Genomic DNA, 57804 nt, shown 5'->3' with positions numbered 1-57804 from the left:
AAAACTTCAGCAAAGTTCCGAGAGAATTCCTGGAAATTTTATGAATATCCGGAAAACGTGAGAGTATTTTAAGGTTGTGTAGATTTCAAGAACTTAAAAAAATGCGAAAACAGAGAACATCAACGAAGAACTTTTAGCTAGCAGCGATATCTTTAAGAGATTCCAGAGATCTGTATTAAGTTCTTTAGATATTTTTAGATTGTTTTATGATATTCAGCGAAGTTCCGAGTACTTCGACGACAATCGAGCTTCAGAATAATTCCATTACCTTAAGCAAATTTGCAGAGACGTACAAGGAGTTCCGTGGAATCATAGGGTCTTCCAAGAATTCTATAATTAATTCTAAAATGTCAGAAGCGTCAGGGAGTTATGAATATATATTAGAAAATTTGCTGGATTATTGAACAAATTTAGAAACCTTCAGGTAAGCATAGATAAATTCAGGAAAAAGTGATAGAATAGTTAAGGAACATTTTTGACACGTCATGGCTAATTAATTGATTTCAGTAAAGTTGCTGGTTCTTAAAAAATACTGATAAATTTAGGGCAGTCTAGAGAACTTGGAATTCAGTTATCGTTTATGAATCAGGAAATCTAGGCTATTGATGAAGTTTTAAATTAGTGTCGACAATTAAAGGGAATTTTTAAGAACTTCAAAAAAAATCTGGAGAACTTCAGTGAAAATCATAAAACTATATTAACTATTTCGTTCTAATTCCATGAAAATTGCGGGAGCATAAAAGTTCCATAAATTTAAAAAACTTCGGAAACTTCACAGACGGACAGTGGTCTTCCGAAAACCAAAAAAAAAATTATTTATTTTTTTAAGTTAACCATCCACTGTGAATCTTTAAAGTTCAAAGTGTGAATGAAAATAAGGAGAAATAATTATTTTCTTTAAAATATCCTTAGTATTTTTTTTTTTAATTCTTTAAGACTTCCAGGTATTCTAAGGAAAAAAAAAACTGAGGATTCCCAGCATTCCAGATTTTTGAAGTTAGTAGACACCGTGACTAATACCGTGGCTTTGGTTATAAACTTTCTATTGAATCTTTCGCTTTAAAGGTTCATAGCGTACATAAATGTTTATGAGATAATAATTGAATGAGTCTAAAACATCAAACATTTATTTGATGCGCCTTCTCTTACGTCACTTTTTAGTCACTATTTTTACAAATTTAAGACATTATTTGGTCACTTATTTATTCAGCATGGTCACTAAAATCACTATTTCTGACAGCAGTGATCGCTACCAGCCCTGCTATTGAATTAGTTTAAAAATCTATAAGCGTGAGTTTAAGACAAATTCAGGATAGTTCCATGAGGTGCTGAAATAAAACCCATAAGATGTTCCGAAAGATTAAGTACAGAGACTTTCAGAAAATTTATGAAAACTTCAGAAATATTTCAGGAACTTCACAGAAATCCAGGGAATCCCAGGGAAGTTTAAAGCTGTTTACGGGGATTTCTTTTATTTTAAAGCAGAACCGAGATCTTCATTAGAGTTGAGAGAGTTAAGTAAGTTCCGAGAACATCAAGACAGATCAGAGAATTAAAGGGCTGTTAAAAAAAATTCAAGAAAATAGCAAAGACCGAAATTTCCGGAAAATTTGGTTTGCTCTGAGAAAATTTCTGGAACGCGATAAAAATTGTTTGTTTGAACATCCGGAAAATGTGAGAGTATTTCAAGGGTGTAATATCATAGGGGCCTCATAGCCTAGTCAGTAAAGGCACGGTATTACCAAGCCGGAGGCGGCGGGTTCGATTCCCGGTCCGTTCGAGGGAATCTCTCGGGTTGGAAATTTTCTCGACTTCCATGGGCATAGAGTATCATTGTGCTTGCCACACAATATACAAAATCATGCATTGGGTACTGGCATCGAAAGCTCTCAATTAATAACTGTGGAAGTGCATTTAGAACGCTAAGTTGAGGGCACGCAATATGCTAATATGCGCTAAGCAAAAAACTTGAAATGCGAACAAGAAGAAGAATATCATTAAAATTTCAAGATCTAAAAAAATCGAAAATTTAGCTAAGTTGATTAGAGAACATCAACGAATCAACGAATTAATTAAAAAAAAAATGCGAAAACTTAGAGCATTCGCCGATATTTTCAAGAAATTCCAGAGAACTTCTAAGAAATTTAGATATTTTTAGATTATTCATTATATTCAGTGAAGTTCCGAATACTTCGAGTACGATCGGATAACATCAGAAAAATCACATTAACTTAAAGAAATTTGCAGCGACTTTCAAGGAGTGTCTTGGATTATGGGATATTCCGAGAATTCTATGATTGATCCGAAAACTTTTGAAGCTTGAACATTTGATTAATTTAGAGGAATTAAGGTTAGCATAGAAAACTTATTGCAGGGAAAATAAGTGATTTACGGAAAAGTTCCGTGAGCGTTTATAAACTTTATAAAACTTAAGGAAAATTGTAGAATTTAAAGGCAATTAAATCAATTCCAGTAAAATTGTGCGTTCTTTTAAAAAAATACTAACCCGCATAAACAATAACCATAAGAAGCGCCTAACCACCAATTCGGGATATCATCCTAACTTTATGTGGTATGGTCGTACCATCTATGATAGCGTTAGTGTATGCTACATGATTATTAGGGAAGGCATGGCATTTTAGAGAATTTTAAGGAAATTGAGAAATATTTTGGGCAGTTTTAAAAACATCAGGAAACTCTAGACTATTGAAGAAGCTATGAATTAGTTCCAATAATTTGAACTTCAGATAAATCTTGATAATTTCAGTGAAAATCCTAGAACTATATTATTTATTTCACTGCGGAAGCCTAAAGAAGTTCCTGAAATTTCAGAATAACTTCGAAATTTTCACTGAAGTACAGAGATCTTCAGAAACATTTCGAGAACTTCACCGAAGTACACAGATCTTCAGAAACATTTCGAGAACTTCATAAAAGTCTATGGAACTTGAGGAAAGATCCGAGAACTTCAGAAACTTTTATGGGCATTTCGGGAGCATCTCAAATAAGTTTAGTAAAGCCCCAAAAACAAAGGGAAATTCAGGGGAGTTCAGTTCCATTAGTTTCACTAAATTAGCGGGAAATTTCAAGAAGTTCCCAGATTTTCAGAGAACTTAAGAGATGTTAAGAAAATTATTGAGGTTTTCACATAAGTCCAGAAGTTCACGCAAGCTTAAACATTTTTAGAACAGCTCAATTAAATTCATGGCAGTATAACAAGCTTCATAAGAACTGCAAACACTTTAGAGAAATTTCGATAACTTCGAAAAAGATATTGATCTCGCTAATAAAGCTCTAAAAAAATCAAAAAAGAACAGATATCCTCAGAGCAGAGATATTCCAGAGCAGGAAAATTTCATAAATTAAACAAAAAATTCGAGAAATTCAGTGAATTGTTAACACTTTAGAAAAGATTCATGATCGTTCGGAAAATTGTGGAAACTTTAGAAAGTCCGAAAAAGTTTAGAGAAGTTGCGAGCATCTGGTTGAGATTCTCAAACTACAAAAAAAAACTTCAATGCAGTTGTTTAACTAACTTTAGGATTATTTTGGGAACTTTCAAGTAGTTATGAAGACCTCAGAATAGTCCATTCCATATTCAACGGAGATTTCTCGTGAAAATTCGCTTGTATTTTACTATCTTAAGTCTAAAATTCCAGATTGCAGTTGATGTTTTTCTCGTGAATTTTTCCCCCAAAACTCCCGTGGAATGAGGTCCTTAGAAATTATAATAAAATTCCATGAGCCTTAAAACTGGGCAAGGAATTTGACTCCAGATTCTTGAAAATTTCTTGAAGTATTATAACTTTTCAGTTTAGAATTTATAAAATTTGTGGGAAATATCCATATTCTAAAACTAAAACTCCATAATTTGAAGCATCTGAATTTTAAAAATGTATATATATACACCTTTTTGCATAACCCGTACGATGTACGCGGAGATTTGAAGTATGTTTTCACATACAAAAGTTAGACGTTTGACTTTGTACTGTCGCATTAATAATGGCCCTTCGCTCATTTTCAACTTCTAATCAATTTTCATACTGGCGTACTCTAACGGAACTATCCACCTACCCTCTTCTAAAGATCATTCTCTAGCTAATAAATTATCACACTAAAGCTTCATGTTGGCATTTCCAACTAACTCACAAACTTCGCGTATGAAGTAACATAAAAAAGCTTTGAATGTTAAATTCTGATACACGAAATTATTAAAACATGACCATGTAATTGTAAAAAAAAAAAATGATGATGGTGCAAGTTTGAAGACCTACAAACCTTAAAGGTGATATTTGTGTTCATTTCCTGGGTGCCAAATCAATGTTTCTACTGTTTTATAGTAGGAGGAGAGGCTTTTTTTTATCTAGTTCGTTTATTTGGAAGGCTCAATCGTGTTAGCTTTACGGAGTCGATAATTCATTATTATTGTTATTATTATTGTAACAAAATTCACTTATTTATATGTCTAGTAGGAGTTGAGCCGAATTTTCGCGGCTTACCCGAGGTTAGAGGGGTACATTGTCGAAAGATAGGATGAAGGGAGGAGATTGGGAGTGAGGTTTCGTTGTCTCTTCAGAGCATTGTCGCCAGTTTGAATGGTAGTACGGTTCTAGATTCATATCCTCTTGCGGAACCCAAACTGTGTATTTGATGGCAAGTTATTTGATTCAAGTGATCGAGTCTCCGAAGCATCATTTTCTCCAACAATTGCCTAATGCACGAAATCATAGCAATCGGATGGTATAAATTACACTAGTTTACAAAACAACATAAAAAGTGTGAACTTTAGTGGTTGACCAACGTTTCTAATGCAAAATCCTACGCTGAATTCAATGCCGTGGTCAGAAAAAAATAAAGTAGAGCCATTTTTGAGATATACAAAAATTTTGATTTTTTGAATTTTGGACAAAAGTACGATTACTAAAATGTCAATATCTTTGGAACTAGTGCACCAATTTTGAATCTTTTTTTATGAAAATGAAGCTAAATAAATTTGCTATCGTTCACTAGAATATTATGTCTTGATTAAAAATTTAATTTTGAAGTCATTTAAAAATTTACAGCATTTTTTTTTTTTTTTTCCTGCGAATTTTCCATAAAAATCTTGTTTTAATCAACATTTTTAATGGGATAAAAAGATTCAAAAAAACATTCTATAATTTATTCTTAAAGTCCATTAAAAACTGGAGAAAATGAGCCTTTAATGGGTGAAATCGGTTGGAAATTGTCGAAGTTATGAAAATGTTATGTTATGTTATGTTATTTTTTGTAAAATCATGGAAATTGAATGTTCCAAGATTGGCCGTTGTCCCGCTCCTAGGTTCATGCACCACTTCCAGTAAGCCTTTCTGCGGACGTGTACGCATACGGTGCATTTCACTAACACTACCAGCTGTCACGCAAAATTAAATGGGATATTTTCAACAATATAATTTACGCTAGTGTTTGTGAGACCGCTCGGCGAGAACCTAACGCAACCAACTCAATTTGACAGCTTTCTTTCTTTAACATTGCTTAACGATGTATACGACAAAACGTGAATTCAAGTGTAAAAATGATCCTCAAAAGTTTTGTTACGCGTGTGGCAACTATATATTTACAAAATCGGTCAATTTAACTGCTTCGTTGCAAACTGCATACAGGCTTTATTTTAAAATTGATCCTGGAGACTTTGACGAACCGTGGATTCCAAAAGTATTATGTAGTTCGTGCAAAACGTGCTTGGCTAGGTGGATGTCAGGCGCAAGGTAAATTGATTTTTTGAATAACTTTCATATAAACAATTTATTTACAGCATGGTAGTGCTTTGTTCTTTCCTGATCGACATTATCTTACTTCATCTATTTTTGATAAGTGTTAATGTCTTACTTACTAACTCACTTATTTGTTATCTGTCAGTCGCTATTTGTCCTTTGACATGCCCACCATATGGCGTCGACCGTTTTGTCATGCAACGGATTGTTATTTCTGCTTGACAAAAGTTAAGCAACAAGGACGTCACAAAACAGTTGAGTATCCACAAGTGGCTTCTATGACAAAACCTGTTCCACATTCAAGTTCGGTCCCGTATCCTGTTTATCCAAAGCGGAAACGAGCGCCCTCTGTTGAATCGACCGTTACAAAAAGTGAGGAGGAATTCAAGGAGGAATGCGAGGAAGACTTCGAGGTGGAATTGGAAAGAAACCCAAAACTGTTTACACAATCCGAATTTAATGATTTGGTGCGAGATCTCGACTTATCGAAGGAGAAATCCGAATTGCTGGCATCACGCTTGAAAGAACACAACATGCTGAGCAAAGAGGTCAAAATTTCTTGTCACAGGAATCGTCACAAGAAATTTGACAAATATTATTCTACAAAGGACAAGGCATGTTTTTGCCATGACGTAAACGGCTTGTTTGAAGAGTTTGGTGAGCCATATGATCCAGCTGAATGGCGTTTATTCATCGATAGCAGCAAGTTGAGCTTGAAAGCCGTTTTACTGCATCAAGGGAATGAGAAACCTTCTATTCCATTAGCTCATGCCGTTAATATGAAGGAAACGTATGAATCAATGGCTCTATTGCTCAATTTGATAAATTACAATCAACACAATTGGAAAATTTGTTCCGATCTTAAAATGGTTGCCATGTTGACTGGATTGCAACAGGGATACACAAAATATATGTGTTTTTTGTGTAAATGGGACAGTCGAGCTCGTAAGGAACACTACGTCCGAAAAGATTGGCCAAAACGGGATAATTTCACAATTGGTAAAGACAACGTTAAAAATGATCCTCTTGTGGTAAAAGAACGCATAATACTTCCACCACTACATATAAAACTTGGGCTATTCAAAAATTTCGTCAAAGCGTTGCAAAAAGAAGGGCCGGCATTCCAGTACTTGAAATCAGTATTTCCAAATTTATCTGACGCAAAGATAAAGGAAGGTGTATTTGTTGGCCCACAGATCAAAAAACTGCTCAATGATTCCGCATTCAATACAGTTTTGACACCAGATGAGGAAGAAGCGTGGAAATCGTTCCAGCGTGTTGTCACAACCTTCTTAGGAAATTTCAGAAGCCCAGATTATGAGGAAGTCGTCGATGAATTGCTCAAAAATTATGAGAAAATAGGTATAAATCACAAATATTGTGTTTGTTACATATAATTAATTTCAAATCCTTTTATTTCACTGAACACAGGTGTGAATATGTCTTTGAAGATACATTTCCTACATTCTCACATGGATTTTTTCCCGGAAAATCTTGGTGACGAGAGTGATGAGCACGGCGAACGTTTTCACCAACAAATGAAGATGATGGAACGTCGTTACCAAGGGTTTTGGGATGAAGCAATGATGGGTGACTATTGTTGGTTTCTGATTCGAGAAACAAGTTCAAAACATCGAAGACAAAGTCATTCGATTCTCAATCATTTTTAATAAAACCTAAATAAATTTCTTTTGTATCAACTCGGTTTTAAATCCTGATATGCCTTAATCAAATTGATATGTAGAGAAAAGAATCTCCCATGAAAACTTTACATGCGATTTGGATGCTTACAACGACACCTAGAAAAGGAACTCTAAAGCTGTTGTATTTCAGCAACATTTTTAAGTGTTTTACAAAAATGCTCATAACTTCGACAATTTCCAACCGATTGCATCCATTAAAGGCTCATTTTCTCCGGTTTTGAATGGACTTTAAGAATAAATTATGGAATGATTTTTTGAATCTTTTATCCCATTAAAAATGTTGATTAAAACAAGATTTTTATGGAAAATTCACAGGAAAAATAAAAAAAATGCTGTAAATTTTTAAATGACTTCAAAATTAAATTTTTAATTAAGACATAATATTAAAGTAAACGATAGCAAATTTATTTAGCTCCATTTTCATAAAAAAAAAGATTTAAAATTGGTGCACTAGTTCCAAAGATATTGACATTTTAGTAATCGTGCTTTTGTCCAAAATTCAAAAAATCAAAATTTTTGTATATCTCAAAAATGGCTCTACTTTAATTTTTTCTGACCACGGCATTGAATTCAGCGTGGGATTTTGCATTGGAAATGATCATCACCTTACCGAGTTCAAAAGTGCTGTAAACTAGTGTTATTGGATGTATCAATCCTGCAAAAAAAATGTATAAAAAGGCGTGCATCCTTTTATGTATTATTTCTATAAACTACGGGAATATGAAATTTCCCTGTTCTGAAAGTACAGTACGAAATCGAATTTTTTGTCTGTGCGAACCTCAACCTGCGATTAGTTTAAAAAAAAAAACGATCAAGAGGACGTTAGTCAGAAACAGGCAGTCACACTCTTGATACCCGGTCCAGATTGGAAGTGAATAATAAACGAATTCATTATAAAAATCTTGGTCAAAACAACTAACTGTTTCATATGACCTTGAAAGTGCAGAATATCTAGACGAATCGATTACTCTTCGATCACCAATCCTCTATAGCCGTGATCGTCTAGTGGTTAGGACCCTACGTTGTGGCCGTAGTAACCCAGGTTCGAATCCTGGTCACGGCAATGACTCCAGCAGTCATTGTCACGGAGAGGTTATACTTTTTTAACAAAATTGCTCAGTTGCCATACGTTAGAAGCGTTCACGAAACGAAAATCAATTATTTCATTCATGTATTTCACTTATACATTTTTGCCAAGACATCCGCCTTATACATTCCATAAGACAAACCACATAGGTCCTATAAGAATGCGTAAAAGGTATGTGTGACCGCTTATACATTTCACTTGACACATGATCTTCATTAACTTTCTGCAAGACGTCTGCTTATTAGTTGACTTATACATTTTATGAATAATCAGCAATAGAGATTTGCCAAAAGGTATAAGGAGATTTCTATCCGTGTTAGGTTCCTATAGTTGTCTATGGAGTACACAACTATAGGAACCTAACGCTTCTAACGTACCGCAACTGTAGGAGCGTTTACCCTACGGGTTGTATTTCACAACTGAACGCAACACGATGAAATGGAAATCAAAAGCTCGTTAAATGGTGCGCCAATGAGCTTTCGTAATATCAAATGCAATGCTCTTGTATAGCAATGTCACAGACAAGCAGACATAATTCTTCTACTTCTGCTGCCCTGCTAATCGGCACCCAAATTATACCACCGCTCATCACTTTAATGTGTACACAGCAAATAAATATAATATGTATATGTTATTCATAATGATGTATTGAACATCAATACTGGTAAAAGTGGATACAATATTATACTCATCAAAATTATTTGTTTTAAAATTCAGTGTACATCGTACAGTGCAAAATTACACAACAAGCGAAACAACCAATGTGCTGCTTTTTTGGATGTAATATTCAACAACTTTTTATCTGTATTCGTCAGATTTTTATGTGTTATGTTTCTCCAGCGAAATGCCTTGGCCCCGTTATAATTTTCAAGAGATGAATCTACAAAATTGCCCTGAAAGAGAACTGGCATCACTGATAAGATCGAAATATGGTGGGTTGCCGAACGCTCCAGTGGCGCTACCATGAAAAATGCGAGCAAATTTCCAATTAAAACCTTATTTGCAAAGAATGTGATTGTAAGAGTTATGTCTGTTTGTCTGTGGCAATGTTAAAAATAGACTTCGTGAAAAAAGAAATAACAAACCAAAAGGTTATCAAAATAGGAAAGTTTCATATCCTAAATATATCATCAGTCAGTAATGACATACAACTTATGTAGGCATTGTCAACTCTATAATCTCTCATAAATAGCATGTAATTGCCTAAAAGCCATCTTTGTTTCGTTAGTAGGTTAGTCCTTTTGTATCCATATATCAGTCCAAAAAAAATGGACTGTGACCAGTTCCATATGACCTTGAAAGTGCAGAATATCTATGCGAATCGATTACTCTTTCATCACCAATCTTCTATTGCCGTGATCGTCTAGTGGTCCAGGACCCTATGTTGTGAACGTAGAAACCCAGGTTCGAATCCTGGTCACGGTAATGTCTCCAGCAGTCTTTGCACGGAGAGGTTATACTTTTTTTTAACAATAAACGGCGATTGCATCGGTCCTTACCTAAGAGAAGAGGTGACAATACGGGGGCGAAAATCAACCACTTTTCTGTTAAACGTGAACCAGCTCCTGATTGGCCGATTTCATGTGCGTAAGATAGAGATAGAGATAGAGATAGAAATAGAAATAGAAGAGGAAGAAGCCAATTGTCACCTCTTCCTCTTAGGTCCATACCTACTGTGACTTGTATTTCGCAATCTAACGCAACATATGGTTATAGCAAAAATCAAATTTACCGTTAAATCACAGACAAACATACATAACACATTGTATATTTCTCACTGTTAAACATCGTGGCTAAAACATTACCGCCATCTGTTGAGCACACTGTGGTGGGCAGTACGCGAACAGATGGCGGTAGTGTGTGGGAATTGCGCAAGGGACTATGTGCGCAACAGGTGGCGGAACTACCTACTACGATACTTTTAAATTGACCGTTAAATGCTTGTTCAAGCGTTTTTACATTTCTGTCAAATATTTGGCTAAAACGTCCTCCCAACTGTAACTTTATATTCACAACTGACTGTGGCAATACATTATGCCCAGATTAATATACAAATAAAACTTGAACGGATCGGGATTTGATCCCACTACTGCATACGATTAGCAATGTTAAAAATGGACATGATAAAAATAAACGAAATGCATCTAAGAGTGTTTGTCAACGTAATTGTTTGACCTTGAAAGTGCAGCATACCTACACGATTCGATTGCTATTCAATTACTAATCCTCTATAGCCGTGATCGTCTAGTGGTTAGGACCCTACGTTGTGGCCGTAGTAACCCAGGTTCGAATCCTGGTCACGGCAATGGCTCGAACAGTCATTGTCACGGAGAGGCTAGATTTTTTTGTCTGAATCCAGGAACTATAACAGCCAATTAATATGTATAATGTGATTATCTCACAATCGAAAACAACGTAGCAAACCCACTGATTGTATATTTCACAACTTGTGCCGCCATATTGCGTAGGTATAATATTGCGCATTGCGCACATTATAAGTCAGGTTATAAGTGCGAAAACGCTAATAAAAGTACACTTTTACGTTCAATCGTGTTGGTGTCTTCGGCGCACTTATTGGCTCATAACGAAAATATGCACAGAAGACACCAAGACGATACAACGTCGAAGTGCACTGATATTAGCGATTCCGCACTTTTGAGGGCTCCAGTTTTAGCTGCAAAATACAATATGAAAACTGAATTTCACAATATAACGCAACGACCAGTTTCAAGCCTAGAGCACGTTATTATTAGTATAAGCTTGCATACAAGTCGTTGCATGCAGTGGCCGGTGAAATAATTCATCAAGATTGGTCAATGTATGTTCGGTTGAAATATTTCTCTCTGAATTTATCGTAAGCACAGGTGAACTGTGGCAGGAAGGAAATTCACAAGAAGTCTTTCAATGTAAAAATAATTCATTTAGGTATTTGAATAAAATATGCTTGTTTGGACTTGAAACAATGTCAATCTTCAATTGAACCTCCATCCGCAACGTGCGCCAGGTTCTTATTTTACCATTCAGGTGCATATTCCTTCAGGTGTGGGACAAATTTAGTCTGAGGTCAGCTGTGCTCAAACGGCGGTCACAGATAACCTTGAAATTGCATAATATCTACTCGATGTGATTGTCCATCCATTACCATTATTCTGTAGCCATGATGGTTTAGTGGTTATGACGCTACGTTGTGGTCGTAGTAACCCAGTTTCAAATCCTGGTCATGGCACTGGCTCCCGCTGTAAGCCATTTTCACGAAGAAGTTGAAAGTACGATTAGGTTATAAGAAAGTCAAATCAAAGCTATACCCTTGAATGGTGTGATTAAATAAGGTACACCGGGGCAAATGGGAATACGGGGTAAGTGGGAACGGTGGATATTAACTCATTCTAAAAGAAATTTCTAGGGTCATAACCCCTCCTGACAATAGTTCCAACGCTTACATTGTATATCATAGTACCATTTGAATTCGCTGGTTAACATACGAGTTATGCAAGTCTTGTAAACTATATAAACCATTGTAAATAACATGTAAATGCAAACGATGACGAACTTCATAACTATCATATATACACTGGGGTCGGTTTTTACGCGGCTATACGTTCTGCGTAAAAAAAACGCGAGAAAAAACGGTGTAAATTCTAAAATCCGTGCAACCAAAAAAAAGGCGTAAATCTGCTTAAAAAACCTGAAAAAAAATAATTAAAGTTTAAACGTGTTTTAGGTAGAATATAACCGAATAAAGACACCCACTTAAATTCCGAAAACCGCTCGAATAAAATCGTGTAAATTTCGGAATCCGAATAAATCCCAAAAATCGCATAAAAAAGCTGCGTTAAAACCGACTCCAGCGTATTTGTCAAATTATTGCGAGCCCCAACAAACAATTTGAGCTGATTAAAGGCTGAATAAGCGATTTTTTACTCGAAGAAGTATATTTTTTGCCTGAATAAGCTCTTATTCCGCTTCCAATGTTTGTTGGGGGATTAAGTTTTCCTTTTTCAAAAAAGCAGAAGTCCTTGCATCTATGAATTTAGATCAAAATAATTGACTGTTTCATATGACCTTGAAAGTGCAGAATATCTACACCATTCGATTGCTATCCAATTACTAATCCTCTATAGCCGTGATCGTCTAGTGGTTAGGACCCTACGTTGTGGCCGTAGTAACCCAGGTTCGAATCCTGGTCACGGCAATGTCTCCAGCAGTCATTGTCACGGAGAGGTTATCTTTTTTTAACTCCCGAGAAGAGAAACCCTTATCGTATCGGTCTTATACCTACTGTGACTTGTATTTCACAACCTAATGCAACATATTGATAAAATAAAATCAAAGCTACCGTAGAATGGTGCTCCGATGTGTTTTCACATTTGTGTCAAATATTCTTCTTTTTATTTTTTAGTCAAATATCCTCCCAAGTAGAATTTTACATTGCCAACTGACTGTGACAATACATTATGTCCAGATTATTTTATTAAAAAAATAGAATGGACCGGGATTTGATCTCACTACTCTCGGCATTCTCTTAACAATGTTAAAAATGGACATGATAAAAATAAACGAAATGCATCTAAGAGTGTTTGTCAACGTAATTGTTTGACCTTGAAAGTGCAGAATATCTACACCATTCGATTGCTATTCAATTACTAATCCTCTATAGCCGTGATCGTCTAGTGGTTAGGACCCTACGTTGTGGCCGTAGTAACCCAGGTTCGAATCCTGGTCACGGCAATGGCTCGAACAGTCATTGTCACGGAGAGGTTAGATTTTTTAACAAAATTCCGCAGTTGACATACGTTAGAAGCGTTAGGTTCCTATAGTTTGTCTATGGAGTACACAACTATAGGAACCTAACGCTTCTAACGTACCGCAACTGTAGGAGCGTTTACCCTACGGTTTTTATTTCACAACTGAACGCAACACGATGAAATGGAAATAAAATGCTACCGTTAAATGGTGCTCCAATGAGCTTTTGTAATTTCAAATGCAATGCTCTTGCATAGCAATATCACAGACAAGCAGACATAATTCTTCTGCTTCTGCTTGTGCTGCCCTGCTAATTAGCACCCAAATTATACCACCGCTCACCACTTTAATGTGTACACAGCAAATAAATATAATATGTATATGTTATTCATAATGATGTTTTGAACATCAATACTGGTAAAAGTGGATACAATATTATACTCAACAAAATTATTTGTTTTAAAATTAAGTTTACATCGTACAGCGTAATATTACAGAACAAGCAAATCAACCAATGTGCTGCTTTTTTGGATGTAATATTCAACATCTTTTTATCTGTATTCGTCAGATTTTTATGTGTTATGTTTCTCCAGTGGGATGCCTTGGCCCCGTTATAATTTTCAAGAGATGAATCTACAAAATTGCCCGGAAAGAGAACTGGCATCACTGATAAGATCGAAATATGGTGGGTTGCCGAACGCTCCAGTGGTTTCCAATTAAAACCTTATTTGCAAAGAATGTGATTGTGAGAGCTATGTCTGTTTGTCTGTGGCAATGTTAAAAATAGACTTCATGAAAAAAAAATAACAAACCAAAAGGTTATCAAAATAGGAAAGTTTCATATCCTAAATATATCATCAGTCAGTAATGACATACAACTTATGTAGGAATTGTCAACTCTATAATCTCTCATAAATAGCATGTAATTTCCTAAAAGCCATCTTTGTTTCGTTAGTAGGTTAGTCCTTTTGTATCCATATATCAGTCCAAAAAAAATGGACTGTGACCAGTTCCATATGACCTTGAAAGTGCAGAATATCTATGCGAATCGATTACTCTTTCATCACCAATCTTCTATTGCCGTGATCGTCTAGTGGTCCAGGACCCTATGTTGTGAACGTAGAAACCCAGGTTCGAATCCTGGTCACGGTAATGTCTCCAGCAGTCTTTGTCACGGAGAGGTTATACTTTTTTAACAATAAACGGCGATTGCATCGGTCCATACCTAAGAGAAGAGGTGACAATACGGGGGCGAAAATGAACCACTTTTCTGTTAAACGTGAACCAGCTCCTGATTGTCCGATTTCATGTGCGTAAGATAGAGATAGAGATAGATAAAGATAGAGATAGAGATAGAAAAAGAAGAGGAAGAAGCCAATTGTCACCTCTTCCTCTTAGGTCCATACCTACTGTGACTTGTATTTCGCAATCTAACGCAACATATGGTTTTAACAAAAATCAAATTTACCGTTAAATCACTGACAAACATACATAACACATTGTATATTTCTCACTGCTAAACATCGTGGCTAAAACATTACCGCCATCTGTTGAGCACACTGTGGTGGGCAGTACGCGAACAGATGGCGGTAGTGTGTGGGAATTGCGCAAGGGACTATGCGCGCCACAGGTGGCGGAACTACCTACTACGATACTTTTAAATTGACCGTTAAATGCTTGTTCGAGCGTTTTTACATTTCTGTCAAATATTTGGCTAAAACGTCCTCCCAACTGTAACTTTATATTCACAACTGACTGTGGCAATACATTATGCCCAGATTAATATACAAATAAAACTTGAACGGATCGGGATTTGATCCCACTACTGCATACGATTAGCAATGTTAAAAATGGACATGATAAAAATAAACGAAATGCATCTAAGAGTGTTTGTCAACGTAATTGTTTGACCTTGAAAGTGCAGAATATCTACACGATTCGGTTGCTATTCAATTACTTATCCTCTATAGCCGTGATCGTCTAGTGGTTAGGACCCTACGTTGTGGCCGTAGTAACCCAGGTTCGAATCCTGGTCACGGCAATGACTCGAATAGTCATTGTCACGGAGAGGTTAGATTTTTTAACAAAATTGCGCAGTTGACATACGTTAGAAGCGTTAGGTTCCTATAGTTTGTCTATGGAGTACACAACTATAGGAACCTAACGCTTCTAACGTACCGCAACTGTAGGAGTGTTTACCCTACGGTTTGTATTTCACAACTGAACGCAACACGATGAAATGGAAATCAAAAGCTACCGTTAAATGGTGCGCCAATGAGCTTTCGTAATATCAGATGCAATGCTCTTGTATAGCAATGTCACAGACAAGCAGACATAATTCTTCTGCTTCTGCTGCCCTGCTAATCGGCACCCAAATTATAACACCGCTCATCACTTTAATGTGTACACAGCAAATAAATATGTTATTCATGATGATGTATTGAACATTAATATTGGTAAAATTGGATATGTACAATATTATACTCATCAAAATTATTTGTTTTAAAATTCTGTGTACATCTTACAGTGTAATATTACACAACAAGCGAAACAACCAATGTGCTGTTGTTTGGATGGAATATTCAACATCTATTTCTTTCACCCTTATAATTTTCAAGAGCTGACATCTACAAAATTGCCCTGAAAAAGAACTAGCATCACTGATAATATGGTGGGTTGAAGAACGCTCTAGTGGCGCCACCATGAAAAATGCGAGCACATTTCGAATTAAAACCTTATTTGCGAAGAATTTGATTGTGAGAGTTATGTCTGTTTGTCTGTGGCAATGTAAAAAATAGACTTCATGCAAAAAAAAACAAACGAAAAGGTAAACAGGGAAGCTTTATATCCTAAATACCATTTTAGTTTACTGGCTGAAATACAACCTATGTAGGCCTTGTAAACCCAATAAGCGCTCATAAATAGCATGCATTAGCCATCTTTCGTTAGTCGTTCCATATGACCTTGAAAGTGCAGAATATCTAGACGAATCAATTACTCTTCGATCACCAATCCTCTATAGCCGTGATCGTCTAGTGGTTAGGACCCTACGTTGTGGCCGTAGTAACCCAGGTTCGAATCCTGGTCACGGCAATGGCTCCAACAGTCATTGTCACGGAGAGGTAGCAATTTTTTTTTGTATTGCACACTCTATACCTACAGATTGTATTTCACAATCGAATGCAACATGGCAATAAATGCGAGCAGTGAACGACCAGCGAAAACGATACGAGTTCGATTGATTTCCCTTCCATTCGCATGTTACGTCGTTTACTGGCGAGTATCGTACTTCGCGTTTGTTGTTTTGCGTTTCTATATAATGGAGTGGGAAATTCGAGGTTATGTTTTACCGAAAGGTGGTGCGAGCTTGAACTTATTTCAGAAGTATAGTGTGTTCATACATTAGTGATCAGTGTCTGCCTTCATACACTTTCTACTTCCTTTTAATAATATTATCACTAATCATTATTCTTGTCAGTTTAAATGATTTTGGTGGAGAGATATTCGAAATAAAAGAAGAAACATAAATAATTAATTTCAATACCGCCCAATCTTACGGCTACGCTGCCTTATGAGAAAGAAGAGGGAATATGAATTTCACAACCGCTTGCAATGAACGGTCCAAAAATAGAATGCGATGTTGAACACAAGCTTGTATAATGCACGGCCGTTCAATCTTACTCATATAAAGAGAGAGTAACTTCTACTCAGATGAAAGCGAAATTTCTTAAAACGTACACTGGAAGGCGAAACTTCTCACTGAAAATGACCTGGGTTCAATCCCAGTCGGCGCCGTCGGGATTTTCTGAGGCATAAAATCTCTGATCACACCTTCCTTCGGAAGGGAAGTAAAGCCGTTGGTCCCCGGTTCATGAGTTGATGGATCGATAGGTAGGGTCCAGATGTGGGAGCTGCCTCACTGGCGTCGTTAGCATTGGTACTCAGTACGGAAAACAAGATCGACGGAAAACAAAGCAAGGAAAAAGAATACGAAACTAACTCAGAGAGTGAGTAACTTTTACTCATTCGTATACAGAAATTTCTAAAAGTGTACACGGCGAATGAGAACGACCCAAATTTGAGTTTAGTTCACTCATAATCGCCAAAAGTGCAGGAACTCAGACCGTGTAGGTTACTCAGCACATAAGTTACCAACGGTTTTAGAAATTTCTCCACACTAATGAGTAAAAGTGACTCACTCTTCGACTAAGATTGATATTCAGTGTTTCATTTCAATTTGCCTGTTTCGGTTCGATGGAAAGCACTGCCCTTCTAAGTTTTTATCGAAAGCTCTGGTGGCCTTGCATAGAATTTTGGCTTGGAGTACACTGAAAACGAAGCTAACTCAGAGAATGAGTCACTTTTACTCATTCGTATGGAGACACTTCTAAAAGCGTAGGTCACTCAGCGCATTACCCTTATAAATTTGGTATGGTTTTGCTTAACGACGTGTTCGGGGTATAATATATAGAATAGTTCTATCATTTGGGTTTATGGTATTTTTTTATTTGGGCAGTAACTTATGAAACTTATTCTTTTAAAAATTTCTCCATACGAATGAGTAAATCTCTGAGTAAGATTCGTTTTCAGTATATTGGAAAAGCCATTCTTGCACTACCGATGAGGCCGATTAAAATTGAGTGCTTTTTAACTCAAAATCGCAAGAAACTTAGGTTACTCAAAGACTGTGTAAAATTTTCCTTACTTTTCCAGGAAACATCTCGAATATTAGAAATATCGAGAGAGGTTTCACTCGGTCTATGAGTATTATCCTGAACTGAGTATAATTCTCGTTGATTTTCTTCAGATTCGTGCAGGTTTTTTTTTAGGAAAACGAGGATAATTTTACTCAGTCTATGTGTAACCAGTCTATGAGTTGCAATTTTGAGTGAAAAACCACTCAATTTTGAGTTGATCTCAAATTCTTGAGAACATTTTATAGAAATCCTGATTTAGATTTCTGAGCGAATACAGACGAATTTTGAAGAATTCGAACGAAGAAACAAATACAAGATGCAGGAAAAAATCTGCTGTCTTAGTAATTACCCATTTAGCATAGTGCTTCGTCCGCCTCAATCGCATTTGGTTTAATGCGTTTATATCGCATAACCGGGAAAAATACCAAGCTGGGAAAAAAAACTGGGAATTAGCTAATCGGGATTTGCTGGTCACCATGAAATTAAGTGAATATTGATCATTAGAGTACTTTCCATAACTACATTGATTTTCATGATGTTTCCTTTTCATTTGATGATTTTTTTTTATCATGAACCAAAAAATACCCTAAATAATGCAAGAAATAAATCATTAAGTAAGGGGTCGAGACGGGCACATGGAATATCACAAGAGCCGGGCCATATAGAATGTTACTGTCTTCGGCAAAGTTGTACAGTTGGTCAATGCCGATTGGTTAGAGAACGAATTTTCTCACTATGCGAGGTATCAAATATATCTTGGGATCTTACTATACCGGAACATATAGTAAGATCCACACATTCCATCGAAATAAGTTGCCGCAACTTGATTGTGACTGGAATAAGTTGCACACAAGTAACCACAATTATTCAGTGACGAGTGTGCTGCTAGGGAAGTTTCCGCCTTCGGAGAAAGTTGTTCAAGTGACCAAGGTCTTCTAAATTGTGGACAGGCTAGTTCAGAATTGTCTCACTATGCAGCACTAGTGTGCATGTAGAATTCCCGTTGACATTCTGATCATCCAAGAAATTGCCCGAGGCTGGAGATCTCATCAATAAAAAAAACGATCTAAGAACTTGTTGTCTTCGGAAAATTATTTCAGTTGATTGAAACCTTCTAGATGGGAGACAGATTAGTTCACAGTTTTCTCACTACACGGCGCTTGTCGTATGTCTATCATCATGAAATCTTAGTCACCTGACCAACCTTGCCGATGGTCAGACTTTCGAAATATAGCACACAGTTCACATTGATACTTGCACCGCATAGGGGAGATGTCTCTAATGTTGGCCTAAGATTGGGCCCATCGCTAAAAATCTGCTATTTATCAATTTTATCTAGATGAACGCGTTATTGGGACGTTACTAATGGATATTTTTGATTGCTATTGAAAATGTAGTCGTTTGCTGAATTTATGTATGGGCCCAAATTAGGGACACTTAGGCCGACATTACCTGCATTTCCCCTAGTGAGAAAATTCTGAACTAATTTGTCTATCATCCGAAAAGCTTTGATCACTTGACTGACGAGGCTCGGTAGCTCAGTGGTTACCGTTTCTGCTTACTGAGCAGAAGGTCAGGCAATCCCAGGCCCGTCCCCTTCCTTGCAATTTTTCACTTTGCCTTATTCTATACCCACTAGATTTTAATGAAAACAAATTCTTCTTTAACACCGATCGCATCACTTACCACAGTGTGGGTCCTGATCTAAAAATATGTGTGTGTGTGTGTGTGTGTGTGTGTGTGTGTGTGTGTGTGTGTGTGTGTGTGTGTGTGTGTGTGTGTGTGTGTGTGTGTGTGTGTGTGTGTGTGTGTGTGTGTGTGTGTGTGTGTGCGTTTGTGTATTATAATCGCTCTACCAAAAAACGATCCCTGCGTGTGCGTGCAACCTTTCCCCACATCCAACATCCCAGTGTTTTCTCGTGGAAGCGCAGAGGATTTCTCGGTTTCCTTCACAGCGAGTACCACGTCAACACATTCCTTCCCATTCCCTAGTTGACCTGCATTCGGACACGGCCGGCGCTGGTATTGCTAAATATTAGATCTCCAGTTCTTACACATTGAGGATGAATGTTAGTCCCAAACATCATCTGTTGGTTCTCTGTGTAATTGCAGCTGATCTGGTAATAACAGAGCAGCAACCGTGGGCGGTCAATCTGATTGATTTTTTTTTTTCGAAAAGCTTTGATCACTTGAACAGGGTGTCCATCCAACCAAGAAAGCCGGGAAATCCGGAAAAAAACCGGGAATTCGGATTTGCCGGGAAAAATGCGGGAAAACCCAATTTGCACCGGGAAAGATAATGTATACTCATCCTAAGTAACATTTTTGGTTTTATCATAGTCTTGTAGGCCATAATTTGATATTCAAGAATCATTTAAACCCTTATAAAACTGGCAATTTTACATGAATTCAATAAAAAAAATTTAATACACATAATTATATTCATTTGTTTACACTTCTGTTTACAGTTTTCATATTATGCTTTCACTGTGGTAAAGTATCAAAATCCCTCAACATTACAAAACAAATCTATTCTATTCTTTCACTTGTTGGAGCATGTGGAGCTACCAAGATAGCTTACAGAGTATTTTTTAGAATTTCTTTTGGTTGTCATTGGATGTACATTTATGGAATTATTTTGCTACAGTTTCCCGAGTAAAGTAGTGTTAATATAAAGCCTTACCGAGACATATATTGTCACGAAGCTACTTGAAGATAGAGAAGCAAATTCATGCCAATTAATAAAATGTCCGATCTCAAACTCCCGATCATGCTTGGCATGCAAATGTTCGACACCGTACACAATCAACGAACTTAAAAAAAATATGAGATGATTGGTCCAGAGATAAATTAAAAATAATTTCTGCCCTTTGTGCTTATCAGGTACACAAGATTAGTCAGGATATCGTAGAATACCTTGATAAGCCTGTAAAATATAAAGATCTGAATCTATACCTCTCACGCTGAAGTCAATGTACTTGATTATTTTAGAGATAAATCATCCAGCTCAAACCTAGGGGTAATCATCCTTATTATGAACTTAAATCTAACCGGAATAAGTCACGGATGATCAATGAGTGTTAAAGTTACTATTATACATATAAAGTATAATATATAATAATGCAATATATAATAATATAATATATAATAATAAAATATATAAATTAATAAAAAAAAAGAACCTAATATTCCAAACCACACAAGCAACATTTCCGATTTCAATGTGGTCTTTAAGTCAATTCTAAACGTATAAGGCCTCTTCAAAACCATGATAAAACCAAAACTGTTACTTGGGCAATTATATTATGGGGCTTCCCGAAGGTTTACCCATTCTATCATTAAGTCGAATAATCGTATTGATAATCTTAAATTATATTTCGACGGAGACTCAAAATGCTCAAAAGTGAAAATCTAACAAGATATGTATTAACCTGTACAATATCTCCAATACAATTTAAATATTTTGGTAACACATCTTTGTTTCCACAAAATGTTTTGGGTATAAAGAACTTCAAGATCTAAACTCCTGGAAGATTTTAAGAATTTTCAATACTGCGTATTGATTTATGCTTCTTTCAACTTACCAAAACAACATTTAGGCTAAATTTTTGCAGGAGACCCTTTGATTTTATACAAATTCATGCTTCCATAAGCTTTTGGAGATCTAGATCAACAACATATTAATGCAAATCTTATCTCATATTTTTCTAGTTTCATTAATAGACCACTATGACGGATATTCCGGATCTTCCCCGGAACCCCCGTGTTCCGAATTCATTCTGATAAGAGATATTCAAATATTTTAGAAAAAAACCTGATATATCCCATTTCATCCAGAAGTGGCCGTCTTACTCCGATACAAGTCAAGCTATAACAGCTTCTCTAAACCCTAATAATTTAAAGAAAACTTGTATTTTTCTCTATAAGAAGGTAGATCAAACAGACTTCTGTTTTTCTAATAGTTACATTACTTTTACATGATAAATGATATAGAAGATTGCCAGAGCCCAAAAAATACGGAAAACCCGGGAAAATCGCATTAGGAAGAACGAGTAAAAAAACGTGCGAATTTCCTCACCGATTATTCAATCATTTTGTATTGTTCAATTTAATACATTTGAAGTTTGTTGTAGGGAAGAGCAGACAGTCTACGTAACAAACATAAGAGAATCTTATCGATCAAAAAACTGGCAATAGTTGATACAAGGGATGCTGCAGGGGACAACTGTTCAAGTCTCAGATCTTAGTTCGAACAGATATAACAGTTCTTAAACATTAAATTCTGTAAACATAAAATAACAAGTGCCAGTCGCCGCCATACACAATATTAGATAAACGTAATTGTAATATAAACGCTCAATTATAAACGAGCAATTTAAAAAATTATTATCCCTAATATCTGTTGGCCGTTAAATCTAATAATGAATACTAAGTAAGAAATCGTGAGGATATTGTAGTGAAGAGGTGTCGGTTGGAATCAATTGTTTTCCGATAACCAGTTACCGAATTTGTAAGTAATATTGTATAATGTTTATATAAGCTAATAAATATATTATTATAACTTTGAAGCTGATTCAAAGACATCAATATCAATATCCGCAGTAGCTCCCTTTATGTACATCATATTGAATAGAAATGTTCTCCACTTTTTCCAACTGTGTAGTCCATTTCTCATGGTACAGGTATTAGCTAGATGTCTTACAATACACTAGTGCCACCGGTTTATCATTTAATACATCTGTGTCATCTGAAAAACTTTGCTGACGACAGTTACCTTCCTTCTAGTCGAGCGGTCAAGTTAAAGCAAGCAAGTAGATGACAAATGGCACTCAAGTGCCGCTTGGGGAAGGAAACTTGAAGTAAACAGTTCGCCATGCAATAGGTCTTGTTCATCTGAACAACTTTGCAGCCAACTTTTGATCTGGTCGGCATTGCGATATTGGAATGAGTCAATCAAGTCGACCACCAACAGCATTTAAAGATGTGCCCACCGCCACATCAACAGTCTAATATTGTCACAAAACACACAGGTGCCTTATTTTATTTATATCCTGCTCTCCTCATATAGTGTGTGAGAAATAAAAAAATATATAATGGAAAAAAAGTTGAACGATCCGGGACTTGAACCCAGTACTCTGGCATTCATTCATTACGCAATGTCAAAAATAAACTAATTTCTTCCAACATTTCTGGTCAAAATTATATGAGGTTTCATACGACCTTGAAAGTGCAGAATATCTAGACGAATCGATTACTCTTCGATCACCAATCCTCTTAGCCGTGATCGTCTAGTGGTTAGGACCCTACGTTGTGGCCGTAGTAACCCAGGTTCGAATCCTGGTCACGGCAATGGCTCCAGCAGTCATTGTCACGGAGAGGTTATCTTTTTTTTTTACTTCGGCGTTCAGTTGTGAAATACAAACCGTAGGGTAGACGCTCCTATAGTTGCGGAACTTTAGAAGCGTTTGGTTCCTTTAGTTGTACAGTTATACCTCGATATCGCGTAAGTGTCACTTTTGACTTCTATCGTCAATATCGCGCTAATAACAATTGAATCATACAAATTAATATTACCAATAAATGGGGGATTAGCTCATATGTCCGATGGTGATATTAGTTTGCTTGTTTGAATGATAATTTGCGGGAAATCGACGATGGAAGTCAAAAGTGACAGTTACGTTATATCTAAGTATACCTGTACGTAACATATGGAATACACAACTATAGGAACCTAACGCTTCTAACGTACCGCAACTTTAAGAGCGTTTACCCTACGGTTTGTATTTCACAACTGAACGCTGCACGATGAAATGGAAATCAAAGGCTACCGTTCAATAGTGCGCCAGTGAGCTTCTATAATTTCAAGCGCAATGCTCTTAGATAGTATTGTTAAAAAAAGACTTCATGAAAAAAAATCAAAAGGTCTTCTAAATAGGAATGTTTAATATCCTAAATACCATTTCTGCTTACTGGCTGACATACAACTTATGTGGCCTTGTAAACTCTATAAGTGCTCATAAATAGCATGTAAGTGCCTAAGAGCCATCTTTGTTTCGTTAGTCGGTTAGTCCTTTTGTATTCATACAACAATTAAAAAATGGACTGTGCACACTTAGAATACCTAATTTTACATGTGACGGAACCCATCTTTGACATAAAGAATGAGACGTAAACAAACATGTCATGTAAAATTAAGTGCTCCGAGACTGAAAAGTTCGTTACTCGACGACGAAAAGAATCTTTGATTGAGCTGAATTTTGCGTCGATTATGACTCAATTTTATGTCAAAATTGACGCTCGTATATGTCAGTCTGAGAGCACCTAAATTTACATGATTTTTTTTTTCTGAATGTGTGGCCAGTTCCATATGACCTTGAAAGTGCAGAATATCTACACCATTCGATTACTCTTCGATCACCAATCCTCTATAGCCGTGATCGTCTAGTGGTTAGGACCCTACGTTGTGGCCGTAGTAACCCAGGTTCGAATCCTGGTCACGGCAATGGCTTTAACAGTCATTGTCACGGAGAGGTTAGATTTTTTTTGTCTGAGTCCAGGCACTATAACAGCAAATTAATATGCATGACGTGATTATCTCACTACCGAAAACATCGTAGCAAACCCACTGATTGTATGTTTCACAACTTGTGCCGCCATATTGCGTAGGTATAATATTGCGGATTGCGCACATTATAAGTCCAGTTATAAGTACGAAAACGCCGTTAAATCGTATTGGTGTATTCGGCGCACTTATTCCTTGGCTCATAACGAAAATATGCACAGAAGACACCAAGACGACACAACGTCAAAGTGCGCTGATATTAGCGATTCCGCACTTTTGAGAACACCAGTTTTAGCTGCAAAATACAATATAGAAACTGAATTTCACAATATAACGCAACGACCAGTTTCAAGCCTAAAGCACGTTATTATTAGTATAAGCTTGCATACAAGTCGTTGCATGCAGTGGCCGGTGAAATAATTCATCAAGATTGGTCAATGTATGTTCGGTTGAAATATTTCCCTCTGAATTTATCGTAAGAACAGGTGAACTGTAGTAGGAAGGAAATTCACAAGAAGTCTTTCAATGTAAAAATAATTCATTTAGGTATTTGAATAAAATATGCTTGTTTGGACTTGAAACAATGTCAATCTTCAATTGAACCTCCATCCGCAACGTGCGCCAGGTTCTTATTTTACCATTCAGGTGCATATTCCTTCAGGTGTGGGACAAATTTAGTCTGAGGTCAGCTGTGCTCAAACGGCGGTCACAGATAACCTTGAAATTGCATAATATCTACTCGATGTGATTGTCCATCCATTACCATTATTCTGTAGTCATGATGGTTTAGTGGCTATGACGCTACGTTGTGGTCGTAGTAACCCAGTTTCGAATCCTGGTCATGGCACTGGCTCCCGCTGTAATCCATTTTCACGAAGAAGTTGAAAGTACGATTAGGTTATAAGAAAGTCAAATCAAAGCTATACCCTTGAATGGTGTGATAAAATAAGGTACACCGGGGCAAATGGGAATACGGGGTAAGTGGGAACGGTGGATATTAACTCATTCTAAAAGAAATTTCTAGGGTCATAACCCCTCCTGACAATTAAAGATATAGTTCCAACGCTTACATTGTATATCAAAGTACCATTTGAATTCGCTGGTTAACATACGACTTATGCTAAACTTGTAAACTATATAAACCATCGTAAATAACATGTAAATGAAAACAATTAAGTACTTCATAACTGTAATCGGATTTAAAACGGGCATACGTTCTGCGTAAAAAAACGCGAGAAAAAACGGTGTAAATTCTAAAATCCGTGCGAACCAAAAATAATCGCGTAAATCTGCTTAAATAACCTTAAAAAAACAACAATTGAAGTTTAAACTTGTTTTGAGTAAAATATAACCGAATAAGGACACCCACTTAAATTCCGAAAACCGCTCGAAAACAATCGTGTAAATTTCGGAATCCGCATAAATCCTAAAAACCGCATAAAAAAGCTGCGTTACAACCGACTCCAGCGTATTTGTCAAATCATTGCGAGCCCCAACAAACAATTTGAGCTGATTAAAGGCTGAATAAGCGATTTTTTACTCGAAGAAGTATATTTTTGCCTGAATAAGTTCTTATTCCACTTCCAATGTTTGTTGGGGGATTACGTTTTCCTTTTTCAAAAAAGCAGAACTCCTTCCATATATGAATTTAGATCAAAATAATTGACTGTTTCATATGACCTTGAAAGTGTAGAATATCTACACCATTCGATTGCTATCCAATTACTAATCCTCTATAGCCGTGATCGTCTAGTGGTTAGGACCCTACGTTGTGGCCGTAGTAACCCAGGTTCGAATCCTGGTCACGGCAATGTCTCCAGCAGTCATTGTCACGGAGAGGCGATCTTTTTTTATTTCTCCAGAAGAAACGCTTATCGTATCGGTCCTATACCTACTGTGACTTGTATTTCACAACCTTAAGCAACATGGTGATAAAAGAAAATCAAAGCTACCGTTGAATGGTGCTCCGATGTGTTTTCACATTTGTGTCAAATATTCTTCTTCTTATTTTTTTTAGCCAAATATCCCCCAAACTAGAATTTTACATTGCCAACTGACTGTGACAATACATTATGTCCAGATTATTTTATTAAAAAAATAGAATGGACCGGGATTTGATCTCACTACTCTCGGCATTCTCTTAACAATGTTAAAAATGGACATGATAAAAATAAACGAAATGCATCTAAGAGTGTTTGTCAACGTAATTGTTTGACCTTGAAAGTGCAGAATGTCTACACCATTCGATTGCTATTCAATTACTAATCCTCTATAGCCGTGATCGTCTAGTGGTTAGGACCCTACGTTGTGGCCGTAGTAACCCAGGTTCGAATCCTGGTCACGGCAATGGCTCGAACGGTCATTGTCACGGAGAGGTTAGATTTTTTAACAAAATTGCGCAGTTGCCATACGTTAGAAGCATTAGGTTCCTATAGTTGTTTATGGAGTACACAACTATAGGAACGCTTCTAACCTACCGCAACTGTAGGAGCGTTTACCCTACGGTTTGTATTTCACAACTGAACGCAACACGATGACACGGAAATCAAAGGCTACCGTTAAATGGTGCGCCAATGAGCTTCTGTAATTTCAAATGCAATGCTCTTATAAAGCAAAGTTAAAAATAGCCTTCATGAAAATAAAATCAAAAGGTTATCTAAGTAGGAATGTTTTATATCCTAAATACCATTTTAGCTTACTGACTGACATACAAACTATGTAGGCCTTGTAAACTCTGTAAGCGCTCATAAATAGCATGTAATTGCCTAAAAGCCATCCTTGTTTCGTTACACGATTAATCCTTTTTTAATTCATACATCAATCAAAAAATGGCGGCCAAAAAATGAACTGTAGCCAATTCCATATGACCTTGAAAGTGCAGAATATCTAGGCGAATCGATTACTCTTCGATCACCAATCCTCTATAGCCGTGATCGTCTAGTGGTTAGGACCCTACGTTGTGGCCGTAGTAACCCAGGTTCGAATCCTGGTCACGGCAATGACTTCAACTGGAAGCCATTGTCACGGAGAGGTAGTTTTTTGTTTATTAATTTCAAGCAGTATATCCGGGCTTGCGACGGCCAAAGCTAAATCTCATCTTCCAACGCAAGCGCGAGGCACAAGCTTCACCACACATCACTGTCGCCCGACCGAGTGGTGAGCAGGTAAGCAGGTAATGATTCTGATGGAATCCTGGGGGGCCTCATTCCGTAAGTCGAAACGAATCTTTTTTTTTTGTATGAACGCTTGTATGATAAAGTTAGTCATTTCGACTTGCGAATTTAGGCCTTTGATTTCATTCCTACATCGAACGGCAAGCGTCTCACTTATTCAACGAACAGATCGCTGGGTGGAGTTACCCTCTCTCTCTCTCTCTCGTTGTCATGTTGCTTTCCCTCGCCGTTGTGAAAACATCGTCAGCTGTTTGAGGTTAAGCATACCGTCGGACGATGGTTGATTGATATCAACAATGTAGCAGTTTTGCTTGGAAATAGGATTTCCTATCACCTTGAATAAATATTTTGAATATTAAATGCTTAGATGTGTATATCCGTCAACTACTTAACGTTTTATATTTTATTCAGAAAGGCATTGAACATGTAGTCCAACTAAAACAGTTGAATTATCAATTGCAAAGCCTCTTCAACCTACTGTGCACCTTTCGCTGGTGGGGCGCATAGACTTGAATTTCACAACAAGCTGCAACGGGTGAGCTAAAAATAAAACCTACGAAAGTTTGCAAAACTGCACTGTAGAGCGATGAAATGCTTGTGAAACAAAATTCCGGTTACTTGTTACAGTTACGTTCGAAAGCGTTTCAAATTTACTTTCTTTAGTATTCTGATCGTAAAAGGTGGATTTGGGCTTTCACTTAATTCATTTGCAACAGCTCTAAACTTACAACTCCCGGTAGCCGTGATCGTCTAGTGGTTAGGACCCTACGTTGTGGCCGTAGTAACCCAGGTTCGAATCCTGGTCACGGCAATGGCTCGAACAGTCATTGTCACGGAGGGAGTGTATCTTTTTTTTCTGTCATCACCTAAAATTAATTAACCAATATTTTTGCATGTTGATGTGGGTAATGTAGGGATTAAAAAAATATCCACATTAGGCTCCGGCGAGATTCGAACTCACGATCTCCTGTTTACTAGACAGGCGCTTTAACCAACTAAGCCACGGCGCCGTACGGTGACAATTGTTGCGTGGTGTGCGACATTTTTATTCGAATTGAAGAGTATAATTTATAATCCTATTCCACTACCTGTTATGTCAGCGAATGATACCAGACGCCTGTAAGCAAACTGTAGATTATGTGATCAGTTAACACAGCAAGTGGGGAATAATGCTTTAATACTTTCTTGGCAGTCAATTAAAATGTATACCGCATGCCGTGCTATGCTGGAGTATGCCAGACAGACACCTATGCATTCGTATATTTTTTTTTCAGTTGAGCAGTCTAGCTATAGATCGTTTCTTTAAGCGTTGCTATGGAAAAAAATGTGTTTGACAGAAAGTGGGCCTAGTGTTTACGGTTCGGACTTCACAAAATGTTCCAATGATGGTCTGATCAGCAATGATACTAATGTGCGAGCGCGTGGGAAAAATGCGCGCAAATTGAATGTGATGGATCTTATAGCGAATTTGTTTATTAGCCAGGTTGGGCTAATGGTTTATAAGAGGATACAAACATTTTATATATTTGTTGCATTTGCCCTCAATGTGATCTTTAAAAGTTAATTTTTGGTCAAGTACTAATCCATGATATTTCACTTGGTTTGACCATGAAATTGGAGCTCCGTTCATAGTGACTACTAATAGGTTGCAAAAATGGAGCTCTAGGCTTATGTGGAAATATTATAAGTTGAGTTTTGGAAGTGTTGGGAGAAATCTTCCATTTTTGTAAATAAGAAGAGAAAATATCTAAACTTTTCTGCATTGGTAACTCTTAAAAATTGATGAGTAGTTGAATGTCCATAACAAAATCCAAACTGCTCATCTGCAAAAATTGAGTTCGTATTGATGTAAAGCATCATTCTGTTTCAAATAATCTTTTCAAAAAGTTTACTTATTGAAGAAAGCAAACTTATTGGACGGTAGCTAGAAGCTTCAGTTGGATTTTTATCCGGCTTCAAAATTGGAACAACTTTTGCATTTTTCCATTTATCAGGAAAGTATACCAAACGAAAACATCTGTTAAATAATTTTACTAAGATACTCTTTGGGAGTTTTTTTTAATGAGGATATAGAAAATATCACCTGGAGCTTTCATATTATGAAACTTTTTAGTTATAGATCTTACTTCGTCCAAATCAGTCCCCCAGGGATCACGGCATGGTTCACAAATGCGCATCTGTACATTCAGTTGGTGAGTTTATCCCATAGATTGCATTTTTTGAATTAATGCAGGTGTTAACTAACGTAGTTTGTTTCGGTTGCACTTGGGATACGAAATACCAGCACTGCATTTAAAAACACTTAAGGTATCCATGAGAATAATTGTTATGAAACGTTACAGAAATTTACTTTCTCACTGTCACTGTTTCTTCACTTCATTGAATAGGGTCGTATCTACATCTTCACTTAAATAGCAAATAATGTATACCTACAGACAGGCTTAAAAACGGAAAATAATATATATTTTCTGAATAAATTTCGTGACATTGAAACTGGTTTTCTCACTCGTTAAAAATATCTTGTTTGCGTTTTATGTGATTTGATATATCGACGCCTAAATTTACTATAACATGTTCCGTCCATATCTCCGAAACTAGTTGACCTTTCCTTAATATAAAAAGCTTTATAAACGATCATTTTATTTTTCATTTGGAGTTGAACACAATCCTGTTTAGTGGGAGACGTGAAACACGTCTTTCAAACTTTGGAAATTTCTCGTTCCAAACCTGAAAAAAATCATAGATTTTATTCAGTGCGAACACGTTTTAAATAACTTTTTTCCCTTAAAAGTGCCCATCTTGAGATGTATGAAAGAGTTGTAGATAAATGGTATGTCTACCTGTAGAAAAAGTTTTAAAAGTAGAAATAAATGGTATGTCTACCTGTAGAAAAAGACTTAAATATTTCCTTATGAAAGCTCATTTATTTCTCTACAACAATTTCCTTCGGCAACATTTTTGTAGGACTTAACATTATGGAGTTATTTTTTTTTTAATATGATTACAAAAAAGATCTGCCCTTTCCAAATGTTGGTCTAGATTTTTTTTAATGAAAATAAGTATGCAAAGTTGGTTAAGTAGACATAATATATACACCTCACAAAGTTTTATTGAAATCTGAGAGGGTGCTGCCAACCATTTGTCGAGTAAGCGTGAAATTCGTCATGTTTTCGTTTCCAGTGCACACAGCTAAAAAAAAGTAGTGTAAATTTCAGTTTAAACTATAGATCGTGTAAATTTATGAGAGATTCACCAGTAAAATTCAGATTTTTTTTTCTGTTCAGCTCCGGTCGATGAATTCGTTTGCTTCGTACCAGCAAGCATCCAAACAGGTCGTCAAATCAGAATCAGATGGACAATGCACGTGTTTGAAATCTGTACACGCATGTTTGAACCAAGTTCGAAAAATGATATACAATGAGACGTCCAATTGTCCTCAGATCCGCACAATCACAACATTTAGGGCTATCGTCAAGCGGAAACTATGTGTTGGCGCGCTTACCCTACTTATACTATATGGCTGAAGATGACGACGTCTCGGTCGGGTGCGTTGGCTCTTTTTTTGGCTCATTTGCAAACAGCTGGGTGGACCCGGTTGCCAAAAGGGCAAGAAAAACTGGGCTAAAAGTGCGCCCGCTAGCACCAGTTTTCTTGTGAGAAATAACAATCTCACTCAGTGCCGCCAGAACCAAAATACCCGCAAAGTTTGGCGGTATCGGAGAGGATGGACTGCTTCGTTGGAGGCTCATCGCTGATTCGGATCTGGGAATCAAAACGGAGAAGATCAACTTCAGGTTCCCAGATAATTTCCAGCGCCTTGATGGATTCATCGGGGTTGAAGTGGACCTGTTCGTCGTTGAGACCTTGAAGCACCTCAAGCCGATTTGAAGTCCATTTTCGCAGTTCAAATCCACCTTTTTTCAGCAGTTCGTCGAGCTCTGTACGTAGACGAATCGCTTCTTCGACAGATTGGGCATCACCAACGAAGTCGTCAACGTAAAAATTCTTCTTCAACGCTGGGCCACCCTTCGGGTATGCAGCGCCTTTATTTGCTGCTAGTTGCTGGAGAGTACGTGTCGCTAAGTAGGATGACGGGCCCAAACCATACGTAACGGTCAGTAGTTCGTAGACTTGGACTGGAGATAACTTGGAGAACCGCCACAGGATACGCTGGAACGATGTGTCGTCCGGATGGACAAGTATCTGTCGATACAGCTTGGCAATGTCGGCGACTAGAGTGATCACAAAAGTACGAAACCGCAGAATGATGTCCAGAAGATCGTCCTGCACCACGGGACCCACGCAAAGAGCTTCATTGAGAGAGAAACCGGTAGAAGTGTTCGCTGAGGCGTCAAACACAACCCGGACCTTGGTCGTTGTACTTGCTTCCTTAATTACGGGGTGGTGGGGCAGATAGTAAGCGGGAGCATTTTCGTCGTCCGCTTCGACCAACCGCATGTGGCCGAGGGAGATGTACTCCTTAATGAACTGGTGGTATTCTTCTTTAAATTGAGGTTCCGTTCCAGGCATATTTCTAGGTACTCGAACCGCCGATGGGCGTTGTCTCGGGAGTCTCCGAGCATCACATCGAAATCCGGCTTTCGGGGATACCGAACTATGTATCGATGATCAGAATTTTGTGACACGGTAGACTGGTACAGGGATTCACAGCGCCGTTCTTCCACTGAGTAGTTGTCCGTGGTTGTCAACTCTTGACTCTTCCAAAATCGCTCCATGATGTCCTCCAGCGAAGTCATCGAAACCTCGACCGCATTGCACGAGATAGATGATACCGATGTCTGTGTGACTGAGCTAGCGTTCGCCGAACCAGCTACAATCCAACCGAAGACGCTGTTGTCCAGAAGTGGAAGGTTTCTGTTAAGCTGAATGCGATCGGAGCTGGGGAAGAAGGAGTGCTCTCACGTTTTAGAGAGGTGCCACTTAAAACGTAGTCGTTGAGGGCCAGTGGTCGTTTACGCCCAAAGGAAATAACAGAGCATTTAGAAGCATTTAAGACCATACGGTTCGTCTTGCACCAAGCTGTGAAGGTCTCTAGTTGTTCTTGAAGAAAGAAAGCGTCACTTGGTTTGTTGATAGCATAATATAGCTTAACACTCCGAATAGGGTGGGTTAACAACTTTACGCCGACTACGAAACCTCCGAAAAGCGTGTAACGGCAAGTTCGCAACAACATAACTTCGTCATTTCTTGATGAATTTCAAAAATTGTGGTAGCTCTAGACTTCCTAGGGTCTGTAGATTACTTTGATCTTAAAAATATTGAAAATAGGGTCGTCTAGAGAAAAAAGTCGTTACACGTTTTTTTAAGGTGTGTTTATGGGCTTTGCAAGTGGCTTAAGATCTATAATTTAGATTAATTAGCACAAATGTTCATAATTAGCCAGAATACAGTAATGGTTCCTACATATGGATCCTGAAGACAGCGGAACGGTCCTCCGAAAGATTCGGAACATCCGTAAAAGTGGTCAATTCACGAACGTGATGCTATAGCTCCGTGTTTTTTTTTTTTTTTCGAAAACATTAGGAATTGTGATATTAGAAAGAATTTGGGGTCGTGACATAAATATGGACCTGGATGGCCATGGGTCCGTCCTACGTAAGATACGGAACAGTCGTGAAAGTGGTCAATCGACAAAACTGATTCTAGAGATTCGTTTTTTTTTTTTTTTAATCATTTTTGAATTGTGATATAAGATAGAATTTGGGGTCGTTACAAAAACATGGACCCATGGCCATCGAACCATCCTCTGGAAGATCCGGAACCTCCACAAAAGTGGTCAATCTATGAATCTGATCCTGATCCAAGAACTGTAATATTAGAAAGAATTTTGGGTCGATACATAAACAGTGGCCCGAATGACCTTGGGACTGTCCTCCGCTACATCCATAAAAAGGTCCATCCATAAAACTGATCCTAGCGCTCCGCAGTTTTGTTTTGATATTAGGAACTGTGATATAATAATGAATATGTGGTCGTGACATAAACATGACCCGGATGGCTATGGGCATCAGCCAATCAACGATCTGATCTTGTTTATATGAAATTCCTCTACATTTTTGTAAACAAAGTGTTCAGCATCAGCTGGGGATTTCAAAATGGCTGAAGCTTAGCCAAAAATCTTGAATTGAACCAGTTAACTTTAACTGCGTATGTGTGTCCATGCACATTTAGCAATACAGTTGAATTCGTGCAACCTTGTGGTGTGAAGATCTAGCCCTCACGTATGTGTTGGTAGAGAGAAAAATGTAAACATTTCAGAAGAAGATTAAAAAAACACGGAGCTCTAGAATCAGTTTCATGGAATTAGTACTTTTATGGATGTTCCGAATCTCGCGAAAAATGGTCTCATAGTCATCCTGGTCCATGTTTATGTCACGATCCCAAATTATTTCTTATATCACAGTTCTTAATATTTTTTGAAAAAAAAAAAACTGTGGAGCTCTAGGATCAGTTTCATGGATTGACCACTTTTACGGATGCTCCGGATCTTCCGGAGGACGGTCTCATGGCCATCCAGGTCCATGTTTATGTCACGGCCCCAAATTCATTCTTATATCACAGTTCCACGTGTTTTCAAAAAAAAAACTGTGGAGCTCTAGGGTCAGTTTCATAGATGGACCACTTTTAGGGATGTTCCGGATCTTTCGGAGGACGGTCCTATGGCCATCTTAGTCCATGTTTATGTCAGACTCCAAATTCTATCTTATATCACAGCTCTAAATATTTAAAAAAAAAACGCATAGCTCTAGGATCAGTTTCATAGATTGACCACTTTAACAAATGTTCCGGATCTTCTGGAGGACCGTTCCGTTGTCTCCAGGATCCATATGTAGGAACCATGACTGTATTCTGGCTAATTGTGAACATTTGTGCAAATTAATCTAAATTATAGATCTTAAGCATTGTAAGGAGAGCCCATAAACACAGCTTCAAAAAAACGTGTAACGAATTTTTTCGCCTTTTAAAAAAGTAGACGACCCTATTTTTAATCTTTTTAAGATTAAAATAATCTAGAGACCCTAGGAATTCTAGATGTACCGCAATTTTTTTTTTTTAAATTCATCAAGAAATGACTAAGCTATGCTATTGCCAGTGCTGTTTATTTTCATATCATTCGATTGAAGATAATCTGATGAACCAATACCTACAACCATTCTATCAATTCTGTGAAAACGAATTCTCACATGACAATAATTTATTATTATTATTATTATATTTATTTATTAGTGACACTTTATCACTTCTGTGACATTCGTGTCGCGCCATAATTTGAACAACCCCTTTCTCATGCCAGCTCATCGTCACTGTCAATTGAGTCACTCACTATCATTTGATATACGAAAGTAGAGTATGGAAGAAACCCAGCAAAATGGTCCCGAGTAGACAAGTCCAATGTCGTATTTTGTCAGGTTAATTTTGGGTTTATGCCCTGTAAAAGGATGAGGGGCTTGTGATGATTTGTCAAGTGCCGCTATGATTTTTTTTTTGCAATTTGATAAAATTGTAGTTTTTCTCCAGTTCATTGATTTGAAAGGTTCATGCGAGTTAATTTCACGGAGCCGTAAATTGTAGTTTTATCATAATTTTAATATTAGCATAAAATAAAATAGTAATTTTAAATTCGCTTTTGTAATGCTAAGGTAAATAGTTTGCTTTGAGTGTAAAGTTAATTTATAAGAAAGTTCTAACAGTTTTTTTTTTGCACTTCGAAACTTGAAGGGTCATACCTCTAACATAGTAGCAGTGACAGTGTCGCATGTCCTAACAACAACTGCCTGCGACTAGTGTTCGAGGGGCCGACAGGGCTGAATACGGGTCAATACTAACAAAACTCTAACACTAACATGACCCCGAAACTAACGTTCATCCATTGCACTAATAGTTATAATGTAGTTGTACTTTCATAATAACCCATCTATCACAGACAAACAGACATAACACTCGGTTGGACAGGTTGTTCATCGAATACGCATTTGACGGTCAATTCGGGTGTTTTTGGTTGGTGGTGCCGCCAACTGTGGCACGCACGGTCGGTTCCCTTGCGTTTGACGTCTGCACACTAGCGCCATCTGTTAAGCGTACTATCATGATACTCAACAGATGGCGGTAGTGTTTTAGTGACTATGTTTTGTGGAGAAAAATATTAAATGTGTTATTTCTGTTTGTCTGTGCATCTATGTTTCTTTTTCGTTGTGTGTGTGTGTGTGTGTGTGTGTGTGTGTGTGTGTGTGTGTGTGTGTGTGTGTGTGTGTGTGTGTGTGGGGGGGGGGGGGGGGTTAATGTAACCAATACTAATACCTTTCTTTCTGTTCTTTTATTCGTTTTCTATATCCCTTCACCATCACCCCATATCACATCGTTTTGACGAGAGATGACTTACTTGCATGGTGCATGCCCAAGTCGTACTACAGGATAATATGTTGAGCGTGGTTCTATCACAAATCGATAGAACTGAGGAATAATGAGGTAAATTGTACACAGTATTTTAAAGGAGCCAACTCTAAGCAGGTAATAATAGCAATTAATAATCAAACAACCATAAAAAGGTAAGAATGAATTTATTTATTTTAAATACAGTAATGACCCGATTTTGTCAGCCCATCCGCGCTTCAGATTTTTTTCTTTCAATAATTTCACATAATCATAAATCTAAATTTTTCTCATTCGTCATTCGTTAAGAGGGATATTTAAAGTATACTTTGGTGCAATAGGTTCAAGAAGATTACTGAAAAAGGGCTTGGGTTTTGTAGAACATTGGAAAACATTTTCAAAAAAGGGGGTTGACAAAATCGGGACATTACTGTATTCCATTTACATTTACATGATTTATCACATATTTCCGGAGAGCTTCGAGGTTGGAGCGTAGTTGCTTTTGTAGATGGGCACGTCATTTGTCGGTTTCTCGCGGATTGGGGCTCAGTCTGGAAAAACTGATAACACAAACAGGTAGAAGAATAGTTCCTCTATGATTTGTTATAGTTTGTTTGCAGGATTGTTCTTTTGTTCGCGGGAGGCCGACGATTGACGTGTTTGTTTGCAGGGGCGATTGCGTCCAGATCTCGGGGTTCTCCGGATTTATGGTCGTAATCTAATACACACAGTTGATCACAATACGAGCCTAAAAGCTGCAGTGACCTAGTGAGCACCATAGCTCGAGTCGTCTGAAAGTATTGTGTATCGCATGGAGAGCCCAACCGAGATTCTAGCCTATTAAGACTGCAGTTGGTCAACTCTCAAAAACCAAAAAAAAAAAAATTTGGGTTTATGTCGGGTCAATATCGGGTTGTAGTTTAGTAGAAGTTATGTTGGCTAAGCTTTTTCGCCGGAATGTCGACCAGAGCTCCGTTTATGTGTAGGTTACACTCAATTGAATGATATCAAGCGTATCTCAAATGAGAATGATCCATGCCTTCGTCAAATGACTAAGCAACTGATATCACCCATTCGAAGGAGGTCCCCTTTGATAGCGGATAGCTGCTTTTCTATTTTCATCAAAAAGTAGAAGGGTCTGTGCACGAACGGAAGCTTGACGTAGGATCGCTAATGCACGGTACAAATGTGAAGAGCATTTAGTTCTTTTAATTAATCATATCGCCCGGCCATTTTCCACAGAGATGGCGCTGTTCCACTGGTAGGAAGTGATAAAAATCCCCATAATGAAATTGAGGTTCAGGTTTAAAAAATTGAACGACCTAATGTAATTAGTCAGGGACTTTATCGTTCAGTTTTCCCGGAGATTATTGTTAAACATATGCTACAATTAAATAAAAAGGGTTTTTTTTTCCATACACTTTTAAACCGCTTTACCACCAGTCCCCAGAGAGCCAAAAACATTCAAATTTGAGAGTGAACATTCTTTCTGACGAGCTCAATCTCTCGACATGCCATGTATTTTGATGACACTCGATTTGTGATTTCCCTTTCACAGATTACAAAATAGAGTACCTGACATTACAAAACATGTTATCTATAACATCCGAAGATACTTTTTGCCCCGCCCCATTCATAAAAATCGGCGGGAAATTATGTGAGGGGTGAGCTATTTTGTGTGTTGAATCTGTAAAAAAGGAGGGACTTCGAATATTAATCTAAATGCAGATATAGAGGTACCAGCACGTTTTGCACTGCACTGTCTTCTGTGAACAATTAACGGAAACAGATTGTGCGTAGTTTCCGATAGACGGCACATGAATGCAGAAGCTTGACAAAAATTTTAATTGATCGATCTCTGTCGCTTCAAAGCGTAGATGACATCCATGGCAGCTTACGCTTGGCGTGTTCAGTGTAGGTGACAGCATCACGGATCACATTTTCCAGGAACACTTTCAGCACACCTTGTAGACCGGAGATACGTTTGACACCGGCACGGCGAGCCAGACGACTGCTTTTGCTGCTTCTTCTGCCTGTTCACCATGGCGTCCGAAGCGAAAATGAGTTGAGGCTAGACAGCAGCGTTGTTTTATATCTTTTCTGGTTAAAGCAGAATGATGTGGTACTCGATAATGACGACTGGGTTTGGGAAGAACGTTTATCTCATGAAAACAATTATCACTTTTTATTTGTACATCGGACATTGCTTGAAATTACAACTTTTTCAATAGTTTCTTGTTGAAAATCATCAGTCGGAAGCATTGCGTAGAAATATTTCTGATCGATTGGTGATAAAATTAATGAAATTGGTCCAGGGGCAGCTGAGTTATTAATGTTGAAAATCTTTCATAATTTTGTTTCATGTTCCATTTTCGGTTTCCACAAAGTGTACCCTAGTATAGAAATTGAAGACGTAGTCCTACGTCAAAAATTTCAATTGATTTTGAGAACTTACAGCACTGGCTATTGCAAACTTGCCGTTACACGCTTTTCGGAGGCATCGTATTCGGAGTGTTAAGGTCGTCGTAAGATTTTTTGTGGCATTTAAGGACGTTGTTAACATCGTTCATGTATAGCAGGAAAAGGAATGGTCCAAGATGACTGCCTTGCTGTACCCCGGACTTAACAAGAAACGAAGACGAAACATGATCACCAAGCTTGACGGACATTTTCCGTCCAGTCAGGTACGAGTGCAGCCAACAGTGAGGGTTACCATCAATTCTTAATCTGTTAAACTTGGCCAGGGCAATTTCGTTATCCATTTTATCGAAAGCAGCCGACAGATCCGTATAAATCACATCTACATGCGAGCCTTTTCTCCATTTGGCGAACGACGAAAGAAGTAAATGTCACAAGGTTGGTGGTAGTCGACCGTTTGGGAACAAATCCATGTTGATCTGATGAGAAATATTGCGAGCATTTCGGTGATAAGAAGTTAATGACCAGAGCTCAACTGTCTGATTCATATGATACATGTCCAATGAGTTTTCAACTTACAACCCAATGGGCTCTTTAGCACGTTGAGAGATTTTCCAGGGCACATCTAGAATACTTCCAAGAAACCTCCAAAGAAAATTATGCGAAAATCGCAAATCTAACTGAATTGTCTTTTTTCCGGATATTTGCAGGTGGTGATCAATTAGTAGAGCTGAACTTTCGAGGCATATTCCCCTATGCAATGCATGCATTGCGGTGTAATGATACGGCAACGGCAGGTGGCGGTGGGAGCTCTACAGGCGGTGCCTTAGCCAATAGCGGAACAAGCGGAGTAGCAGGCATCGCAGGCGGAGGAGGAGGCGTGAGCGGTACCAATATGGGTGGAAGTACATCAATACTTCAGCTTCAACAACAGCAGCCATCACAACCGCTGCTTCAACCTCAGCAGCAGCAGCAACAGCAACCTCCACAATTGCCGAAAGGTGGTCCGGTGCGGATAAACGGTATCAAAGGGTACCAGAATAGAACCAACCATATCATCTACTGTCCGCCGTTATTGCGCTCCAAGGACGACTGCACGGCGGTAGTCTATTTTGGTGGAGATGTTCAGGTATGCATTCTTTAGGGAATCATTGAAGTTTTAAACGTATAGTACTTCATCTTGAATTCAGGACATCCCGGAGAAAATGGAAACGAATAGGGACAATAAGAACTACATCAAGTGGAACCTGGAGAATACGGCCCTGCTTTTGAGGGATTCATTCCCTCGGTCGCATATCGTTGTGGTGCGGCCGATGCGTATGGAATATAGCACCTTCAGTTGCTTCGACAACTTCGTACGGGGCAACAATGCTGGCATTCCTGATCACACTCCGATGCACTTCTCGTTGCAGCATTTAGAAGAGTTAGTACCACATGGGGGAAATATGTCAAATCTTATCTATTAATGTATCTGATTTTCCTACAGATTGCTAAACAATTTGACTAAAAAGCTGACAAAACCTGTACTAGAACCGGATCTTCTGCATAAGCTAATAGCGGCGACAAATTCTTCATTGTGTGGGACTGGATTAGAAGGAAGTCAGGACATGGACGTGGATGTTCTTCAGGTAAGACCGATTGTCTCATTACTTGCGCAAGGTAATTTAAACCGTGATTATTTCAGTCGGATGTTCAAAACAATACAACTTCGCCAGCTTCATCATCGGTAACGGGCACAGGTGCCAGCAATGCCGACATCAACGATCTTCTCTGGTGGCGCGAGAGTCTCAACCTGGACAAGGCAAACCTCGCCCTGATGGGTTTCAGCAAAGGCTGTGTCGTTCTCAATCAATTCATCTACGAGTTTCATTACTATAAGACCCTCACCCCCGACGATAGCACAATGATGCGGTTGGTTTCTCGGATAAAGGACATGTACTGGTTGGACGGCGGTCACGGCGGGGGTAAAAACACCTGGATCACCTCGCGAAGTCTCCTGGAGACACTGTGCCGGTTAGGAATCAACGTCCATGTGCACGTTACGCCATATCAGATCCAGGACGATCATCGGCCGTGGATTCGCAAGGAGGAGAAGTCTTTCACGGATTTGCTCAAACGTCTCGGTGCTTCCTTCGATCGACACCTCTATCCTAGTGAAGCCAATTCTACCAACTTGTTCACTCACTTTGAAGTACTCAATCGCTTCCGGCAATACCAGATCAACGTGTTCGCACAACAACACCTTCAGCAACAGCAACAACTGACCGCCACGAACTTGTCCACCACATTGGAGGAAAACGTTCAACTCCAACAGCAGCAACAGATACAACCGGAGTTGCATCCGGCGGAAGTGGAGGAGCAAACGGGCGCCAGTGGCGTCGAGCAAATGATTACCGGCAATGATACGGACGTAGAGGATGAAAAAATGGCTACCTCCGCCGCCGACGACGACGAAGAAGAAGAAAGTGGCACCAAGTGATCGAATGACTAAACCAGAAACTCAGCCAGCGAATTTACCGTATTTGCGACAAGTTCGCGAATCCAGTGATGAATGCTTTATAAAGGTAAGTGGAATGTTTCGATTTCGTTGAAAATCAAAACAGTTTTGATCCACGGAAGTATCATTGATAAGATTCCTTTTTTTGTTCGTTTCGCCCAACAGTCATGCTTATAAATCGTTTCATTTCGTTTTCGGCGAAACGTGTGTCGCCGTATTTGGATTGTGTGTATGTGTATAGGTGGAAATTGTACAGTTTTTAGCCTATATCGGTCAAACCAATCATGCCATTATTTTGCATAAAATTTATTGCATGGAAAGATAGATGAAAACACAGATTCATTATATTGCTTTGATGATAGTCTTTATTTAAAAACGAAAAATATTTTTTAATTAAAATTGTAATTTAGGATGCAGGAAAATACGAAAGTATATAATATATTTTATATGATTTTCCTTTAATCGTGTAATGTTTAAGTTTAGCTGGCTAGGCGAGGAAAGGCATTTTGTATCCGAGTTTTTTCGGATACAGGGTTCACAGGGGAAGACCTACTACTACTACTATTATTTCAGACTAGGCTAAGCGATACAAAATCGGAAAGAAAGTATTCAATTTGGATTGATATTTAGGAATGACAAAAGAGCTGTATTTTGCAACAACTACAAAAAAAACTGTAACAAAGATTACTTTGCACTAAATTATATCTGCTTCTATTTCGGCAACAAGAAAAAATTTACTTGAAAACAGAGATCATAGATTTTAACTGTGGAAAAACAATCAAAAACAAAACTTTTGCTGTTTTTGGATGAATGGTAAAAATTGATGTTTGCTATGGAAATTATGAATGAAAATTTAAAGCAAAAATGAGAAACTTTCACGTTTGAATCAAATAACGAGTGTTTTTCACGATTAGGATATGAAAGAAATCCTTAGTGAAGGCCATCATGAATAGGGGCCTATCTACAATACAGTTTTTGAGAGATTTTGAACCCGCCCCCTCCCTCTTTCCCTCGCGGGCATTTTCGTACGGATTTTTTTATTGTATGGACCTTGGACGACACTCGCCAACAACTGAGTAAGGTTAAGAACAAGGTTGATAGAATCCACAAATGGTCGTTGTCAAAGCCTTGTAAAATCAGCCATAATTGCGGCCATTTTGGATTCTACTAGTTTTGTCCTTGAAGTGATAGAGTAAGATTAAAACGGCCGTATTCGACGAACGATCTATTTACAGCGGGATCTTCTAGTGTTGATGTTTTGAATCGTCGTTAAGAGTCCCCCTCCTCCTTACGTTGGGTTTACCCATTATTACCTAGACGGATTACATTAAAAGATGCTGGACAGATCGTGTGATGTCAGCACTGCGTTTATTCCATTTAAGTAACCTGCGATGCTTGTGCGACTTCGCCAGACATTGACTCCGCCAATCTTAATTCAAAATGCTTTGATTTTTCTTCAACCGATTGACCAACTGTAAATGTTATCTTACAACCATTGCACACACGATACAACCGAGCATCAATTCAGTCTGGTTGTACCAAGCAGTGTGAATGGAGCATTATCAAGAATTCCAAAATTTAATAAACCCGTTGAGTATTGAGTTGGGAACCAATTTTATCTAGCTATACCTACATTGATCAATGTTTCATACGCTCAATTGAAGTTATTTCACTAATTCGGCATTTTAGGTTCGGAACGCACTCCATTGTCATCACATTACTAATACATGCAGCACAGGTAAAGTCCATACGTACAGGAAAATATAAGATAGAATAATTTATTTTCAACATACTAATTCACAATCACGCATAGCATTCATCCCCGTTACAACTAGAAATGCAATCCCAGTTTTTGATTCAGAAGAGTGGCGCTAGAAATATCATCAGTTTCGTTTAGTGTAACCTAATAGGAATATTTTTCCTTGCAAGCATTCCGACAATGTAAGCCGCCTCGAAGCCACTCGTCGGAACCATCACAGCAGTCGCAAACGCCATCGTTGACCCACGAGCTAGGAACCGATGCGTAACCTCCACGACCGGTTTGATGGCGCTTCTGGAAGCGACAATAAAATCGACCCTTTTCGCAAGCATTAGTGCCAGGCTCATCGCTCCCATCCTCGGGACAGTCGCAATAATCATCGTTCACCCTGCTCCAACTAATTTCCTCTTTTCCGTGCAAGCAACGGAACATACTGCGGGACCGTTCCGAATATGCGTCGATGTCACGCAATCGGATGCCTCTGAAAGGATTATGTGTCCTATATAAAGTTGATTGTATATCTATTATAAACTAAAAAAAACTCCTGCTTACCTCAGTATCCTCTTCTCGTAGTTGCCAACCTTCTCGACATACACGTACCGACTATCATCGGAAGGACCGTTGAACCCATTTATGCTGTTGCTAACATTGACACCAAACGCTTCTCCTCCGCCTTCGTCCCTGACGTTGTTGCCAGCATCATTCGATTCCGCTTCGTTTCCTATCGAATTAACACGATGATTATTATTAGCCTGGTGTTGAGCGGCTTCACCCCGGATGAGTACACCCGTCCCCGAATCCGTTTGCAACTGACTGATGTAGAAGATTTGGTATCCGAAAAAGACGATGGCCATCAGTAGCACTCCGAGCAAGGTCATCTTTAGCTTTTGCTTGTAGAAGGGTTTGTAGTAGATGTTGTCCCGTTTGACCCATGTTTTACGCATCCTAATTTTGCGGCCGGTTACACCACAAAGGTACAAAAATCACTTCTACGATTGGTGCCTGGCTATAAATAATGGAATTTTGAAGAACAGTGATTGAATTTTATGAAATTTGATTTCCACACAGAAATACGGAATGATACGTATTTACATTTTATGCTAGTGCCAAAATTTAATGTATTAAATTATTATTCGTTAGTGACGTTGACGTTCCGCATATGCCTCATCGACCAAAAATAACTCCCTGACGCTCAATGACGTTTATATATGGTCCGGGCCAACAGAGAGAGTTAGAAGCAAAAATCAAGAGCAAATTTTCATTACGTCGAAAGTAACGTTCGCACCAATCCGAGAAAAATAAAGTTTTGTTTTGATGATCGAAAAGTTATTCATATTTCCAATTAAACGCATGTAATCTCATAGTGATAGCAATGTTAAACATATTAAGTAGGGTTTTAATCATAAAAAGCATATCGGTAGCTTTCATGGTGGGCGTTGGCCAAATTTGGATTTTTCAGATATAATCCTAAATAGGACCTAGATTATTTAATACTCTAGTAACCTCAAGTCCGTGCTCTGTCACAATGTTTCATTGTGATTAATCAACACTCAAAGGGGTAAAATATCAAATTTGGGGTGAATTTGAAAGAAAGGGAACTTGGAGTGTAGAGCGCACTGCCCACTGGACGATTCTGAAGCCTGGCCAAGTGAGTGGGGTATGGGTTTATTTGATTGAACGTCATTTCCAATGTATATATTGATACATTCAAACCATTGGCATTTGAGATAAGACAGAGATACACAGCAAAAAAAGTTGTTGAATATTACATCGAAACTGCTGCAACCAGGTCAATCCATCGGTTGTGTAATATCACATTGTACGATGTACATCGATTTTGTGAACAAAATTACATCCATTGATGTAATATTGTATCTGCTTTTTGCTATTACATCATTATTTCATACATCAGCTTGAATTACGTTGATCGATATTACATTTTTTTTTGCTGTGTAGGATGCGGAGGGCCCGCTTAGGGGAAGCGTAACCCATGTTATGGTTTCCATTTATTAAATAGTTCAGATAGGCTGGAAATGACAGGTTCATGGTGAGAAAATGTACCATATGGGGCCCGTTCACTGATCAAAATCAGATTCACATCGTCAGACCCTGCCCAAAAATAAGGGGATTGACGATGTCTTGTCAAGTTTTATTTTGAATTTGCGTTTTGTATTTAATACTCTAGTAAATCTCGCGTCCGTGCTCATTCACAACAGTGTGAGGTGTCAATGCTCACTGGGTCATATGTCTTAGACCAGTTCCAGATTAGTTTGCTATTAATATCTTCTGCATCGCAGTTCGCGATAGATTCCTAAATATGGGTTCTCTTTTCCGACCATAATAGTGTGAGGGAAGGGGGTGAGTTCTGGATCAACAATGGAAGGGGGCCCATCGGTTTTTGTGGGCAGACCGTCCAGAGCCCATTCCTCACAGATCGGGGGCTGCTCGCGCGGGCCAACACCGTCTTCGTGTAGGTGGAAGTTTTCCCTATCCGATGATGGTGTTGGTTTGCGTGGGTGGCCTTCGCTTTGTGAGTGGGGGGCTTTGGAGCGGTTTGTTTACGAATGCTGATGGGCCCTTTTCTATTGTTGATCCAGCGTTAAACGTTCGATATGAGAGCGACTAGGGCAAATAAATAGGGAAGACAACACCATGACCCAAATAAGTAACCAATGCATGCGGCTCACACTTAACTTGTTCTATTTCTTTCTTTCTTCCTATCATGTACTAATATTAACTGCCTGAGGACAAATGGGAACACGACCAGAAACCAGAAACGAACAAGAAAAGAAGAATTAAACTTGCACCGGCAAGAGGAAACAGACAGTAAGGATCATGTCGGTTGGAGACAGCCAATGTATACTGGACGAAGCTTGTATCTAGGAAAAGTCGTATGTGCAGGAAACCGTAAGTAGGATAAGAATCGTAAAAGGTGTGTGCTTGCTTGATAAGATCCTAACTTTACTTTAAATACACGGTAGGAATCGAATATCCATTTATGATTAAGGTTTTGCCCATTTTTCAGTGGGAGTGGCAATACTCATTGATGAGTGATTTATCGTACCCATTTATTAGTAACTGTTAGCAGCTAATGATTAATTGATTTACCTATTTTAGAATTACCTATACTTCACATCAGAACCTCATTTCCTTCAATTACTACTCCGTCGCAGCACGCACCTTATATGGATCGCTAACCTTTATTTAGTTTCAGCATTTTCGACATTATAATCAAAAGGTGAGTTTTAAAAGTATAATTACCATGCATAAGTTAATGTATCAGAACCTGGACGGACACGAGCCTACCCAGGGGAGGACCCGGATACGACCACCCATGTGTGTCTAGAGTATCGCACGAGCTGACGAGTGCAACGGGAAGGACAGTAGGTGTATAGACTAGGGGGTTGGTCCCTAGATAAGCCTTCTTAGCGGAAGGCACAGCCTATGCACTGAACAATTACAATTACAATTACAAAAGCATATCGGTAGCTTTCATGCTAAAAAATATTTGTTTTTGAGTCGCTTACTGGCCCTTAAGTTTGGTGTTACTTAAGTCAACGTGTATTTACCAGGATATTCGGGAGAATTATCAATCACGTCTCCTTACGTGCAGCCCATTCATCATTTTAGGACAACCGAAATCATCTTAGCAACAAACAGTTCGATTTATTCACTTTAATAATGAGAAATCGAAACGAACGGAAGCTTGACGTAGGACCGCTAGTGGTCGGAACAAATATATTGAGCCTTTAGTTCTGTTAATTGATCGATAATCTATTATCTTAACTCTTTCCGTTTTTGAATTGGTGGCCCTGAAAAGCTGTGTGATGAAAAACTAGTGATTATTGATACCTGTAATTTTAAAAGTTTGTTTGTGACATTAAATTCTGAATGATACATTACCATAGAGAGGTCCCGAAGTTACGTGCTTTTTGGCTCAGCTCTGGTACTCTCTTCGGTCCCAAGCTAATCGATGCACCCCTCAAAAAATAGGAAAATCCACGAACCCCTCATTTTATCTGTCAAACTTCCATAGCGAATCAAAACAAACATAGTGTAGTACTAGAATTTCAACTAGAATGGGGTACGTTAATCGATTTGCTTGGGACCAATAGGCTAGTCAAGTAGTGAGCCAATTTAGAATCGTTAGTTTTCACCGGTTGACAATATCATCTGCCAGCCTCGTTCCAGAGAGATGCAACATCGTGCGTTCCTGCAAATAACCTAAATTGTCCTGACAACACTCCAATCTTGGTTCCCGGCATTATCCAACCAACGAGAGATACAGCAACACAATCTCTACGGTCAGGTAATATAGGACATATGTCCGGTCGGAGAGGACAACGGTACTGCACTTTCCCATCAAACCCTTCATCCGATTCTAGTTCCGTTTCTTGGAAATTCTGCTACAACAACCTCTCATGAACAAAAATCGAAAAACATCAGATAAGCCACCTGCTGTACCATATACGCCGGCTACAATGCCGTTTTGGTATTTACCACCTCCGACATCATCGATCCTGTATCCGAGCTATGTGGATTCACACGTTCCTCAGCAGGTGTTACCGCCATCGTACAATGTTTCTGTTCCTGCTACTGATTCTACGAACGGTTTGAATGCCGCATCGCATGCCAAGCCTCCTCCTATTTCTTTCTCGTCAGCTGCCACCCATTCAGACACACGTAAACACGATGTCGGGCTTGAATCTTCCTACTAATGCTAGCTCCAGTCGAAAACTAGTTGCTCCTGCGACCAACGAGTCAGCCGAGAAGTTCAAACAGTTTTATATAACACCATTCGAGCCTTCAACGACCGCTGAGCATATATCAAATTACATCTGTAGCAAAACCGGCTGGACTAAAACTTCGTTTCGATGTCAACCACTAACTCCCGCTGCTAAAAAGGGAAGTCCTTTGAGCTTTGTATCCTTCAAAGTACTTGTTTTGGATAACCTAATTTTCACTAACACCGTTACCAAAAATGGATTCTGGTCCAGTTTTGTCAGCGTTGCCCCATTCGAGCCTCGCCTTCTCAGGTAATTGCGCAAACTGAATATGTCCTGCCAAAGCAGGAAATGATCACTAAACTGCCGTAAAAAATCCTTTCGCAGTCAGAGCCGCTTCTCACCAGGATGACTCTGATTGCAATGCTCAAGTCACTGAGCTTGGTTTCTGAGGTAATTGCACGAACAGTATATGTCCTGCCGAAGCGGGAAATGATCACTACACATCTGTACATAGTCCCTCGACAATTTCAGTCATTCCCCACCATGATGACTCTAATGACAACCGTAACGCATCCAGGATTCAGGGAGCTGAAATATTGCTGTAATAACAAAACGTTGGAGGCATGAAAACAACTGTAGCTGAGTACAAATTGGCCTGCTCGGATGCTAGTTACGATATGTACGCCTTCACCGAAACTTGGTTGAACAGCAATATACTTTCTAAGCAAATATTTAGTTCGGATTTTACGGTCTATCGCACTGATCGTTCTCGAGCTACTAGCCCCAAAGCTTCCGGCGGTGGTGTCTTGCTAGCAGTACGTTCTACCATAGAGGTAACTCTAAGACCACTGGGTCCCGAAGAAAATCATTATTATTTTTGGCTCACTCAGTACCAGAACAACGGTCCCAAGCAGTCCCAAGCTATTTCACTCACCCCTGCATGTTCTGCATGAATCCACACACCCCTGATGTTATCTGTCAAACTTGCATAGCGAATCAAAACAAACATAGTGTAGTAATAGAATTTTAACTCTCGGTTACTTCATCCACCTAATAGCTGTTGCATACGACTTTTGCTTGTATGGGAAAGCTTGGGTCGGATCGGCTAGCAAAATAAACACCCCAACAAATTACAAAATCAACATAGGCAAGCTTTTATTATTGGCATGTTCCGCCACCTCATTTTCTCCTACCTGCCTCCTTGTCCCTGTCCTTGCCTCCTTTCATCGCGCTTTGCGCCTCCGCTCTTGCCCTACCTTTCTTTCTAACTAAACATAATTTTCTTCCTGTGAGTACTCACGAAATACCGGCCGGGTGCCACCTTTGCCGCCGCTCGATGTGGGTGAACCTGCGCCGCTCGATGTGGGTGAACCTGCGCCGCTCGAATTGAATGGGCACGACACACACGGCACACCGATGCTCTCGTTCACTTGGCCGCTTGGGATCCCCGCCGGATTACCACCGAACGCTTCGCATCCGCCGTGGCCCGACACGATCGATAATCGACTGCGCCGATGACCTCTCAACTTGAGACAAATCGCGAGTGGCTGCGCCTCCCTCTCGCTCTCTTCGTGGATGGTTCTCGCCGATGGTGATGACCTGTGTCCGGTCAACACTGTCTCCTGCCCTCGGCGTGCACTGCTGCTTCGAATCCGTGCGACCTGTCGCTAGGAGTCGTACGGCCAACACGTCGCTCGATGAGCCTACCGTTCTGGCACCTACCCTGTACCACCGCGAGGAGATCCGACCTGTGAATAGAGCACTCGAAACAAAAGCCCTGGGGCACCTATGGTTAGTTTCAAAGGGATGGCGGTTTCATCTGTGGCAACTCACTTCTTCGAGAAGGCTTTTGTCTCCCAACGTGGTAATGTGCCGTAATCGAACACCGCCAGGGTGATTTTGGCTCCCGCTGTCGTGGTATTGATCGGTTAATTCGATGGTGATGTGCTACCACGTTTGAAATTCTCCGTGAACCACTCCCTCAATGTGATTGACACGTACTACGTGCGTTCAGTTCGTGTGGTGCTAATATGTGACGAGAAACTTATTAGTTTTTCGTTTGTCGTCTTGTTCCACTTTACTAACCTTTTGATCGTTTTGAAATTTCAGAACCGGTGTTCCAGTTTTATTACTGCGATGCGAAGCAATCTTTGCTAAGATTCGTCGAGTTTTCGATACACTACTTCTGTGCACGATGACGGTCTACTACCAACAATCAATACGAAACTAACGATTTTAAATTGGCTCACCACTTTAGTAGCCTATTGGTCCCAAGCAAACGATTAACGTACCCTATTCTAGTCGAAATTCTAGTACTACGCAATGTTTGTTTTGATTCGCTATGAAAGTTTGACAGATAAAATGAGGGGTTATTGGTTTTTCCTATGTTTCGAGGGGTGATTCGACAAGCTTGGGACCGAAGATAGTACCAAAGGTGAGCCAAAAAGTTGAGCACGTTTCTTCGGGACCTACTTGTCTTAGAGTTACCTCTATGCTACTACTGTGCAGGTTCATGTGTGTGTGTGGCGGAAGAGTTGTCAGCAGATCTGCTGCTGAATGATGTTGGCAGTAAAATTTTCGTTGGTTGTCTTGTTTCAAGCGATGTGGCCCTTGCAGCATCAACTACGTAGATGCACGCTTCAAAGTGTTTACTCAAACGTGTGAAAAGCTTATTCTTAATACATCAGACAGTGGTAACACAGACAAACAGACGTAACTCTTCATTGTGTATCTTCGTTCACGCATTTAGCGGTTGATTTGAATATTATCAGTTTCGCGAACTACTCGCCGCAGCGCTGGCATCGGATCACTTTGACGTTTCTATACATTCTATAGAACTTTCATGCAATATTGTTTGCGAGTTAGGCAGCAAGCTTGTTTTCCGTGAGAAGCCTGAGAGATGTCGTTACTGAGGTCCTATGTTTTGAGATACTATGTTTTCAAGAAAAACTTTTTCAAAGAGTTACGTCTGTTTGTCTGTGGTGGTAACATAGTATCCAAAATTAATACGTAACATAGCTCAGGTGTCGAACAGGTGTGGGTGGCTGTTACCCTACCGTTGAAAGTGGTCTTCATTTGCGTGTTGTATTTACTGATTCTTCTGTATTCTTCTATTTATTCTGAGTTGATCGATCAACACATTGATTCACTTTTTTGGGATGTATCCAAGATGATGCGACTGACGAAATCCTTGTTGGTGATTTCAATCTTCGTTCAGTCAACTGGTCATCGAATGAAACAGGGTTCTTTCATCCTCGCTCTAATGACTCATACATTACACCTCTAGTAGCATCTCTCCTAGATTGCTACAATAGTGCTGATCTTCTGCAACGGAACGGGTTCTCCAATGAAAATCATAGACTGCTTAATCTATGTTTCCTTAGCCGTGAACTCGCCTCTAATTACTCGGTTCCCGGGCACCCGAACCACTAGTTAAACGTTGTAGACACCATTCACCTCTGCAGTTATCATTACACTTATATCAGGCTTGCACTTTTCGGGTTACCGTGGACAGCGTATCGTATGACTACCGTAGGACTGACTACGAGGGAATGGCAACCTTTTTCGAAAACATCAGCTGGGACGATGAACTCCGAGATCGTGACGCGAATGCTGCCTCTTCTATTTTCTCGAACATTGTCGTGTATGCGATCGACCAGTTTGTATCAATGACAAACTCCACCCATATCTAGTAACCCTCCTTGGACCAACCACCGACTCAAGCGACTGAAGTCATCCAAACGAGCTGCCTTGAAGACATTTTGTAAACTTCGAACGGATGCATAGAAGAGGAAGTACAACGTGGTACAACCAACCGGTGGAAAGTAACGATTTTAAATTGGCTCACTACTTGACTAGCCTATTGGTCCCAAGCAAATCGATTAACGTACCTCATTCTAGTCGAAATTCTAGTACTACGCAATGTTTGTTTTGATTCGCTATGAAAGTTTGACAGATAAAATGAGGGGTTATTGGTTTTTCCCTGTTTTTCCTATTGTTGTTTTACATCAACAGGCTGGATGAAGCCCCAATGATTTTAACCTTATCAACTATGGTAAAAAAATTACATTCAAGCATGGTCATAACATAAAAAAAAAACATTAGAAAACGTATATCTTATAGTCAATATCTTAATTCCTGCTGGCGAAAAACAGAAGAAAACTTTCGACGAAGCGCATCACGGGAGAGATGAAAGTCGAAAACAGATGCAACTCTGTTGAATGTTCTCTGCAGTCCGCAAATCGCACCGTACGCTCCATAATTTGTGCGACGTAGAGGCAGTCTTAGCATAAGGTTATTACGAAGCGGTCGGGGTTGAACATTCAGGTCAATTTGCCTCACAATCTGTCCTTACTTGTAGGATATCGGCCACGGTTAGGGCTCTGCTTGTGTCTCTTCTAGTCCGGAGAAGTTCTAGGTCGATAAGTTGACAACGGCTTTCGTAACTTGGTAATCGAAACGGATCATTCCAAGGCAATCTACGCAACGCAAAACGAAGAAAGCGACGTTGAACAGATTCAATTCTCTCGGCACCGTTGTTGTAGTTTGGGTTCCAAACCACTGAACAATACTCAAGCGTCGATCGAACAAGCGAACTATAGAGAGATTTTAGACAGTAGATATCAGTGAAGTTTTTAGCTATCCTAAAAATGAAACCTAAAGTTCTTAACACCTTATCAACAACATATGCAATGTGTTGCTTAAATGAAAGCTGCGAATCCAAGATCACACCCAAGTCTTTCACCTGATTCACGCGTTCGATTGTCGAGCCAAGCAGGTCATAGCTAAATATTATCGGTTGTTGTTTTCGTGAGAACGCAATAGCGGAGCATTTGGCTGGGTTCACTACCATTCTGTTTAACCTGCACCAACTAGCGAGTACATTCAGTTGACGTTGAAGAAAGTGACAGTCAGCAATGGAGCAGATTCGTAGGAAGATTTTGAGGTCATCTGCATATGATAACCGAGGAGCTTCGATGACCAGATGCACGTCGTTGAAGTACAGTATAAAAATTAACGGTCCCATGTGGCTTCCCTGAGGTATACCTGATGTGGCGAAGAAGCTAGCTGATCTGCAATCTCCTATGGCAACTTTTAGTTGCCGACCGGTAAGATATGATCGAAACCAACTCAGAAGATTATCGCATGCACCGAGCCTGCCGAGTTTAGCAATCGCAATAGCATGGTCCAACTTGTCGAATGCTGCGGATAGGTCTGAATAAATAACGTCCGTTTGAACCCGATCCGACATGCTTTCGGTTATATACGATGTGAGACACAGCAGATTGGTAGTTGTAGAGCGGCCGACAGTAAACCCATGTTGATCAGCACTCAAATACTGCTTGCAATGGGACAGCAACGGTTCCATAATCACTAGCTCGAATAGCTTCGAAACGGCACTTAACGATGTAATTCCTCGATAGTTATCCACAGCTTTTTTCCTTCCTTTTTTGTGGACGGGAAACATGTGCGCAAACTTTCAGCAAGATGGAAAAATGCCACCTGTGAGAGACATTTGGAACAGGTGAAGAAGCGGAATTAACAAGCTAGCAATGTGTCTCTTCAAAAATACAGATGGAACTCCATCAGGTCCAGGATTGAAGAATGACTTGAGCAGAGTCGCGGCCTTAGAAATCATTTCTGCATTAACATCAATTGCGACCAGCGTTTGATCGTTTACTGGAACGTTCCTGGCAGCCAGGTTAATATGGTCGTCAGTTAGTGTCTCATTAATGAATACACTGGCAAACTTTTCGGAAAAAAGGTGGCATATATCCTGAACAGTGGCAGTAACTTCTCCGTTGAATTCCATAGACGATTTGAGGCCGGATTCCCTGCGTTGCTCGTTCACGTAGTTCCAAATTCGGGTGTAGCTTAAGTTTGCGCTGGATGCCTCGTTGGAAACTTGAAAAGCATTCACGACTGACTCGCTGGTACATGTGATTCAGCCTCACATAATGTAGTTTCAGAGGAAGCGTGCGATACTTCGTAAATCTTCTCAATGCTGCTCTCTTGATTGACTTCAACCTACGTAGCTCTCTCGTCTGCCAGGGAGGGTGAGACACTTTGTGGTGAGTTCTTTTCGGGACGTGTCTGTCAATGACAGACACCATAGAGGTAACTCTAAGACCAGAAGGTCCCGAAGAAACGTGCTCAACTTTTTGCCTCAGCTCTGGTACTCTCTTCGGTCCCAAGCTAATCGATGCACCCCTCGAAAAATATGAAAATCCACGAACCCCTCATTTTATCTGTCAAACTTCCATAGCGAATAAAAACAATAAGTGTAGTACTAGGATTTCGACTAGAATGGGATACGTTAGTCGATTTGCTTGGGCCCAATAGGCTAGTCAAGTAGTGAGCCAATTTAAAATCGTTAGTTTCCACCGGTTGGTACAACCTCGTTAACAAACAGTATAAGCAGCTCAACAAACAGCTTTACAAACTAAACTCAAAGCAAATCCCAAGAGCTTCTGAAATCATGTGAACGATCAACGGAAGGAATCGGGCTTACCTTCTACAATGTACAATAGGGATCAAGAAGAATCAGATACGTAGGGAATCGCTGACCTGTTCATGTCACAATTTAGCAGTGTCTTCGTCAGGAAAATTTCAGCACTGCCCCTGACGAAATCTCTTACGCGGTTATTAAGAACTGTATTGGAGTACTGGCCGCACCTTTAGCATCCATCTTCAACCTCTCTTTGGGTTCTAGGATCTTTCCCGACTGCCGGATTTATGCCGAAGAGGTCGACCGCTACAAATCTCGTTCAATACACATCATCAATCATACGCGAGATGGAAAGAGGTCATCAAGTGGATGCTATCTACACCGATCTTTCTGCTGCTTTTGATAAAATTAATCACGAGATTGCAGTGGCCAAACTAGAGCGACTTGGTTTTTACGGTTCCCTTCTTGATTGGCTTCGCTCATACCTCACCGGTCGACATATGTCAGTGATGATTGGAGATCATTTTTCTCAACCGTTCGCTGTTTCTTCTGGTGTACCTCAAGGCAGTTATCTGGGACCGTTCATATTTTTATTGTATCTGAATGACGTTCATTTTTCGATCCGTTGCCTGAAGCTGGCTTGTGCTGACGATTTCAAACTATACTTTGTCATCAAAGATCGAAGTGATGCATTGTTTCTTCAGCAGCAGCTGGACGTTTTTACTTTTTGGTGTGACAAGAGCAGGATGGATTCTCAAAAATAACCAAATATCATTCACCGTAATTTAAGTTCATTTATTTCAATGCGTCAAACCTACCAAGTCGATGTTTGCATTATAAACTATAAAACCTGTTTATGCAACCAAAAACAAAGAAACCACTAAATTATCAGATTTGAGCTTACATATTCAATATTTTCCGAAAAGCTACTCTCTGTTGCTTGCTGGACAATAAAACAGGATTCCACAAAACATTTCTCTTGAAGAAAATTCTATGGATTTTAACGTAATACGGTTTGTAAGATAAGAAATTTAGACTTTTCACCGGTCGTGATAATTGAAAACTGCGGGGTTCACGCAAGGCTGGTAGTCAACTAATTGTTATAACCGGAACATAGAAGACTCGAAACGAAATTGGATCCTCTGCCTGCGTTCTAAGACACGCTCCTTCCTTTTTTACTAAATTGCACCCTTTTTGGGGTTCTAACGCACATTCACGCGTTCATCCAGCCGCTCACACATCGCACACATTCCCGAACCATGAATTCGTTAGTTTAGTTTAGATAAGCTTCTTGGCGATGAAGTACCTTCTCAGGTACAGAACCTGCCACGTGGCCAAACCGAGCAGGCAGCACATACTAAAGATGCTGAAGAACAACACACGACTGTTGGTACTCTCTGCAAGGTGAAAAGAAACGGGAGTTTGAATTGTTTTTTTTTTTTTTTAGCGATAGAAAGTGCATAAATACCGTTGGTGTCACGCATCTCTTCTTCGCGCTTTCGCATCAGGGCAAAGTCCTGCACGATGGCATCGGACAGGTCCTCCAAACGCTTGAGATCAACTTCGAGGGGTTTCAGTTTTGCGGCTTCGCCAATCTGAAAATGAGTCATTGTTAAAATTTCGTAGAAGATGAAGCAAAGCTTGGCAATTTTAGCACTAACTAAAAAAAAAATCAGCATTTGTTATAGTAAAACAGATTCTACGGGGAAGTTTGCAAGCTGTGGATTTTTAGCAAGACAAACAAATCAAATGGTGTTTTTATATATTGATAAACAACTGAATGATTCGGAACATATAGTTCGTAAGCAAGCCAATGCAAAAGCACAAAGGCAATATACTGACATAATTGTAAATAAATTTTAATGATTGGATGCCCGCGATACTTCTTACGAGCCATTTCTCATGTTTATATTAAATCACATGTTCGAATGTCGAAAGCAAATTGATGAAGAGTTGGTACAAACACATAAACAACAAATTGTTCTATTATGAAAATGTGGGTGTAGGAAAAGGTAAAGGACACTGTTAAAACAAAAAAGTCACACTTCAGTATTAATCATATAAAAATCACATGTCAACTTGTGTACCTAAACTATATTTAACCAATTAACTAAGTTCAGGTAAACAAGTGGAGAGAGAGCTACAAAACAAGCAATTTTTTTTCACTACAACGGAACTGTAACTCTAACTTACGGCGCTCATGAACTGTGTAGTAACGAATACAAACGATATCAACAGCAAGACACCAATATTTATCATCAAGTTCATGTTTGATAAAAAGTAACGAACACCCGAATGGTGGTTATAATTTCGATTCCAAAGGAAAGAAAAGAAGAAACTAGATAAGCATCTCAGAACGATTGCTAGTCAATATAGTGCTGAATTGAGTAACGCGTACTTACACCTTCGTAGCTCTTAGTTTCAATACCCTTCTTGATATCTAGGGCGACGTCCTGTTCAATGCCACGATGCGCTAAAATTGAGCTTAAATTAAGCAATATCCAAAAAAAATCAAACCCAGCTTGATCAACATACTTGGCGGAACCTGGGAAATGAAGCAAATTTCAAATGTGTCGTACATCTCCGACGTGAATGTGAATTTCCCTTTACTAATGTCTTCCTTCTGAGACATTATGTGGCCTTTACTATCTCGAACCTGCAAGCAAAAGAAAAAAACCGAACATTTTTCTCATCCATAGCAGCAATCAAATCGACCCGGGAAACTTACCACATAGTTGATTTTTTGTCCCGGTGCACCGGTGACTTCGTACTCGCCGGCCACTATCTGATTGCCTTGCATATCATCCTTTAGACACTTTTGCATATTTGGTGCCAGGCGGAACATGATTGCCTCCGTCTGCAGAACGACGATCAACAGCAACAGAAAACCAAACAGAAATCGTTTCATTTTGACGATGGATGTTGATTCCTACTGTAGGACACTAAACGGGCAAACGGTGGCCGTATCCGGGACTATAAATCTTCCACAAAAGTGCGAAATTTCGTTAGCAAACCAGGAAAAAATGAAAGTTTTCCTCTTCCAGCTTACGAAGTTGCTTTCCTCTTTTGACTTGACAGACACACGAAAGCAAAGCCGAGATGAGCTGGCCATCGGAGTTTATGACGCGGCGCGTTAACTAGTGTCAAATTGCAGACTGACCGGTTACCAATGTAACTGATATAGACGTTACCAATTCTAGAGTAACATGTCAGAAGGGCCTATCTCGAAAAAAGATGTAGAAAATTTCTTTCACACAGAATCACTATCCGTTTGAGAATGCTGCGGATTTCCAAAGCAACAGCTTACCGGCTGACTTGATTGGCGAGGTTATCGATAAGACGCGTGGCTGTTGGTCATTTCAACGGCCTTGTTCAACAAGCCCCGTTCAAGAAGTTATTAGTGTTGGCTACCCTAATAAAAATTGTATGGTTAATTTGCTTAACGACGTGTTCTGGGTATCATCCAAACCATTTGTGGAATAGTTCAATGATTTGGGTTATCGTTCGTTTATGGTTATTTTTTATTAGGGTAGTGATTCGATGGAGGTGCGATGCGGCTGAACTTGATTTACTCGGTACCATGTCCGGTAGTGAACCGGATTCGAACGCGAGCGGTTTTGTACGACGCAAGGATCAGAACAATTTGCATTTAAATATCTTTATTTATTTTTATGTTGATAGGTACACAGCAAAAAAAAATGTAATATCGATCAATGTAATTCAAGCTGATGTATGAAATAATGATGTAATAGCAAAAAGCAGATACAATATAACATCAATGCAGGCATAACATTTGATAACGGCACAAAAGCATTTGTAAACAAACTTTCTAAAGCTCTTTACACG

The 57804-nt window shown here is 39.1% G+C and overlaps 4 protein-coding genes and 13 non-coding genes across 18 annotated transcripts; 13 read left to right on the top strand and 4 right to left on the bottom strand.

Moving 5' to 3' along the window:
* The first annotated feature begins 8447 nt into the window (after positions 1-8447).
* Positions 8448-8519, top strand: TRNAH-GUG (transfer RNA histidin (anticodon GUG)). The gene has a single exon. It is a non-coding gene; the product is annotated as a tRNA-His (tRNA).
* Positions 8520-10776: 2257 nt separating this feature from the next.
* TRNAH-GUG (transfer RNA histidin (anticodon GUG)) lies at positions 10777-10848 on the top strand. Its single transcript has one exon. It is a non-coding gene; the product is annotated as a tRNA-His (tRNA).
* Positions 10849-12663: 1815 nt separating this feature from the next.
* Positions 12664-12735, top strand: TRNAH-GUG (transfer RNA histidin (anticodon GUG)). The gene has a single exon. It is a non-coding gene; the product is annotated as a tRNA-His (tRNA).
* Positions 12736-13199: 464 nt separating this feature from the next.
* On the top strand, positions 13200-13271 carry TRNAH-GUG (transfer RNA histidin (anticodon GUG)). Its single transcript has one exon. It is a non-coding gene; the product is annotated as a tRNA-His (tRNA).
* Positions 13272-15255: 1984 nt separating this feature from the next.
* TRNAH-GUG (transfer RNA histidin (anticodon GUG)) lies at positions 15256-15327 on the top strand. The gene has a single exon. It is a non-coding gene; the product is annotated as a tRNA-His (tRNA).
* A 980-nt stretch (positions 15328-16307) lies between these two features.
* Positions 16308-16379, top strand: TRNAH-GUG (transfer RNA histidin (anticodon GUG)). Its single transcript has one exon. It is a non-coding gene; the product is annotated as a tRNA-His (tRNA).
* A 6881-nt stretch (positions 16380-23260) lies between these two features.
* Positions 23261-23332, top strand: TRNAH-GUG (transfer RNA histidin (anticodon GUG)). Its single transcript has one exon. It is a non-coding gene; the product is annotated as a tRNA-His (tRNA).
* Positions 23333-24413: 1081 nt separating this feature from the next.
* TRNAH-GUG (transfer RNA histidin (anticodon GUG)) lies at positions 24414-24485 on the top strand. Its single transcript has one exon. It is a non-coding gene; the product is annotated as a tRNA-His (tRNA).
* Positions 24486-26283: 1798 nt separating this feature from the next.
* On the top strand, positions 26284-26355 carry TRNAH-GUG (transfer RNA histidin (anticodon GUG)). The gene has a single exon. It is a non-coding gene; the product is annotated as a tRNA-His (tRNA).
* Positions 26356-26819: 464 nt separating this feature from the next.
* On the top strand, positions 26820-26891 carry TRNAH-GUG (transfer RNA histidin (anticodon GUG)). The gene has a single exon. It is a non-coding gene; the product is annotated as a tRNA-His (tRNA).
* A 580-nt stretch (positions 26892-27471) lies between these two features.
* TRNAH-GUG (transfer RNA histidin (anticodon GUG)) lies at positions 27472-27543 on the top strand. Its single transcript has one exon. It is a non-coding gene; the product is annotated as a tRNA-His (tRNA).
* A 914-nt stretch (positions 27544-28457) lies between these two features.
* On the top strand, positions 28458-28529 carry TRNAH-GUG (transfer RNA histidin (anticodon GUG)). The gene has a single exon. It is a non-coding gene; the product is annotated as a tRNA-His (tRNA).
* A 125-nt stretch (positions 28530-28654) lies between these two features.
* TRNAT-AGU (transfer RNA threonine (anticodon AGU)) lies at positions 28655-28728 on the bottom strand. The gene has a single exon. It is a non-coding gene; the product is annotated as a tRNA-Thr (tRNA).
* A 2659-nt stretch (positions 28729-31387) lies between these two features.
* Positions 31388-32248, bottom strand: LOC135700476 (uncharacterized). Its single transcript, XM_065220995.1, has one exon. The coding sequence runs from the start codon at positions 32246-32248 to the stop codon at positions 31388-31390; it is 861 nt and encodes a 286-aa protein (XP_065077067.1).
* Positions 32249-39242: 6994 nt separating this feature from the next.
* On the top strand, positions 39243-41918 carry LOC135700460 (mitochondrial protein C2orf69 homolog). The gene is made up of 5 exons (XM_065220980.1): positions 39243-39656; positions 39718-39950; positions 40014-40155; positions 40212-41091; positions 41190-41918. The coding sequence occupies exons 1-4, from the start codon at positions 39288-39290 to the stop codon at positions 41004-41006; spliced, it is 1539 nt and encodes a 512-aa protein (XP_065077052.1). The 5' UTR covers positions 39243-39287; the 3' UTR covers positions 41007-41091; positions 41190-41918.
* Positions 41919-42873: 955 nt separating this feature from the next.
* On the bottom strand, positions 42874-43855 carry LOC135700459 (uncharacterized). Of its 2 annotated transcripts, XM_065220979.1 has the most exons (3): positions 43598-43855; positions 43336-43504; positions 42874-43264 (listed from the first exon to the last, which is right to left on the bottom strand). In XM_065220979.1, the coding sequence occupies exons 1-3, from the start codon at positions 43725-43727 to the stop codon at positions 42928-42930; spliced, it is 636 nt and encodes a 211-aa protein (XP_065077051.1). In that variant the 5' UTR covers positions 43728-43855; the 3' UTR covers positions 42874-42927. The 2 variants fall into 2 exon arrangements, with proteins under 2 accessions (XP_065077051.1, XP_065077049.1); XM_065220977.1 differs by having other exon boundaries at positions 43336-43852.
* Positions 43856-54732: 10877 nt separating this feature from the next.
* Positions 54733-57056, bottom strand: bai (Transmembrane emp24 domain-containing protein bai). The gene is made up of 5 exons (XM_065220976.1): positions 56687-57056; positions 56494-56614; positions 56361-56431; positions 55427-55553; positions 54733-55355 (listed from the first exon to the last, which is right to left on the bottom strand). Exons 1-5 carry the CDS (start codon positions 56864-56866, stop codon positions 55237-55239), a joined length of 618 nt encoding a protein of 205 aa, XP_065077048.1. The 5' UTR covers positions 56867-57056; the 3' UTR covers positions 54733-55236.
* Between the last annotated feature and the right edge of the window lie 748 nt (positions 57057-57804).

This window comes from Ochlerotatus camptorhynchus, unplaced genomic scaffold (assembly GCF_037179485.1).
Source record: "Ochlerotatus camptorhynchus isolate MF236.1 unplaced genomic scaffold, CSIRO-AGI_Acam_v1.1 ptg000137l, whole genome shotgun sequence".
Taxonomy (NCBI): Eukaryota; Metazoa; Arthropoda; class Insecta; order Diptera; family Culicidae; genus Ochlerotatus; species Ochlerotatus camptorhynchus.
Note: the sequence above shows the minus strand (reverse complement) of the source record. Positions and strands in the feature narration are given on the sequence as shown.

Excerpts from the sequence above, each read along its gene's own strand:
- LOC135700476 (XM_065220995.1), bottom strand. The coding sequence starts at position 32,248 with ATGCCTGGAACGGAACCTCAATTTAAAGAAGAATACCACCAGTTCATT.
- LOC135700460 (XM_065220980.1), top strand. The coding sequence starts at position 39,288 with ATGCATGCATTGCGGTGTAATGATACGGCAACGGCAGGTGGCGGTGGG. Across the intron at positions 39,657-39,717 it reads ATTTTGGTGGAGATGTTCAG|GACATCCCGGAGAAAATGGA; the intron begins GTATGCATTCTT and ends TCTTGAATTCAG. Across the intron at positions 40,156-40,211 it reads TGGACGTGGATGTTCTTCAG|TCGGATGTTCAAAACAATAC; the intron begins GTAAGACCGATT and ends TGATTATTTCAG.
- LOC135700459 (XM_065220977.1), bottom strand. The coding sequence starts at position 43,727 with ATGCGTAAAACATGGGTCAAACGGGACAACATCTACTACAAACCCTTC. Across the intron at positions 43,265-43,335 it reads TACGAGAAGAGGATACTGAG|AGGCATCCGATTGCGTGACA; the intron begins GTAAGCAGGAGT and ends TAATCCTTTCAG.
- bai (XM_065220976.1), bottom strand. The coding sequence starts at position 56,866 with ATGAAACGATTTCTGTTTGGTTTTCTGTTGCTGTTGATCGTCGTTCTG. Across the intron at positions 56,615-56,686 it reads GACAAAAAATCAACTATGTG|GTTCGAGATAGTAAAGGCCA; the intron begins GTAAGTTTCCCG and ends TTTTGCTTGCAG. Across the intron at positions 55,356-55,426 it reads AGAGATGCGTGACACCAACG|AGAGTACCAACAGTCGTGTG; the intron begins GTATTTATGCAC and ends TTCACCTTGCAG.